At 35.3% G+C, this 72,089-nt stretch overlaps 2 protein-coding genes across 2 annotated transcripts; both read left to right on the plus strand.

Moving 5' to 3' along the window:
• The first annotated feature begins 4,568 nt into the window (after positions 1-4,568).
• On the plus strand, positions 4,569-9,258 carry LOC123533195 (lectin-like). Its single transcript, XM_053520486.1, has 4 exons — positions 4,569-4,599; positions 4,888-4,958; positions 7,085-7,166; positions 8,559-9,258. Exons 1-4 carry the CDS (start codon positions 4,569-4,571, stop codon positions 8,780-8,782), a joined length of 408 nt encoding a protein of 135 aa, XP_053376461.1. The 3' UTR covers positions 8,783-9,258.
• An 11,926-nt stretch (positions 9,259-21,184) lies between these two features.
• Positions 21,185-58,652, plus strand: LOC123535139 (GATOR complex protein NPRL2-like). The gene is made up of 6 exons (XM_053520487.1): positions 21,185-21,298; positions 33,975-34,066; positions 37,084-37,252; positions 38,427-38,458; positions 40,095-40,252; positions 46,065-58,652. Exons 1-6 carry the CDS (start codon positions 21,212-21,214, stop codon positions 46,130-46,132), a joined length of 606 nt encoding a protein of 201 aa, XP_053376462.1. The 5' UTR covers positions 21,185-21,211; the 3' UTR covers positions 46,133-58,652.
• The last annotated feature ends 13,437 nt before the right edge of the window (positions 58,653-72,089 follow it).

Here is a 72,089-nt window from a genome sequence, read left to right on the forward strand (position 1 = left end):
ATTTGTAAAAACTATTTTCAGTAACTAGTAAGTGCTTTATTCCGTAGATATATCATTATGCTATAAATTGAAACATACGTTACTTTAAATATTAATTACAACAATACCAATTAGTATTACAAATACGACCAAACAACAAACAGATACGATACACGACTTCTTGATTCCTGGACTTGCTCAATTTATAGCTGTGAAGCTCTGTACTATCTGCTCACAATGTCAAGCAAATGCATGACTATAGATGTATTCGTAATAGTTTGGCACTATTTCAGAGGCATACGCATTGAAAGGTTTCTGTTGAAGGATATTGAAGAGGTTTGGAATTGTGATATATCTGAAAATTTCTATTAATTTCCAACAAAACAGATAAAACGTTCAAGCACCACCAAAAGGTACATCAATATATATGTATCATAAATTGCTTTGGTAGGTTTAGAACTGTATATGCTCATTTCCGTTAAGGCTTTGTCCTTTAAAAAGAGGTCGTAAATATTTGGCTGAATTGTAACAGAAAAGAAAAGCAATTTGCATTTAAACATAAACTTTGTAAAATCCTTTCAAATGTTTAAAAACATAACTGTTTGTACAATGATCTTTTTCACTAGACTTTTAAAAGAAAGAACTTTACAATTTCATTATATGTTCGATTCTCTATTTCTCGTTATTTACTGGGATACACTATATATGTAACATCAATCAGGCAGCCATTCTGATACAAATTAATAAAAATAAAACAGGGCAAAATTATACTATTGTAACGTCGTTTACGGTATGCAATTTGAAAATGGCGCCATCGTGATTAAAACAAGAGAAGTGGCTCATATTGATAATGTAGTTTTCAATTGAAATTATTTTAACAAAATCACACGACTTGTATTACATCAATGATTACTTGGATCTTATCCATATGTTTGTTTGCAAACTTTTTACTGGTGGCCAGTTTTAAAATGACAGGACAGTATCTTTATTAGATTGATCTGAATAACCAAACTTCAATCCCTTGAAAACTTATTTTATTTGTTTTATAATACTGAATATTTAAACAGTAGTAGCTCATCAATATTTGTACTTGTAACCGATTTCAGGTGGTCAGTTTGTGAGCGGAAAATCCTCTGTAACATTTTTAAATCAATAGCAGGTGATTTCTGTAATAGCTTTGACTTTTGTAATACATGTAGAACCATAAATATTAGTTATAGAGTTTATTTATATAACCGAATTGCATATGTCACACTATGGACTCGTGGTGTTTTATATATTATATAATATAATCTATTTAAGAAGCAAGAAAAACTTACCAGTTCGATTTGCCTATGCAAAAACATAAAGTTATCCTCCTCTTATCGAAACATGAAATAGATAACATAATATGCCACATAATGTACTACATACATGAGAAAAGTAACACTATTTACCATTTTATTCATTATTCATTCTGGTCGTAAATTTATTACGAATAAAATTATAGTCAGCTGACTGATCTATACATTTGACGCCAACATATACAAATCAACAGGTAACATAATCGATCAAATGTAATTCCAGCATATTAAGTGTAATACCAGCATGTCAAATGTAACCCCAGCATGTCAAATGTAATACCATCATTCAAAAAATAATACCAGCCGATGATGTCAAATGTAACCCCAACATGTCAAATGTAACCCAAGCATGTTAACCACAGCATGTCAAATGTAATACCAGCATGTCAAAATAATACCAGAATGTAAAAAATAACGCCAGCCGATGATGTCAAATGTAATAGCAGTATGTCGAATGTTATACCTGCTAAACCTACATAGTTTTACATTTTTATAGACGGAGTACGAATCCTGTGAAAGTTGCATTGATGGCGCTCTTTGCTCAACGTGTGAAAGCTCTGGTAAGACCTTACATGAGAACTACGTTCACCTTTTTAATGACATTCATCAATGTTTTGAGTCTGTAACTCGGATCTTTGAAATCCTCAAATAACATTTTCTGCTGTAATTTGTGTTCGAATTTTTATAAAATTTGGCATTAATGAGTTAAAGTCATCCACGAAACGCTATACAAAGATAAGGCGATATAGAAAAAAAAGTTATGTAAACTTGGATTTTGAAATATTTAAAGTCAAAGTCTAAATTTCAGACTAAGAGTTTTGATGACTATGTTGCCCAGGAAGTTCGGGGATAGAAAAAACTGAAGGCTATTCGACTGTGTTGATCACAAACTTCTTTGAACTTGAATTAGAATTTTATGAATATTAAACAATTATTGCATGATTAAGAGGTCAACATCCAAGTTTATAGACCTGACCGTGGGAATATTCACCCAGGCCTATAGGACGAGTGAATATCACCTTGGTTAGGTCCATAGACTCGGATATTCACCGATATTATCATACAGAGAGTTTTAGTTTATGACTACACTAAAAAAAGAGCCTCTGATCAGTTAGATTGTTCATAAGAAAAAACTTTGGTTTACAGTCAATACACATTGAGAAATTTTATTTAAATATAACGAGGCTGCTTATTGGATTATGTGGTAATAGAAAGGAGATATAATTTGTCTGATGTTTCACAGATTTATATTTTAGTAGAGATCGCGAGTTTGTTTTAAAAGATATTTTCCTTTTTTTGCTCGTTTAAATTCATTTACAAGAATATCACTTTTCGCGACGACTATCACTTTCTATGGACCTCCACGTGAACTCTTATCGACCGTTCAGATAGTCACAAAGTTATTGCAAATATTTACTTTGTCGATAAAGATATGCCAATTCACTTTGACTAGTACGTGTCAACACAATTATGTATAATATAGTATTTAAACATGAAATTACAAATAAAATACATAGCCAATCGTAAGAGATTGATCACATAATTAACCCTTACCCTGCTAAATTTGTATAATGAACTTGTCCGTCTTTCAATTTGGACAGTACCATTAACTGTTTAAAGGAGTGCTTACCAAAAAAGATACTGACTGAATGGCGAACAGTGCAGACCATGATCAGCCTACACGGATGTGCAGGCTGATCTTGGTTTGCACTGGTTGCAAAGGCAGAATCACTTGCCGCCAGCAGGCTAAGGGTTAATTCATAGACACCACAGGAATATTTAAATGAAATATATTTGTCAGTTACTCCTTTAGTCAGAAATATTTGCTTGTAATAATTTTTAAATTCCCCAGCACAAAATCAGTTCTTATCCGAAAAGAGGATACTAGACTATAGTTTTATATGGTTATTCAAATACAAAGCAGATACATATACTTGCATGTTAAATTTTAAGGCTGTCCTTACCCTGAAGAGAAGAATAAAGCTTCGTTGCTTGGCAACATGTTTTCTACCGGAAGTAACATAACTTACAAATGCACTGAGGGATATGATTTACACATTAGAGACACACCGATCGTATCAAAATGCCTTGAGAATGGACACTGGACTTTGACGGACTTTCTTTGTTTACCTGGTACGTTTTTAATATCATTTTCATAAACCAACTTTAATAATGTCACTTACGTTTACTATGGTGTTGTCGATCATATTTCATTTTGGGTAGTGTCCAGTTACCTTGAAATAAAGGCATTTATAGGTGCGGTCCCTGTTTTCTGTCTTTTTTTTTTTTTTTTTTTTTTTTTTTTTAAACACGGTGGCCTTACTCGATCTTTTATCGACATTTCCTTGTTTTCATTTTGATTCTTGTATGGTGTTTTGTTGGGTGTTTGGCGCTGTATGTGGGGACACATTTAGGCCTACGCTAAAGGTTGTTCATATTTACTTTGAAGTGCCAATCGTTGACAGATGTTTCAACAACTTTTTCTTCTCTATCTTATCAAAAGTAAAATGGGAATTTTAAACATGAACTTAACATTAACGAATGTGAACAAGGTTCTGACCACAGGGATACCTTCGCGGAGATATATTGTATTAATGAAGCTGAGTTGTGGTTAATGAAACCCACAAAGTATCAAAATACCTTGACAATTTTGTGTCATTTGGTGTAGTTATTTTAAATCAACTGTTTCGACATTCCTGATTGGTACCACAATCATGACAAAAATGTTCACTTGTTTCCAAAAGGAGTCAACCTTATGTTTTTTCTTTGCCCATCAGCAAGGAATCATTTCTATGCCTTAAGATCGAGGTTTGGTACTACTGTTAACGGAGTAGTTATTCTTATGTTACTTCAATGTGAGCTCAAAAATAATTTTAAGGATAACTAATTATACAGAATTTACTACAATTTTGTACGCAACAAAGTGCTACCAATATATTTACAGTTACTGTGCAAAATATGAAGAAAGGAGAGGAAAATGATTTTGATATATCGTGAAAACTAATGACAATTGGCAGATGGAAGATAACTGATGACATAATTAATCAGTCTTAAAAGGGCACTTGTACAGTCTAGCCTACAATTCATAAATAACTGATGCTTTCAAACCTGAACTTCTTTAATACTCATACATGTAGTCTTTCATTTATGCTGTAACTGCAAAGGATTCTGGTGAGTTTCACAACAGATTCTACAAGCTTCAGTCACACAAGTAACACTTTATTACATTTTATCCTGTAATTCCAGATGGCATTTTCTACAAGCTTCAGTCACACAAGTAACACTTTATTACATTTTATCCTGTAATTCCAGATGGCATTTTCTACAAGCTTCAGTCACACAAGTAACACTTTATTACATTTTTTATCTTATAATTCCAGATGGCATTTTCTACAAGCTTCAGTCACACAAGTAACACTTTATTACATTTTATCCTGTAATTCCAGATGGCATTTTCTACAAGCTTCAGTCACACAAGTAACGGTTTATTACATTTTTATCCGGCAGATTCTACAAGCTGCAATCACACTAACACTATATTACATTTTTTATCTTGTAATTACAGAGGGTTCTAGGGAGTTTAATGGCAGTTTATACAATCTTATTACAGAGACGAAAAATTGGTATGATGCTAAGGTAAGAAGCTACTAGTTTTGTGCATCAGCAGCAACAAAAAAATACTTTTATTTTTTTTCCAGCCAGGTTACATTTGTAACAAATGTTGCTTTAAGACAGTACATTTTAGATAACATGTAAGTCTATCAGCATAAAAGAAATACTTTTTCGTAGGGACAGTATAACTACTTGAATAATATCGGTCATTAAACTTATAACACAGTTAGAAACTAAAGTATTTTTGTATTGATAGTGACTTGTGCTCTACTGAATAAACATATATTCAACTAAATTTAAAGAGGTGAATCCCAACCTATTTGTTTTATAAGTCAATGTTAGTACAACATTTACCTTAACAATCTAACTAAATAGACATGATATTGTAACAGTTTCAGTATAATGGGCTAGTTATACAGTAAAAATGCATATAATAATCTAATATTTATTCTAAACTGGTTAAGAGAATTGATGATATATTATAGTGTGGATCTGGCAGACACAATAATATGATAAAAAGTTAGTTCACTACAATTGCTAAACATCATCTGAGGCTCATAACAAATTACGGTGTTCTGTTTGAAAATCGTTATTTTTATTTCTAAACCCCATATCTCGAATGTCGAAATCGCGAAACTACGACGATGAAAGTCGAAAACACGATGACGAAACACGACGGTGAAAGTCGAAACTTCGATGATGAAAGTGGAAAGTCGAAAGTTCGATGGTGAAAGTCGAAATCGCGATGATGAAACCTCGAAACCAGGATGGTGAAAATGCGAAATGATATCGCGTTTTTATCATCGTAGTTTCTTGATTTCGACTAGCACAATCGTAGTTTCGTGTTTTCGCAATAATTGTGATTTCGACTTTCACCGTCGTGGTTTCACTTTCATCATCGTAGTTTCGTGATTTCGTCTTTCGAAGTATGGGGTTCAGGAATAAAAAAAATCTCGATGGTCCAAACGGAACACCTTAATAATCTACTACACGTACTGGCGCAACACAGAAGGGCGAGGCTAAGAGAAATCAATGTTAAGTGCTAGATTACCTTCAACAAATATTTGAACTACGAATTGCGAAATGGGTCGGGTTATAAATGGATATACCATAATGTTACTGTTTTATACCACTGTGCTTTTATTTTATTGTCTATTAAATTAACAATGAAATGTTTGAAGGGATTGAACGTGTGTGTATTTTACTCACTTATTTTCAAACGATGTGAAAGACATTCACCGAGACAAGATGATGGGTAGCGTGCAAAACTCTTGCAAGCTCTAGCTCTTTTTAAAAGTAATAGGTCACGTAAAAAGTTCAAAAATGGCAGCGGACAAAGTTGTCTACTGTTCCAGTGGTATCGCTGTTTGACTACGGTCTCGGTCACCAACAATCCTCGGGGCTATTGCAGACGTTAATACACGAAAACGTGTATTATTCCCACATTAAAGATGACAGTCCCATGCATTGTTGCTTTAAATCTGATACGCTTAAGAACCAGCGAAACTTCTGGAACTGGGCCATATTCTGTATATTGCATTATTCTACCACAAACATTACTAACAGTCTTCAGAAGGAGTCGCCAATTTGGGCTACCGTTATCGACTATAAATAACCCCCATGCATGCACGTACACGCAAGCACGTCAAAGAGAAATGGTATTTTACATTTTCAGGTTTAAAGCTGTTTTAGACATTGTTGCATAAAATATTTTATTTTTAATAAGATATATATCAATAATATAATATAATATAATATAATATAATATAATATAATATAATATAATATAATATAATATAATATAATATAATATATTACATAATATATAATATAATATAATATAATATAATATAATATAATATAATATAATATACCAATAAATCAATAAGAAACGTTGTGACTGTCATCTGCTACGAGTAACATATTTTCTCTTTTTATTTCGTTGTTCCTTATAAGGCAGTGGTGTGTGTGTGTGTGTGTGTGGGGGTGGGGGGGGGGGGGGGGTTCGTATTGCTTGGCATTCTTTCATCCAATATGTTACTTGCAATATATATTTTCTATGAACTGACTATTAACATCATCATTCTTGGTATTTCTACTTTTATTGAAGTTTTTAAAATGCTAATAACTTGACAGTTCCTTCTTTGTAGGAAAACTGTGAAAGTCTTGGTGGAAATTTGACTGATATTAGATCAAGTGCTGAGCAGGATTTTATCATTGAACTTTTTGATGGTAAGTAGATTATAGATCTATATGGCTAGATGTATATAAGATGTATTTATTAGGAAAGATAATGAATATATTTATACCATTAATACGCTGTTATGCGGGCGCCGACTATAGGTAAGTTAACATTCGAGAATGCACATAAGGAGATACATGTATAGCCAAAATGTTACGGAAGTCATCCAGCTGGCTTACAAAGCTGTGTGCCAGATCGTGCCTTAGATAATGCCTGGAGGGAAAACAAACAAACAAAGGTTTTTCGTTTGGTTGAAGAAGAGTTGGTTTTTTTCCTGCAGTTAGCGCTCATAATTCTCACTAAAACATTTTATTTAACAATTACAGTATACGTAAAAGTTTGGACAATTTGTTCAAATGCTGTGTACGTTGTTCTTTCTCTGCAGTTAGCGCTCATAATTCTCACAAACATTTTATTTAACCATTACAGTATACGTTAAAGTTTGGACTGTTGGTTCAAATGCTGTGTACGATTGTTCTTTCTCTGCAGTTAGCGCGACATAATTCTCACTAAAACATTTTATTTAACCATTACAGTATACGTTAAAGTTTGGACAGTTGGTTCAAATGCTGTGTACGATTGTTCTTTCTCTGCAGTTAGCGCTCATAATTCTCACTAAAACATTTTATTTAACCATTACAGTATACGTTAAAGTTTGGACAGGTGGTTCATATGCTGTGTACGATTGTTTTTTCTCTGCAGTAAGCGCTCGTAATTCTCACTAAAACATTTTATTTAACAATTACAGTATACGTAAAAGTTTGGACAATTTGTTCAAATGCTGTGTACGTTGTTCTTTCTCTGCAGTTAGCGCTCATAATTCTCACAAACATTTTATTTAACCATTACAGTATACGTTAAAGTTTGGACAGTTGGTTCAAATGCTGTGTACGATTGTTCTTTCTCTGCAGTTAGCGCGACATAATTCTCACTAAAACATTTTATTTAACCATTACAGTATACGTTAAAGTTTGGACAGTTGGTTCAAATGCTGTGTACGATTGTTCTTTCTCTGCAGTTAGCGCTCATAATTCTCACTAAAACATTTTATTTAACCATTACAGTATACGTTAAAGTTTGGACAGGTGGTTCATATGCTGTGTACGATTGTTTTTTCTCTGCAGTTAGCGCTCGTAATTCTCACTAAAACATTTTATTTAACCATTACAGTATACGTTAAAGTTTGGACAGGTGGTTCATATGCTGTGTACGATTGTTTTTTCTCTGCAGTTAGCGCTCGTAATTCTCACTAAAACATTTTATTTAACCATTACAGTATACGTTAAAGTTTGGACAGTTGGTTCAAATGCTGTGGACAATTGTTCTTTCTCTGCAGTTAGCGCTCATAATTCGCACTAAAACATTTTATTTAACAATTACAGTGTACGTTAAAGTTTGGACAGGTGGTTCAAATGCTGTGGACGAGAACACGTTTTCTTGGTTAGATGGATCTGCAGTCAGCTCCGGATACACAAATTGGGCTCCTAATCAGCCTTGGCACCCTTGCGGAGGAATTCGTTGTATAAGTGTGTTACAGACCTGGTCATACAGATGGAACGATGAAGCGTGTGATAACAAGATGCGCAGTGTCTGTAAATTCAGTTAGAGTTAACACACCAACTCTGATGTGATAGCAAAGTTTAATTTGGGAAATAGATTTTAGTTTTACCTGATTTGTTGGCAAATAAAGCACGTTTTTTTCGTTCAGATGACACGTTTTTTTCGTTCGAAACGTGTTTTAATTGACAAGACAATACATGGTAAAATCTTTCTTTGTTTATATAAAAGAAAACCTTAAAAGTGTTATAATTAGATTTAGGTCACATTTTGTTAAGGTAAATTCCCAAACTTCTTCGACACAGTAGATTTAGAGCAAAAAGCCTGTTTATGCAAAATGCCCGAAATTTAAAATCTAGGCCATCTCTGTCCGTGCTAACACTGACGGATGCACCAGAAACATATTTGGATGATAATATCAACCCGTGTTCTATGTGTTACCGAATGATTCAAAAAGTGTTATATTTATATTGAAAAAAAAATACTGAAACTATTTAGTATATGGCATAAATACATGAACGGGATTCAAGTATGTGGAAGACCAGAGGCTCCAAAACAAGCCGTATATTTCTTATCAAAATAAAATTAAAGTTGTGAACCGAATAGTTTTTTTAAGTTGTTTAGGCCACACCAAATTAATTTCTTGGTCATTGGATTTTTCCAACAAATATAGGAGCGTGCGAGCGAAATAAGAATGAAAATATTTTTTATTTCACCTATTTTTTTGGAGCGGGTGAGGAGAGATTTGAAGAAAAAATAAAAAGCTTTGTCATTAGAATCAACAAGCACAGCCAAAACATATAAAAAAAGGTTTGAAAATACATAAAAGAACCAAAGATCCTTAAATATTGAAGGTTTAATGACAAACTGCCCCAAAAATACATGGCATCCACTCCTGACTCCAATATATCTTTATGTTTACCGGAACGCGCTACGTTGTAATATTTACAAACATTGAGAAGCCTTTAATGCATGTTTTCTTGGAGTGAGAGTTTGTAAGCTCTTTAGGATTCTTTTACCCTAATTAAGTTCCATGTGCGTACCCCTTCTCCGCTGGGAAATTATGTTCATTTTACATAGCTGATAGCACAGGCCCCATCTAACGGTATCCTTATTGTATAGCATATATATAGTAAGAAAAAAGAACTTTTTTCTTACTATATATATGCTATACAATAAGGATACCGTTAGATGGGGCCTGTGGCTGATAGAAGCAATATACCATTCCTTAAAATCAAAGTTATGTCAAAAATACTTTATTTCATGAGGGTAAACAACAGGACAAACAAAATATTTTATACCTCTGACTCTACATAACTTTTGGAATAGGTGCAAATGCAGATGTCAAAGGCTTGAACCCGAAATAAACTCAAAATTTTACAAATGTCACATTGTATTACACAAACACATGTATGTAGTTCCATTGTCCTTACTATATTTGTCCTAAAATGCACAAACAAACTGGACAACAAACTTGTTCAATTTGTACCACATGTTTTTGCCCAAGGTATGCACATCATGGATTCATGGACTGGGTAGGTAAGAGAACTTAATTCTTCCACGTGTACAGAAAGTATTAAATTTGTTGAAAGTTAAATTCTCTCGAAACCAATATAATTTTGATGGGTAATCTGATCAAGATTTTGGAATGGACAGATCATGTGACGAAACTTTATTTGATATGAGTCTTTTTACGACTAAGAGATTTAGCCAAATTGGCAGTTTGTAAACAATACCTACTGCCTTCCTGCTGGAGGGCTAAACACTTCTGATGACAGAATCGTTACTACTATAGCTGCCTGAAACAATTACTGTTGTATCGCACATACAGAATTTAATTTCAATATTTTTGTAGCAGTTATAGTCCTCGGGCTACCATAGACCCCCATATGTCTAAAGTATATTTTGAAGCATGTGTGCCAATTTTAAAATTGTGATTGAAGTCATGATAGCAATGGCTTTACGTTACCAAATAATTTCCCTAAAAGTCAAGCTTTTCTCGAGCCCTTGCATTTATATGTGTTAATGACAATTCATACGCAAGAAATCGAATCGATTTTTAAATCCTAAAATGTAATAATCCCAAAGTGTATATAAGAATTTTCTGTGACGGGCGTAACAGAGATGTTACATGCGTTACCAAAAACAGATAATTAAGGAATATCAGAAAGTTTGACTAGCATGAAAAATGTCTAAGTTATATATAAATATACAAGTTATATAAATGCAAAATACCTTGGTGTAAACCTAACAAATGATCAATAATAAAATCTGCACAACAGCAAACAGAAAACTTGGTTTGATAAAACGTAACATCCAAACTTAAAACAAGAAGGTTAAAGAAATAGCAAATGCAAGTCTTGTCAGGCCTCAGGTAGAATACTCATCCCCAGTCTAGCCTGGTCACCCTACACTGAACTTGATATCAATAAGATAGAAATGGTGGTACGAAGAAAAGAAATCAGATGGATATACAACAACTATTCCGCATATGACAGTGCCTCAAATATGCAAAATTCTCTCGGTTTAAGATCTTTGGAGAACAGACGAACTGATACAAAATAAGTAATGTTTTACAAAATTGTCCATTCACTTGTAGCTTTTCCTGTCTCAGTATATTTTGAAAGACCAAGGAGACACACACCCTATAGCCAAATCCATACAGTTTCCAATTATTACAAATTTCCCCCCCCCCCCCCCCCACCCACCATTACTCTGGTCTTATGGAACATCCTCCCATATACGCTTGAATCTTTCAAGCATCATCAGGCCTTTCAAGAAGGCAGTATGCCAACATACATGCATTTAGTCGCAGCAAAGTGCGTTTATATATCTAACATTTTTAAGGGGAAGAGAGAGAGCAACCATAAAAAAATATAATACTGTATTCATTTACAGTTACTTACTCTTTGTTAAATAATTTATACGTAAGCTTTCCTGTTTTTAAATGCACTATGTATGAAGGTAGCTACACTTTTGATGCCGGACTAAACTATTCTGGTTTCGGATGTTATCAGTTCGATGGTTTTATGCATGTTTGTTCTTGTATTAAAATCATTCCTCAGTTACTTGTTTCTTAAATTGTTATACAAAACACATCGTAACAATACTGGTATTCATCTTCTAGTATGGTACAGACCAGACATATTCTATTGTCATCTACAGTACCTGCCCGTTTATACTTTAAACTCTTATTGTTGTAAATGCAGTCCTTTATTTCTTAGTATTTACTTGTGTTAGATATATATTAGAAATATAAGAGTTGAAAAAGTTCTTTAGAATTATGCCTTGCTTGATTATGAAAGTCTGTTACCCACTCTTTCGTTCTTGTTTAAAAATTAATAAAAACAAGATGACATGATACCCCACTCATCCAAAGGCTAACAGTCCTAGAACTATCTTCTTGACGCTGAGCTACAAGCGAGGAAGCATCCTCACTGTGTCTTATTTGTTGAACATCATGACCTTTTAATAATAGCTAATGAATGATTGATGTATATTTTCTTTCGGATGTGTTTTAATTTTAAATATTCTTAAATATTGAATTTTCAACCCTCCAAGTCACCCATAAATGAAATTATTCTGTGTAGTAGTTTTTAACAAATTGTAAATGATCTCGCCCTATTTGGTTAGCCTGACAAATTCCCCACGTTTCGTTCCTGGTAAAAACAATTTTAGAATTATCAAATAGTTCTTGAGAATGAGAAACAATAATATTAACAAATCTGTAAAGATATTTCCTTAAATTAAGAATGGTTTTTGGTGCTTTGCCCTATTAGTGTTATTTCTTTGTGCTTCGCAGTAAGAACTACCTAAGGTGGAAATAATACCTAATTATGAACATTTATTTACTGTTTCTAATTTAGAATTATCAAAATAAAAGTTAATATTTCGTAGTACAACGACCCCTTTTCTGAAAACTGTAACCTTTCTTGCACGATAACACATCTAACAAGAAATACTGTATAAAACAGTACAATATGAATAATCGACTGATCAGACACAGTAACTATTTTCAGACACAACCCATTTTTTTTGTAGTTGGGAGTTATGCTTTCCTCGTAGATTTTGTCTGATCGTGGACACTCTCCACTCTCCTACCCTGCCATATTTCAGCCAAGAAGCAGTCGCCAGTAGTGGCAGTAACGTTAGTTGAAACGTCCGGTAAGTTCTTCCTGAGTACAGACAGAATTCCAACAAACCAAGATTACCAGCGAGGTTGTGGTCCGTCCGCCGACGTGTTTTGTAAGAGAATTACTGCATTGCTTACCAATGAGGTTGTTTCAATGCTTGAAGAGTGTAATGAAGGCATTCATAATGATAAACTATGTGTATCTATTCCAACAAATCCCGTTGGCAGTGCAATGCATGTATCTGATACGTCAGCTTTAGCAAATTCGAAAGATCTCCGCGTTGACAAATATGTATGGTTTAATGATGGAAGAAAGAAATGTCCACGAAACAAATCAGCGCTTATCTGTAAAACAATTTTTTAAAATTCGTTTGAAAAATATTACACATTAAACAAAATTCGTGAAACACATTTATGAACATGTAGATAATAGCAGATGTGTAATAGCACATTACTTGGGCGATGAGTCAGTGTACAGTATGCAACACAAAAGATCCTTCAAAGGTGTTCCATCGAACATGTCCGTCTGTATTCGAAGACATCCGATTGAAATAAAAAGGCACTACAAAAACATGCACTGATGCTGAATCAAAATCCAAAGCTGAACGTGGAACCGAATTTGGAATTAAGACAGCTAAACATGTTGAATAGGTCGATCAAGAACCATTTTTACAAAGCGTGTAGAGACAGTAAATTATCTCATGACAGTGTTTATAACTTGTGTGCAATGTCCTACGAACTTGAGAATTTTAATAAGCAAATCGATATATATCCATCGCTTGTATGCATATCGGATTATGACGAAATATTGAAAGAATTTAATCATTTATTAGTTCATAACCAAAAGAATCCTGTCAAAAATTTTCTGATACCACACACGAACTGAGTGGACTACGTATATATGTGAATGTTTGTGAATGTTCTTTCATATCAACATATTATATTTGAGGGTAATAAAATCATTCCAGTCGCTTTTATGTTACACGATAAACGTGATGCCAAGTTTCAAAATCGCCTTTTACATGTGACAGGAAAGCTGGAATTAAAAGGCAATTGATATTGTCTTTCCGAACATACCTGTTCTCCTTTGTTGGACATAGTCATATCAACAATGATGTAAAGAAGTGGGTCGTGAAATACAACGGGTAACAGGATGACATATCGGCCTACCCAAATGAAGTTATAAAAATTGTGTACAGTGAATCCGAAGCAGAATGTATTGACAAAATTGAAACTTTAGAAATAAAATAAACATATTAAGCCAGTTATATGAGAAATGCCGGGCAGTTGATACTTCAGGAGTTAAATGTATTTGATCCCTATTGTGGCATAACTAACAATGCCGCAGAATCAGTATATCACATGATCAAGGTTGTGCAGTTAAATTTCTTTGTTTACATTTATACTTTTTGCAACAATCTGTGTACAAAGCAGCCGAGCTTCGGAAATTACAAAATCAAAGATTAAGTTTGCTTACCTTGATCCCAGTGAAATTGATATACCCAAATTTCGTGGAACACCGATTGATTTTTTTTGGAACAGATTAAGTTAAAGGTAACAGAATTTGAACAGGTGTGTACTGTCAAGTCACCAATTTCAACAACATTTGGAGATAATAAGAATGAAACAAATGAAGTACGAACATAGATCACAGAACTGGAATCCTCACAGGAAAAAATTGATAAAAACGAATAAAAATTACTAGTAAACGAGAAGGAAAACATTATGGGACCGTAAATATCAAAACTATTGATAGATAAAAACGCGACAACGACTGATGACAAACGTATGTCTGAACATAAAGGACAAGAGAAGAATATATCACAACAGGCTCTAGTTTATTGTTAAATCGAAAATGACTTAACAAAATATGTGTCGTCAATGAATTCATTTATGGTTTCAGACATAAAAGGAGCAAAACACGTTGTGACTTTACAAACTACAGAATCGTGCAGCTGTCCCTCAACTGGGCAATGCTGTAATATTTTAGCCATTTAGCAGTCTTTGAATATCGATAATAATTTAAGAAACAAAACTAAAACTGTTAAGAACTTGTCTATTCTAAGAAAAAAAAAAACACAAGACCCAGAATTGCCAGAAAAATGGGCTAAAATCAACCTCGAACCCTCTCCCCCACCCCCCGATTTTGAAGTAATCTCCGCACCTGATTCTTTTGCTGCACAAAATGCTCCACACGGTCAGCAAATGATCCAACAACACCAGTCTTCACAACAGAACACAATAAGAAGATATTAAAATTTGATGAAAACATCGATTCATTAGGAAACAATGACATGAAAAAATTTTGATTGAAGAACTGAGCACTTCATCCGTTGATTTAAATATAGAGGATAAATGGATAGATCAGCTTCTATTATCAGACAGGATTGTTATTCTAAACGGAAATGCATGGCTGAACAACCAAGTCATGAACCATGTTCATAAGCTACTTAAATCTTCAGGCCCATCAAATGGTTTACAGGACACTTTATTTGCCCCGCATTTTGAAGAAAACAGACACTTCACCCCGATGACATTTCACCCCATGACAATTCACCCCTATTTTGGATGACATTTCACCCCGATGACACTTCACCCAAAAATTTCATCCAAAATCAGCCTTAGAGATTACAGGCTTATCGAGAAGGGGCTGAAGAAACTTAATCATGTGTGTCCGCCCTCTTCAGAGGCAGCCCAGGAGTCAAGTGATCCAAACAGTACCATGCCCATGGACATCTCTCAGGACATGCACTCTACAATGATAGATATCTAGATGTAAGATACTTATCCATTTAGTTCTGACATGATTATTTCTTAAACATCTTTCATGAATGAAATAATCAAGATTACTTAGAAGAAATATATTTTGAAATTAAATCTTCTACAACTGGTCACAGCTGACACATAAATATTATGTTCAATATTGATTCACAGCAAATAAATTGTAATTGAAAAATGCCTAAAATACCATGTAATGGACCCAAAGAGTAAAAATGAGACTTTACTGTACGTGTAAAATGCCAGACGTTATCGATAACATGACTCAGTGTGACAATAAATCGTGTGGAAGATGGTATCACAAAAAAATGTGTTTCGAACTAATCCGACATTTGGCTGTGTACTTCATGTACTTGGTGATATAATACATTTTCATAGCGGATTTGTATTTAAGTTTTTTTTAGTTCAAACGCAAATGACAGTAAACTGTGTGTTGTAATAAATTGACGCTTCGAATTGATGACAACTGATCAAATGATACCGCTTATATGTATATAGGTGGCACCACATTGCCTGCCAAGTTGTAGGGGACAGCACATATGATAGATTGATTAATCTAGACTATCATTCTCCTGGTTGTGCACTCATTGCAACGCAATAAACATCTCCAACCAACCAAGCATCTGTAGCTCACCAACCAGCCACCACAATAGCTATTCAGCCCTCTCACATCATAGCCCCAGCTCAGGTCCCACCAGGTTACATAGAAAAGCAAATAATAAGCCTCCCCCTATGCTAATTTTAAGGTTATGTACCTGAACTGCCAGTCCATCGTCAATAAAAAACATGAGGTCCATGTCCTACTCGATAGACACAACCCAGGTATTGTTGTTTGAGCTGAGTCCTGGTTGAGTAAAGACCACCTCGCAAGTGAAATATTCCCATCATCCTTAGGTTATACCCCCTTGCTTAAAGATAGACAAGTTGGTAAGGGAGGTGGCGTGTTTATTTTGATTAAAAACAAGTATATCTCATCAGCGCAGCAACACCTTGATACCTCCTGTGAAATTCTAAAGTTAATATGAATACGGCCAAACCCCTCTTTGTTGCTGCGTACTATATACCAAACGAAATTGATCTCCAGAGCATCACTGAGTTCGAAAGGTCACAGGAACTGACCAGACCCCTTAAAGGAACCATTATTATTTGGTGACTTTAATACCCCGACACTTACCTGGGACTCTGATCACGTACCAATCCTAAAGCAAAACTGTAATTGTCCCCAAACATATGACAGGTTACTTGAAGTCCTTGATGATCACAGCCTCACACAAATGGTAAACTCCCCCACCCGAAATGACAATGTTTTGGATTGGTTCTAACAACCAACCCAACACTAGTCAGCAACGTTACCGTTGAAGCCAGTATCTTTGACCACAACCTTGTCATTACCCAAGCTCGACTCAAACCACAAATAAACAGACAGACCCCCAGAGAAATCCCATTATTTAGAAAAGCCAAATGGGATGATTTCAAGCATTTCATTAATATATCTAAGGTCAATATCCTCCACAATGCAGAGGCTCGGTCAGTGGAAAACCTCTGAACCAAGCTCACTTAATTAATTCAAGAAGGTATATCAAATTACAGACATACATAAAAAACATACAGATGATACAGACTCCACCAAATGTAGTACCAAAAAGTTCTTCTCGATCTTTAAAAATGCCAGACAAGACAGCCAAGGTATTTCCCCACTAAAAGATCAGACAAACGGTACTCTAACTTCAGAAAAGCTAGGAAAAGCAAACATCCTAAATAAACATTTCCAGTCTGTTTTCTCCGGCGTCTCCCCACTATGACTGTCTCAGCTGTCCAAAAATGTCTTAAGGAACCCAAAATACCCATTGATGCCAAACATAAAGATGGTGTCCTGAAACTACTCCAAAACCTCAAAGCGAATAAGGCTGCCGGCCCAGATAAGATAAAGCCCATTTTCCTTAAGAAACTCCGCCATGAGATCCTTGATATAGTATCACTGCTGTTCCAAAAGTCCCTAAACACTGGTCAACTCCCTTCTGAGTGGACGAAGGCAAACTCAGCCCCGCTGTATAAGAAAGGTAATAATAGTGATCCAGCAAACTATAGGCCTATATCATTAACATGTGTTCTATGTAAACTCCTGGAGAACGTCATAGCATCTAGCCTATCCACACAATTCTCAAAGCATAACTTACTCTATGAACTGCAGCATGTGGTTCCATGAAAGACGGTCCTATGAGATCCAGCTCATTGAGTTAGTAGACAATCTGCTTGATTTTAGTAAAGCCTTTGACAAGGTCAATCGCTTAAAATTACTGTACAAGCTCTAAGAACGTCGTGTTTGCGGCCAAATCCTGTCTTGGATACAATCATTCCTTATAGGCAGATCCCAGAAGGTAGTAGTTGAAGGCATTAAGTCTGATCAAGTCCCCGTCACGTCCGGTGTCCCCCAGGGATCTGTTCTGGGGCCCCTCCCCTTCCTACTCTATATTAATCACCTCCCTGACATAGTTACATTCCAGGTGCGCCTGTTCGCAGATGGCACGGCCATCTGCCTCGCTGTAACTTCCCGCTCAGATTGTCAAAGGCTACAAAATGATCTCCTCATGTTAGAGAAATGGGAATCTTCATGGGACATGGAATTTAATCCTTGTAAATGTCAGGTCCTCCATATTACACGCAACAGGAAACCCATTGAATTCCCTTACAGTCTTTATGGCCAAACATTGTCCCCAGTTAAAGATGTTAAATACCTGGGTGTCGACATCAGTTACGATCTTAGATGGAGCACACATATTTCCAGAATCACAACTAATGCAAACAGAACACTAGGTTCATCAAACGTAACATCAAAACAAAACATGAAAGAATTAAGACTCTAGCATACAAGACACTGGTCAGGCCGCAGCTTGAATATGCCTCATCTGCATGGTCATCACATATACAGGTCAAAATACACAAGCTGGAAATGGTCCAGCGACGCACGATCAAATGGGTCAAGAATGATTACTCCCGCTACTTAAATTTTCCTCAAAGATTTCTAAAAGAACATCACCAATCATTACAAAGATATTTCAACTATCTTTCGAAACAGGTCAAGACCCAAATGACTGGAAGAAAGCAATCGTTGCATCAGTTTACAAGAAAGGTCCAAAATACAAGGCTAGTAACTATATAGACCCATATCCCTAACATGTATTGCCTCTAAATTAATGGAACATATTCTTGTCTCAAATATCATGTCCCACTTTGACCGTAATGATCTCCTTAGACAGTATCAGCATGGCTTCAGGTCAAAGTATAGCTGTGAAACACAACTAAGTTTCACACAAGAGGTATTTGACAATCTTGAGAATGGCCAACAGACTGACGTCATCGTCATGGACTTCAGTAAAGCCTTTGACAAGGTTAATCATATACTAAGTTCAAAAAGGAAGTGTGCACTTATTTTTCTGTTCACTTTTCTCGGTTATTTTCATGAAAACTTATGATGTTTGGTACCATTGGTACCAAAATTTAATACAGTTCGTAAACAAATTGGTGAGCATTTTAGATTTTGAGTTGCAGTCGTTTTAAGTGGTTGCTTTTAATCGAAATAGGATAGGTGTTTAAAGTAAAAGTTGCAAAATTACTTTTAAAGTAATCAAACTTTGTTAATTTCTTAATTTTTCTTTGTTTTGATAGCGACGATCCTGGTGTTATTTTTTTTCAATAACGTGTGTGACCACCTCTGCTGTGGATGAAAGCGGCAATGTGTCCTCGCATGGACCTAACATAACGTCTAACAACGACGTCTTGCACTTTATGAGCTTGCTCAATCTTTTAACAGTCTGTCCAAGACAGGCGCCTCCCAGTTATAATCCGAATTGATTGCTGGACAGTACATAGTAGATGTAGATGTACCCCAGCGTAACACAAATGCAAAACACCCTTGATTGACACACACTTGAGAATACACGTCTAGACAAGCTCGTCATGTTCTATAAGATATACCATGGCCTTGTAGCTATCTCCCTCCCCAATTACTTAGAAGCCCCTACTAGGTTAACTAGACACATGCATCCCTTAAGTCTCCGCCAAGTCCATGTTAGTTCAGATTACTTGAAATATTCCTCTTTCCCCATACCACAGTCTCGTGGAATAGGTTAACCCCACATATTGCTACCCTTTCTGACCTTAAATCCTACTAATTAAACTGCAATTGTTTTTATCTTTTTACTCTATCCTCTTAACATTTTAACAACATTTGTTACTTTCACATTCTTACTATCGCTGAAAGAACTCTTTCGGTTTTTATTCTGTACTTATCACCGACGCGCACCCTGCCATAAATACTCGCGAGAGGTGCGAGGCAGTATCATGAGTATGAAGAATTAGATATATAGTACCTAACATTTCAAATTATGAAAAACGAGTAAAAAAATAACGTTGACTGCTTATATATGAAATTTAAGACCGAATAAAATACTCAAGTCTTGATCTGATCAATTTCAAGCATGTTAAAGATGATTTTTTGAAACTTCTTATTTAATTTCCATGTACTAGCTCTTGCAAATAGTCCTACCTATCCAGCCATTGATAAATATTTAATCCCCAATTATAACTAAATAAAGGCAAGAAAAACTTATGTCAATGCAGAGGAATTGTCAAGTGCATGCATATTGTATGATATCACAAAATGTTATAAGACTCATAAAATTAATTCAGGTCCACTGTTTAAGCTGAAATTTAGATATACTGTTATTTATACGATATAGCACAGCATATTCTGAACAGCAAAAGAAACTATCCAGTTTTATAACTGGTGTATTTTTTATTAAAAAACTTTAATTTATAAATCACTTGTGTTTTTCATATTACATTACACTTGATGAACTTCACGTGTAAAATTTTCAAAAATTAATCAACCGTGAAGTCAATAGTCCCACAATAGCCGTTTTGCACGAAATTTACGTGCACATGTAAACAACAATTTTCTTTGTGAAATTTTATTATCATTGGAAATATTGATAATTGACTAACTCGAAAAACAGCATAAAGTTTAAAAAAACTTTTGGTTGCACCGCACGACTGAATCAAATTTAGCGCGAGCGCCCATTTGGGATGTTACAATGCAACTGACGCACAGAAGATACAGCCTTTCAAACGGCTATTGTGGGACTACTGATTTCACGGTTGATTGATTTTTAAAAAATTATCACGTGAAGATCTTCATGTGTAATTTTGGTATGAAGAAAAATTCAAATTTGAAAAATTAATTTCTTATTTCTAAATATACCAGTTAAACATTTGGATAGTTTCTTTTGCTGTTCAGTATATATAAAAACAAGAAAAAACTCTTCAGAATTTACCTTGAAAATAGACATTTAAATTTGAAGTGATTTTTAACCACACAGTTACTGCATTCTACCTGTTAATATTTGTCATACAGGTCTAAATGTAAATGCTAGGTAAGATTATTATTTGGGTAATTGATTGATCTCTAGTACAATGTCTAAGATATACATTCCAAAGTTAGTCTCTTTCCGCGGAAATGGTCCTTTCCGCTATCTATCCGTAATTTAACCAACACGACGTGTGAATTAAATGCAGCGCACGAAAATGTCGGGAAAAATAAAGTGTATATTTTTTAGTGAATTTCACATAAAAGCTGGACCAAAGATAACTTACCAGGTATATTTTGTCATATTGATTTATTGTAGTTACAGATGTGATGATGACATTCTTCTGATCAATTCCATATTGGAAGTGGCTATTCTTACGGTCCTGTAGGAATAGCCTCGCAGGCTATTCTTACGGCTCTCCCGTAAGAATAGTGAAAAGCCCGCAGATGTCTATTCCTATGGCAGTTTTGTATACATTATACTGAAGTCATTCAACTGTTATATATAATTTCAAACGATTTCAGAAATGACATCACATTTGGTCATTGTGTTACAAATAAAATGTCAGGTCTGATTGTTATATTTCAATGTTATATTGGGCTATTCCAGAAAATATCCGCACCCCCCCTATGGAAGGCATTTCAACCCCCAAATACCCCCCTTGGACACACCCCTAAAACACCCCCATGGAATTTCCATGTTAGGGAATGAACATATTGTATGTTTTTGCCTAAATAAATTATTTTGAATCTCGTTATGTCAAGCTGATGTGTGATAAACATGTTTAGAGTGGTAAGAGATTTGTACTGTTGTGAAAATTTTGCATATATATACACGAAACATAGATCAATAATTCTCTAACTGGTTAAGGCCTGCTTGAAAACACTTGGTCAATATTTTAAGTGTTTCAATAATGAATATCAATAACGTATGTATTTACATCTACATCTGTACAACCAACAATCGTTTTCCGATTTATTTAGAAGACAAATTTCAGTGAAATAAATATTTTACACTTACAGTACAATAAATTCGTTGTTTTAAAATTGTTTGTTTATGTAACAAATGGAAGCAATAAAATGTAACAAAAATGTGTTATAATAGGGGAAATCCATAACCATCTGCGGACTTTTCATAATACATCCGGAAGAGCCGTAGGAATAGACACCTGCGGGCTTTTCACTATTCTTACGGGAGAGCCGTAAGAATAGCCTGCGAGGCTATTCCTACGGGACCGTAAGAATAGCCACTTCCTTCCATATTCACACCGGCTGTCCCCAAACAAGTAACCCATTTCCGACCACCACCTATTTTGGACCGTCTAAGACTTTGTATGATAAGTATCTTTACAAGCCAAGTTTATAAGTTGCTATTGTTTCATTGTTTACAATGGAAACAGAACAAGTTAGAAACATACTTTACTCAGTTTAGTTACTTGGCAATATATATAAATTCCTTTTATGCAGCAGTACTGTGTTTTTAAAAGGTTTTCCTTATTTCCGAGTAGGCAGCAACAACGGTGTGGAAAGGCTTTTCATGTTGCTCAAAAACTTGCATCTTGTGCTGCTAAAAGTACTGGCACAGTATATTATGTAAAATTAAGGCAGCTCACTGAGTTTCTGTGGACATGGGAATGCGACGAAAATGTCACTTAATGTGGTTGTGACAAATGTTAATGAAATTCACAATAATGAGAATAATGTCCGAGTGGATGTTGAGTGCAAACCAGAAAATGATGTAATTAATCTTGATGAATTGGAATCAATTGAAAATGCACAAATACAAATAGTAGGTGACAATTCTAAAGTCTGAATTGAATAGCGATGATAGCTTTGTTTGTTTGTTTGTTTTGGCTTTAACGCCGTTTTTCAACAGTATTTCAGTCATGTAACGGTGGACAGTTAACCTAACCAGTGTTCTTGGATTCTATACCAGTACAAACCTGTTATACGCAAGTAACTGCCAACTTCCCCACTTAAATGAGAGGTGGATGACTAATGATTTCAGACACAAGGTCGCTTAAATCAAATAGTCACGGAGAACATACGCCCCACCCGAGGATCAAACTCATGACCCCGCAATCCTTAGACCAACGCTCTTACCTACTGAGCTAAGCGGGTGGGCTTAGTGACGATAGCGTAGGCAACGACCACCAAAACAAACAGTTTCAGGAGAACGAATCTGAATTGAAACGCGATACTGTAGATAATGAAAATGAAATGAACCAAAATGAAAACATACAGCTATAGCACCAAAACTAACAGTTACAGGAGAACAAGTCAAAACTGAATCGCGATACTGTAGATAATGAAAATGAAATGAACCAAAATGAAAACGTACAGCTAGAGCAAGAATTAAATGAAACTGAGGCCGAAATTAATTGCAAGGAATCTGTAGAACAGCACAAAAGGAAAACGTCCTATTACATAGTAAGTGAGGAAATGGCAGATCTGAATTTTTTGTATTTAACTATTGAAATTTGAATATACATGTTTTTTTTTTTCATGCTGACTTCAGAGCTCCAGATAAGCTGTGTATTTGCGTATTTACGCAATTAAAATTGCAGAAAACCCAATTGAATTCATATAGTGTGTGTAATAAAAAGCAGTTAAAATTCCTAATACGCAATTCAATAAAAATCGCTTGTGTATCGCATTTTCCTTATAAGTAGAACGGGTACGTGACTTTAACGCTAGACAACTGACTGGTTAAACGTTACCGCAAAACAGGTTGTAATTTATCAGAAAAATCACAGGACCATTCAATAGGCTGATCGGTGTTATTTGGACGCTTTGGCTGATTGGTGTTATTTGGACGCTTTGTAAACAATTTTTCTCTTTCTTTACGCCGATAAAATGTAAAAGAGGGCAGAAAGAAACATTGTTGCGGCACAAACAAACAAATTAGTCGGATATTTTTGCTGTTCAACACTGACAGTAGACTAGCTACTAGTCTGATAATAAGTTTTTTTTATATACTAATGTATTTCCTTGTCAGATATCTTTCATTTATAGATAGCTCCCTGTTATAGACTGCTCCCTTTTGAATATCTGGCTGTATTATCAGACTAGTAAAAAGCGAATTTCTCTCTTGGCTTTGATTGACGTTTATAACATTTTAACTGCCCATGCCAAATTGATGGAATTCACTGATAGCACTGCTGGTCAGTAATTTATTGACATAACGGCTTATCCACAACCCCCACCTTATACATAGCAGATGTTTGAAATGTTTCATTCATTCATTCATTCGTTCATGAAAAAAGAAAGATTTTATTAGATTCTTGATTGGAGTATAATGTTGGATGTTTATAATTGGAGTATAATATTTTGATGTTTATAATTGGATGTTTATATCTGGAGTATAATATTTTGATGTTTATAATTGGAGTATAATATTTTGATGTTTATAATGTTGCATTTTTTGCATTATGGCTTCTGGAACTACACCATCTAAAACTTATGTGTCAATTCAATTTACACCGACTACTAAAAAATTAATTTGTTTAATATGTGGCAAGAAGGAAGTAAATGATAAGTATCGTGTGAAATTATTTAAGAGTAGTAGAAAATCAGAGGCATGTTCATTGATTGAACGGCTTTTGGATATATCAATTTCTGAAGATCAATGTGTAAATAGTGTATGCCAAAACTGCTTTAGAAGCATATCAACTTTGAAAGTTAAATTACAAACACACAAGGACAACTATGAACAAACTATTTTGAAGCTTCAAAAAACGCATGGAAGAGTTAGTAAAAAAAGACTTCCCTTTGAGAATGTTCAGCCGGTGACAAACACTAAAAAGCCAAACACAGATATTTAAGGATTCTCAATTCTCAAATGTAAGTATATTTTTGCATGTAATTAATGTTTTACTTTATTAAAATATACTTTGTATTACTTCACTCTAGCTATAGTAGTTGCTGTAGACTGGTCTCAGTCCTTACATTTGCCAGTCATAGTCTCTTCTCATATTACTTCCCTCATAGTTATAACATGGTTACCTTGACCAATCATTACTCAATACATGTTAAAGGGACAACTGGGTCAAAAATTAAAAATGAAATAAAATGAAAATTAATTTCTGATGTCATGCAGTAAAACACTTAATTATTGTATAGCTTGCCGGTCTGTAATTCCGAAGTTGGGCGATAAGTTTTACTGTTTACCAGGAAGCATTTAAGAAAGTATTTATTTTTAATGAAAAACATTAAAATTACTTTTCTAAAGTCATAAAATGATTACGAAAGAGAGACAAGACAATTTAAGTTACTTACATAATCAGATTACTATTTTTGTGTTATTATTATTATTATTATTATTATACCAGATTTATATCACTTACAGGAAGACCTTCTGTCTCAATGTGATTCCGAAAGGAAGCAGTTGCAAAAGGCTATCAACATTGTTGTAACAACGATCCAACAAGAAATGAAATGCTTGTGTTCCAAAGAAAACAAGACAATTCTGCGCTCAAAAACTGAGGATGAATTATCAGCATTTTCATGGTCGTTACTTAGTGAGGAAATGAACAAAACTGCACCAGTATTTTGGCAAATATTGCAAAAATCTGCATACAATCCAAGGCAGTCCCTGTAAAACAAAACAAAAACAGAAACATATAATATACCAGGGATAGGCAGTGTAGCTTGCAAACTGGTGTCCTTATACAATAGAGAATTAAATGCTGTGCAAAGGATGAACAGCCTTTGTCTTCTGCGAGGAGGTGCTAAGAAGTCGGCATTCAGACGACTTAATGCAACCAATGATTGTCTGGGATACCAATCAACACTTCTAATGGCTGACCAATTTGGTTTAAGGTTGGAAAGTGACTTAAAAAAGTGGGTGAAGCAAGTGGACTCTGATCGAAAGAAAGAAGCCAGACTGCTGAACAGAATAGCCAGCCTTGAAGAAGATTCAATGTTCATAGAATTTGATGATCCAGTTGAGTCTGTCCACACTCTTTTTATGGCAGAAAACCTAAAGGCTGAAATGTCAAATTTGAGATCCACAATGCACAGTGGATATTATTTTGTAGGAGATAATGTCGACATGAAAACCAAAGTTAGACAAATGACTCTTACAAACTAGAACAAAGATCATCATATGTATCAAGTATGTGCCTACAAAAACAGAATTTCTGGAAATGATCGTGATAATACAAAACCCATTGATGATATCGAGAATGTAAAGTTCGAAAGATTTCTTCCAGATGACAGTGACAAAATGAAGTTGAAAGATGAGTTATCTCTTTTTATAGCATGGCAGTGGACACAGAGTATACCAGTTTTTAAGCCATATCAAGCTGTACTGCCGAAATACATTGATCATCCGTACATTCAGCAGACATGCAAGAAAACAGAAAAAGTGAGTATTTCCGTTTGCTTAATTAAAATAATGAAAGAAGTATTTTGCATTCCCAGGCCCTGTCCCAAGTGATTTGATTCTATACTTAATATTTCTGCTATTACATATATATTTACTATATCTATCAAAAAAGTCTCAATTTGAACTTTAGTAGAAAATGTCCATATTTATTTAATTCCGCTGATTCAATATATCATTAAAATAAGCATTTTTTTTCACATTTAAGATAAACATGGGAGTTCTGATGAAGAATGAACAATATAATGAAGATATGACAGACATCTGTACTTTCATGAACCAGTTTGTACCAGGTATGTATTATTATTTTTTTTTTTTGAAATACTGTTGAAAAACGGCGTTAAACCGAAAACAAACAAAATAAACAAACAAACATATTTAAAAGAAATACATGATCTGACTGTAGCTTAGATTACGTATAAAATACTTTCGAAAACTACAACAAGCAAATACCTGAATATGTGTCATATAGCAACAACTATTGACCCACAATATATATAAGGAGTCATGAAATAAATATGTATTTAAAACAATATCATAAGTAATATTTATATGTTACACAGACTATTCCTTTCATTAATAATGAGCAGGTGATGATGACTCGACAGAAAAACCAGAAAAAATCCTCAGCGGAGGTGATTACCTGACATTCGAACGTCATAAACAGGCTCAATCAGCAAAGCGAAATGGACGTACACCTATGAAAAGAATGGAAGGCCTTGTGCCAAAAATGGAAGAGTTCCATAACCAGGCTGAGTTCTTACAGGTAACGTACATGTAGTTTTCTGTATTTATCTCATACATGGACATTTTATTTTCTCAATGCTCATAATAATATTATGGCGGAATTCATTGTAATGTTACTGTAAAATTCATGGTAATGTTATGGCCGAATTCATGGTGAAATTATGGCCGAATTCATGGAAATGTTAAGGCCGAATTCAATATCAGTAATTTTTATCAGTCTAAATTCTGTTGTGTAAGTCTACTGAATTTTAATTTGTAACACAACCAGCCTTCACTTATTTCAGTAAGAGTAGAAAGATAAATAACATTCAATTTGTTAATTTATTTTAAAAAAAACGCATGTAAGAGATTTCGTATTTTGTTTTAACAGGTAATATGGAAAATACTATACTCCACTGCCTCATCAAAGGACACTGGTACACTCTATGCTGCAAGAAATTCGATCAATGCTAAAAACGTGTCAAAGGATCCTGCAGCAAACTACTATGGCAGTTCAGAATTGATTGATAAATATACAAAAGCATATATAATATCTGCTGCACTCCATCATTTCGAGATGGATAACATTGAGTCACACCCAAAGAAAAATGAGTATCTTGGCAGGACTGGTAATGAAGAAGAAATGAAAAATTTCATTCTAAGTAATGCAAAAGTTGTAGTGGAAACATTTACAAATTTGGATTTTCCAAAAATACCACCGACTGGGTATCAAAGTAACAACATAAAGTGCCCCGACTGTGGTAAAAAATATCTGCAAATAGAGTCCCTCAGAAAGCACGAACTGGAAGTGCATAGTTGTGATCGTGAAGATACCACAGTGACAAAACCAAAAATAGGAGCAGACGATGATTGTGTATTTAATTACACAAAAGTAAGCATGACCTTAGGCCTTTTAAAACTAAATCATGATAATGCAATAAGGATGGGGGACGGTGAGCGCATAATAAGACTGGACAAAATTTTCTACTTGTTCTACAAGGCTTTCAATTGCACTAAATATGCATATGGCATGTTGGAAACTTTGTTGCAAACTAAGGTCTTGTTGAGTGAAAGGCATGCACAACGCCTGATATGGAACAGGACAGTCAATAACGCTGGTGAAATTGACACAAATTTGCCAAATGATCTAGACATTGAGCATTGCAATAAGGTGTTTAAAGATGAAGCCCATAGTTATCGTGGAACTTTTACAGAAAAGGTTGTTTCTCGAGTAAGTAGGAGTGCATTAAAGACAGATGAAGTATTGAAGAACTTTGACAGATTTCAGGTGTAGTTAGACCATCAGGAAAACATACACCAGGGGATGTGGAAGATGATATATTGTCTTTAGTTGTCCAGTTTTCTGATAGAAACTTATTCAGCAAAATTTCTGGAAGGAAGCACAGTGCATTCCAGAACTTCAGCTCTGATCAGTTGGCATTAGAAATGCATGACTTTAGAGACTGGCTTTCTAGAAGTATGAGAAAAATAGCTAAAAAACATTTTTATCAATATTGAGATTTAGACATAAATCAGAATTAAAGAGATAAAGCTTCTTTAATCTGATTAAATCACTTTCCAGAGATAAGTTTTCAAGAGGCAAATGCAACTTGTAAATACCGCTGATAATGCAATTGTTGTGGGATATTGGGGAAGGCAAAAATGAAAATTAACAATTATTTAATTAAACCTATGGATGTATTAAGTTCTTGAAATACATTTCATTTCATTGAACATTTTTGTTATTGCATGAATTTATTTTGTTGTTTCATTATTCTTTCAAGTTAGTTTGCTAACTGTCATTAAAAAGATATGTTTTAGTTATCATGTCCTTATTAGCTCATTATTACCATTAACCTTCGTCAGATGAATATTCGAGCAATTGCGGTTTTCGTAAGCGATGTTCTTCAATGTCACTGTCACTACTATATCCTTCACTTAAACATTGTGGATTTTCAGTTTCAATATCATTGTCTAGAAAGTACATCATTTTATCGTAAACATAAGAACTATTCATTGGGCATTTAAGTTCACAGCTACAACTGTCTGCATTATCACATGAGCACATACAGATGCATTGCAAGGCGCATATGTCACAGCAGTCATGTTTAATTATCTGTGTTGTCTGATATTCGTCTTCAAATGGCTGTAACAATTTTTTCCTTCTGCATACTTTCGCTTTCACATATTCTTTCATGTCCTGACTGATGTTTTTACTTGAAAGACATTTTTTATAGTTCATAATTATGGCATGACATTGCTCATTTTCTTGTCTGCCCGCTCTGCCAGACTCTTGCAAATAGTCATCTAAATCATTGCAGGCCCCATAATGGATGACTGTACTGACCCCTTTCACATCTAAGCCCATACTAAATGATGTACTACATAACACAATTCTGATATGTCCGTCTGGGTTCTGATAAGATTCGGCAATGGATTCTTTCACCTCCTCATCAGTTTTTAAATGGTACATGTCAAAAAGTCGATTTCGATCATCATTGCTCTTGGTTTCATCATAATTTACATACCCGTCTCTTCCAAGTGAGGTTGCTAAATGTTCAAAAACATCGGAGATATGCTCAATTTTCCTAAAAAATATTATCATTCGTGGAGTTTTAGGTCCCTCAAATCTAATTATATGAACCAACCAATCAAAGTCTTTAGTTATGTCACTCCGTGTTCTGGTAGTTTCAAATACCCAATATTTAATATTTGGCTTATTTGGGGTCACTGTCAACTGAAATGTCTTGTCGCTCATGCAGAGATCTTTAAGAATAATATCCTTCACTGTCTTAGAAGCTGTGGCAGTTAGTGCAACAACAGGAACAGTTGGCCCGGCCAATGACCTCAATTCATCCAAACAGCCATAAAATGGCCTGTACGCATTCTGTTTTCTTTGTTTGTCGCCTTTACCACTAAAAATGAAATTAAATTCATTATCAATTAATTAGACTTTATACTATATATCCAACAATATTTGTTAAACAAACCAAACATGAACATTTGTCAGTGATCATCTTTTATGCATGCAGTCAATGAAATAAGCTGATTGAAAGAGAAATTCTTATCTATGGTCTTTACATCTGATTATAAATCATACTGAATAGTCATTATCCAGTAAAACTTCGCCATATTACATCGGGTACATTTCACAGCCAAAAATTGCTAAAACTTCTATTTTGCTTAATTAAAACAACCCCTAAGACTTACTAGTACTATAAAATTTCCCGACAGGCATATTTTTTCTAGTGATTCGCTCATATTAACATGAATTTCAATAAATTTATATCCCTCATTAATCTAATTAAAGATGAAATATTTTTACAACATTGTAAAATAATTATAAATTAAAATACAATATTTTACACTGTACTTACAACTTCTTGATGCAGTGGGCTTCATCAATAAATATGACTTTCAAAAACCTCTTTTTAGAAAGTGATGTGACCAGTGCCCGACTGTGTAGCAATATTGTCTCAGGACTTGCGAATATGAGCTCATATTTTCCATTCTCAATGTCATAATAAACATGTCTTCCTTTTTGTTCATTATCTTTGAAATAGATTGCTTTGATGTTTTTCTTTGTCAACTTTTCCACCTGTGCATTCATAAGGGCAGTTAATGGTGAAACAACTAAACATGTGCATTCTTTATCTTTGTTCTCCATGTATTGAAACATGAATGGAGCCATCTCAAATATTAAGCTTTTACCACTTCCTGTGGGAGAACATAATAATGCATCATTTCCATTCACATACTGTTGAATTACTGCCCTTTGATTTTCTCTTAATTCACTATATCCATTTTTTTGTAAAGCAAATGCAACTGCACTATCAAATCTATCCATAATTTTGGTAAATACAGTATCTATTTATCACATAAAATCATAATGTAATGGTCAGTAATTCCATATCTACTACACTGTAAATTCTCATAAAATACCTTGTAGTTCTAAAGAGTGGATCCAGATGTTATCACTGTTATGCAAACCAGTATAAACAGCAGCACGGGCCACTTATCACTTGACCACTATTTTTTGACACTTGATTGATAACACCGCAGAATTCTGAGGAGTAAATTTTCGCTTTATACCAGTCCTTACATTCGGCAGCAAGAAAAGGTAACCATGTTATAACTATGAAGGGAAGTAATCTGACATAAAATATGAGAAGAGACTATGACTGGCAAATGTAAGGACTGGGACCATGGGAGAATGCATATTGAGGTGAACGAATTGATCTCCAACTTACATTAAAAGTGAAAAAGAAAACAACAGTATGGAATATCTTTGGTACTATGAATTAAAACACACATGTTTACACTGATCACAGGCATGTAAAAACAATTTAAAAATGACAATACTACTTTAATTAATCACTTTTCATTACAACTTTAAATACATTTTTGTTTTAGAAATTGAAGGGTGTTATTAAAGTACTTTTATGCAGTTAGTCAATCCAGACTAATGATATATTCCATGTACACTGTAAGCAAAAAATACTCAGTTGTTTGTGCGAGATTGGTGAAATACCCAATTGGTTTTAGCAATACCCAATTACTTCTAAAAAGGCTGGGTAATGATATTATTTTTACCCAATTCAGATCTCCAATGTCCAATTCAGACAAAAAGTGATGGGTAAATACCCAATTGCACCAAAAGCTTATCTGGAGCTCTGGACATAGCAAGATCTAACTATAAATGTTCACATATAGATATTTTGTTGTGGAAATAAACCATAATTTTGTTAATGAAACTGCTCTGTCAGCTAACTATCACTTCACCAATGGTTTCCAAGTAAGTAAAACTTAATGTAAGAATTAGCTCACATTTTATAACATAGAAACTCAATTGTTTTGGTAAAAAAAAAAGAAAAACTTCTTATTGCCCAGTATTGCCCACTTCATTCATTTTTAGGCGTATTGCCCAACCAGGGAAAACCCGGGTTTTCCAGAGCTGGTTTACCCGCCCTGGGCGGGCAGTCGCCAACCCTGCTTCCGGCCCTGGTTAAGTTTAGCCAATATTTTTTAGCATTTTACAATGTATTGAGCATAGGCGACGATCATAAATCGCATTTTGTAACATTTCAGCGTGTTTTAAAAATGTATTTTTTACCATTAATGCTCTCAATACCACAAGATTTGAAACATCGAACGAACAATTGGAACACTTGCTTGCGCTGGACCCTCGCTTTGTGTAGCGCATGTCTTAAATCGGGTACCAAAATTAATACGCTTCAATAAAAATATCTGTCAACGGTGCAAACAAACAGTTCAGCTATGTAAACAAACCTCATGTAACACTTGCTTAATTTTGGTACCCGGCAATGATATGTAACTGACACGTCGATTGATACCAATGATTCATTGGTAGGGGTTAAGTTAAAAGTTTAACTGGCTATATAGTTTCCCTAGTGTTCGTGGGATGTTTCAAATCTTGTGATATTGAGAGCATTGATGGTAAAAAATACTTTTTTTTAAAACACGCTGAAATGTTACTAAATGCATTTTATGATCGTCGCCTATGCTCAACACATGGTAAAATGCTAAAAATTATTGGCTAAACTTAACCAGGGGTGGAGGAGAGCTTGGTGGATGGGGGTCCGAGCCCCAAGTGTCTGTGGTTACATCCAATTTTGAGGTGTGTTTTGACCTATCTCTACTGGTAAGGATTTTTGTGTTGTTGCTATAAATAACTTATATCATAACTTTTTGCAGTCTTTTAACTCATCTGATTTTTTGTCATCACTTGATTGGCGTCAGCATTGGCATGCCTGGTTAATTTTTATGTTTAGGTCAAACTTTTTCCTAAACTATCAATGCTATTGCTTTGAAACTTGCAACACTTGTTCACCATCAAAAGCTGACTATGTACAGAAAGAAACATAACTCCATCCTGCTTTTTGCAAGAATTATCGCCCTTTTTGGACTTAGAAAATCAGATTTCTTGGTTAAGATTCGTGTTTAGGTCAACCTTTCTCCTTAACTATCAACGCTATTGCTTTGGAACTTGCAACACTTGTTTACCATTAAATAGTGACTCTGTACAGATAGAACCATAACTCCATCCTGCTTTTTGCAAGAATTATGGCCCCTTTTGGACTTAGAAAATATCAAATTTCTTGGTTAAGTTTTGCGTTTAGGTCAACTTTTCTCCTGTTATAAATGGTCAAAGCTATTGCTTTAAAACTTTGAGCAGTTATTTGCCATTAAAAGCCGACTCTGCACAGTAAGTACCATAACTCTGCATTGCTTTTTGCAAGAATAATGGCCCCTTTTGGACTTAGAAAATCATGGGTAGGACAATATTTCTATTATACAGAGACAAAAAAAATCAGATAAGCATCTGCACCCGCAAGGCGGTGCTCTTGTTTTTATTTGACATAAATGTTTGCCTTACTGAGTCAAAGAGTATCGTGTGCAACTCACAGTCCTTTTGATAGCTGGCGGGCTCAACATGTTGCACGTTGGCATCTGGTTATGTAGCTGGCAATAAGAACATGCCAATTTTGATAGAATTCGACACATACATATTGAAATGCAGTAGAGTAATGCAAACACATCGTTATTTTAAGAATGGGCACAATGCCAAGTTAAATACTACATTATCTGGGGTAAGATCTGTGTCAGCTGAGTGATACAGACACTTTTGGCGACCCAGTTACTCGTATGTCAGTTAAGTGGAACTAATATAGATGAGGCTACAGGGGGATTCTGAGTAGGATCTGGTTGATAATTTGAGAGCAACGCTGAAAGTACAGATCATTCACGATGTAAAAAGCAGATAAACCTTAGGAGTGGGAAGGCAGGGTAGCAACATCATGATACATGTATTATGAAACATTTTTTCACTTCAGGTTCCTGAGGATTATCTTACTAAAGAACACTTTGATGCGATTCATGTATATATCATAACAAAACCAGAATTACAGACAAGATTGATTACAGTGTAAGTCTTTCAATAATACCTACTTGTTCATTAAATCATCAGGGCTGTCTGGTTTATCATCTGATTTTCATGGTTCAGAGTTCAGATGTTCAGGAATTGAACCTCAAGGATATTAGCTGAGACGTATTGAAGCATCACAGAATATAGAAAGCTTGACTTTTTTATTGAACTCACAGAGGAATGTAGCCATGTCAGAATTGATTAAATATCCTTCTGGTTAGTTTAACTGGTTTCATTCTTCATGCTTTTTATGCCAGATGCTTCACAGACATTGGAGGCATAATTATAGTGTTTGAACTGTTGGTCTGTCAGTCCTTCTGTCTTTCCTCCTACAGTTTCCTTTCAGTTGAAATGAAACTTGGTATATATCATCAGCATGAAGTGGACATGACTGTGGGTATTGCCAGTACTTTCATGGCTGATTGTTTTATTGTCTTTGGAGTTATGGCCCTTTAATGACTTATAAATAAAATGTTACAGCTACATCGTAACATTGTGTACTCATCTCCTCCCATGTTTTCAGCCAGTTCAAATGAAATTTAAGGAGGTAGGTAACCTTCATATTTGTATGTGCACATGTCTAACCGGAAGCTAACGTGACGATTTACGACGATGTTTACGACAAACTAAATGTGTTTGTATATTCTTTCTTCTGAAAACAAATCTTGAACCTGTCTTCGGTCTGATGCTTTATGGTTTAATGATGCAGAAATAATGAATAAATTGCCGCAGAAACGCTTCAAAACAATGTTGCCTTAAAATGACGTCATGACGTTACGTGTCAGTTACCGCGCAAACTTAATAGCTTTTATCTTGAAAGCACGTAATTCTGTGCATTTTCTTTATTTTAACTATTTTCAAATAACCATTATTTGCTGAATTATTTGTTATGAGTCTTTTACTCTGAATAATAAAATTTTGTTTCTTTTATGTAGTTATATTGAAACGTTATGCGCAATGAAAGAAAATGGATGATGGTAACCAACGTTATTTGGAATATAGTTGGGTGAAAGGTTACTTGTAACGTCCATTTTCAAATAAAAAATCTAGCAGTTTAATTTGTAATACCTATTTTTCAGATTCCATTGATAATTTGTTACTTATGTACTAAAACTAAGATCTAAAGTTGTTCAAATTTCAGTAGAAAATTGTGTTTTTTTTTTAAAAATTTAATTGATGTTACCATGGAAACGAAGCCTGTGACCAAATAATGTATCTAAATGTAAAATTCGAAAGCGTTGACACTGGTCTATTTAAGAAACAAAGCTTCGGCTTTTTATTTTCATTTCAGCAATATCCATGAGAATAATAGCAGCATGCTGAACGATTTTCCATGAAAAATGCTAAACGAAGGGTACTGCTGTAAGTTTTCTAAGCTGTGAAATTTGTTTGAATAAATGCAAATAACACAAAAATATATTTTACGTTAGAAATAATACGTTTTAAAGCTACATTAACTAGAATGATAATCTTATTCAATTTTTTTATAAGAAATTACAGCAAAAAGCAAGATATAAGCTATTTTAAACATCTCTGTTGCCATGGTTACTGTAAACTTTTAGAAAAATAGGGTACCATGTAAAGTGCTTGGTATTTTGCTAATAATATTTCCCAAATATTCCATGTTGGTCATTAACAGAATGGCACTGAAGTCGTCGAAAACCCCTATTTTTATACATAGTTGTTTAAAAATGAGAGAAAATGCGTTACCATGGAAACACAAGCCCCGCGACATATACATTTAAAGCTTATATTAAAAAGCTAACGTGCAAACTAGTAAAATTATCAATTACGCAGACTTCTACGGATATCAATGAAACTAAAATACACTGAAAAGTGTTAAATATCTGTATTTTCCTTCTTCTTTCAATATGAAATACCTTTGGAGGGTCATGTTCTTCAAACCTGGATAAAAATTGAACTTGAAGGGACAGAGACAAATGAAATTGAGATTGTAGCACTTAAAACTTCATATTACACGAAATACAAAAAATTGCTGCGGTTCAACTAATTTGAATTTACCCTTGTAACAAGGTAACCTACCTCCTTAATGTACTTCTTCAACATGATATGTCTGGACTTTCATTTTTAGCTCTTCTATACAAAGTATATGGAGAGCTATGCTACTTGCCCTGGCGTGGGCATCTTTCCGCGTGCCCAACTTGGTAAAAGTTTTGATGCACTTTCTCTTTTTTTCTCCTTATCTCTGTAGTTGCTTGATAGATTTGCTTTAAACTTTAATGTAGTTATTCCTCATCATCACCCATATCATCTGGCATAAGGGCCATAACTCTCACACCAATATTTCATGAATTATCCCCCCTTTTTACTTAGAATTTCAAGTTAGTTTTTGTGCACTTTCACTCTATCTCAGTTATTACAATATGGATTTGATTCAAATTTAAAACAGTTGTTCCACATCATCACCCATATCATATGACACAAGGTTCATAACTCTTGCACCGATTTTTCATGAATTGAGCCGTGCCATGAGAAAACCAATACAGTGGGTTTGCGACCAGCATGGATCCAGACCAGCCTACGCAGCCGCGCAGTTGCGCGGATCCATGCTGTTCGCTAACAGTTTCTCCACTTCCAATAGGCTTTAAAAGCGAACAGCATGGAGCCTGACCAGACTGCGCGGATGCGCAGACTGGTCTGGATCCATGCTGGTCGCAAACCCACTATGTTGGTTTTCCCATGGCACGGCTCAATTAAATTTTTGTCACATTTAATACAGAGGTCACTTACAACTGGAAAATGAGCCATAATTATTGATTTGAGGTCAGTACATCAAATGTCCAGTGCAAAGTGACCAAATAATTTCTGTTCCTTGTGCTGTTACTGAATGCATCAAGGAGAACATTTTGAGTTTAAGAGCTCTTGTAAAAGGGCATGTGTTATACAATGTTGACATTATTCTTTTTCTGTCATATTTGTTAAATCTGTTGCTTTGTAGATTTATGTTTTCCATGGAAAGAAGGTTGGTACTGAACATTTAGTCCTGTTTGTTTCAGAAATTCTTTAGGTCACAAGGTTGTTGGATGTCCAGTGTGCATTGAAGACAAAAAATATGACAGGAATGAACTGATATTTAACTGTTGCTTTGTATTTGACACGGACACTCGAACAGCAAGATATGAACCTGTTGTAAAGAAACTGGCATCTTACTTAACACAACTGGAGGTATGTGTATATATATTATGATATAATGAACTTGCGCACCTGATATTTATTTTTGGCTCTGCCCCTTATTTCCAGAGTTATGGCAGCTGAAATAGTCAAAGATGCACATTTTCACCATGTGACGTGCCTAGCTCAAAAAGTATTTCATATATTAAATTGATGAAAACTTGTATGAGTCTTTGTCATGATATAAACTGGGGTACCTCCTACTTTTCGTTTGGCTCCATCTCCTATTTCCAAAGTTATGGCCCCTGAAATAGTCAAAAATGAACATTTTCACCTAATGACATGCCATGTAAATTCATGAAACCTTGTACGTCTTTATCATGATGATGTGTCCTTGCACACTTTACATTCTTCATGAAATTTAATGCTAATTACAGAGTTATGGCCCTTGAAATAGCCAAAATAGTGTATCTTTGTTTGTGATGCTCATAGCTCAAGAAGTATATGGCCTAGAATAACAAATCCTTTATATAAAATGTTTGTTGAGGCTATACCAACTTAAGACTGCAAACATTTGAATTATTGCCCCTTATTTGTGACAAATATACCATTGGGGGCACACCCTGTGTCCTACATGTTCAAGTTGTAAGTAAAATTTTAGGTCATACGATCCACATATTTAGTAGGAAATCTTTATGCGTGTTCTGTCTTTGAAAAATCAGAGAAATTGTATTGTATTTTGTCCTTTCCTGAATGCTAGGGATCATTAATGTGTGGTGGAAGGCATATTGATTTACTCCTGTCTGTCTGTCACAAATCTTGTCCACACTCCAAGTCAAACATTTCTCATCTGATCTTCACCAAACTTGAACAAAATGTGTTTGCCATTAATTCCTCGGCCAAGTTTGATGTCTAGCCAAATTGGCACAGGCACTTCGTAATTATGTCCCTTGAATTGCCAATAGGCGTTTATATTCTATTCTTGCATATAAACTACTTTTTTTACTTGATCTGCCCATGTATTAATGGAGGAAAAATCCTGTGCAAACAAGACTAGTCACATGCTGTTAATACATGATTTTTTTCTGAAATGCTTTGTCAAGGATGTATATCTGTATTTCTGCACAGATTGACATGATCTGGTATCTACGTCTTGATTCTGCCATAATATTCTCTTCTTGTAGCGTAAAAGATGCAATCTAATACATAGTATGTTTTGCTGTATCAGTTACCAAAACCAAACACACTACCCCCAAAATTGTATGTACTCGCTTCACCCTTGTTTACACCCCTTTTAGGAAATGCACTATGTTGGTTTTCTCATGGCACGGCTCATATAGTTTTTAGCTCGACTATTCGAAGAATAGTCTAGCTATTCTACTCACCCTGGCGTCGGCGTCGGCGTCGGCGTCGGCGTCACACCTTGGTTAAGTTTTTGCATGCAAGTACATACAGCCATCAATTAAAGGCATATAGCTTTGAAACTTATTTTTTCTTTTTCTAGGTCAATTACCAACCTCTCTGGGTCAAGTCCCATAACTCTGACATGTATTTTGAGCAAATTATGCCCCCTTTTGGACTTAGAAAATTTTGGTTAAAGTTTTACATGCAAGTTACTATCTCCAAAACTAATGCAGATATTGATTTGAAACTTCACATGTGTCTTCGGGGTTATAAAACTAGTTGATAGCAGCAAGTCCCATAACTCTAACTTTCATTTTGGCCAAATTATGCCCCCTTTTGGACTTAGAAAATTCTGGTTAAAGTTTTGCGTGCAAGTACATACAGCTATTTCTAAAAGGCATATAGATTTGAAACTTACTTTTTCTTTTTCTAGATCAATTACCAACCTCACTGGGTCAAGACCCATAACTCTGACATGTATTTTGAGCAAATTATGCCCCCTTTTAGACTTAGAAAATTTTGGTTAAAGTTTTACATGCAAGTTACTATCTCCAAAACTAAAGCAGATATTGATTTGAAACTTCACATGTGTCTTCGGGGTTATAAATCTAGTTGATAGCAGCAAGTCCCATAACTCTGACCTTCATTTTGGCCAAATTATGCCCCCTTTTGGACTTAGAAAATTCTGGTTAAAGTTTTGCGTGCAAGTACATACAGCTATTTCTAAAAGGCGTATAGATTTGAAACTTATTTTTCTTTTTCTAGATCAATTACCAACCTCACTGGGTCAAGTCCCATAACTCTGACATGTTTTTTGAGCAAATTATGCCCCCTTTAGACTTAGAAAATTTTGGTTAAAGTTTTACATGCAAGTTATTATTTCCAAAACTAATGCAGATATTGATTTGAAACTTCACATGTGTCTTCGGGGTTATAAAACTAGTTGATAGCAGCAAGTCCCATAACTCTGACCTTCATTTTGGCCAAATTATGTCCCCTTTTGGACTTAGCAAATTCTGGTTAAAGTTTTGCGTGCAAGTACATACAGCAATTACTAAAAGGCATATAGATTTGAAACTTATTTTTTCTTTTTCTAGATCAATTACTAACCTCACTGGATCAAGTCCCATAACTCTGGCATGTATTTTGGGCAAATTATGCCCCCTTTTGGACTTTGAAAATTCTGGTTAAAGTTTTACATGCAAGTTTCTATCTCCAAAACTAATGCAGATATTGAATTGAAACTTCACATGTGCCTTCGGGGTTATAAAACTAGTTGATAGCAGCAAGTCCCATAACTGATATGCATTTTGGTCAAATTATTCCCCCTTTTGAACTTAAAACTCTTTTGATATTTAACCTTTTTGGGTAATATTTTCCTGCTTCTGGGACAATATTTCGAATAGTCGAGCTTGGCTGTCTTATGGACAGCTCTTGTTCTTATTGCAGTTTTGTAGGGTCACCAGTTTTCATTTTTGTATGCATTTTCCAGGAAACTTATACAGTTTGGTCTGAAAAACAAGATTATCAGAAGATTGCATGGGTACCCAGTCAAATTACCAAGTGATGTGAGATTGTCACCTAGAGTACAAACATTATCCAAGTGGTTGAATGGAACACACAGTCTTGATGAAATAAGTTGTAAATCTGGTAAGAAATTCAAAACCATTTTGAATTACAGAGGATATATTGTTTAGCTCTCTGTCGCGGGGTCTGTCAGTGGACCATTTGGTTTCCGATCAGTAACTAGAGAATGTTTAGTTTACAATGAGCAGACTTCGTAGGATGATTGTGTATGGTCAGCGGATGAGCTGCATATTTTTGGGGGGCAGTAAGGGAAAGTTCAAGGTCACATTGATGTCAAATCTGAAAACTATTTCGGCTCAATAACTAAAGAATGTTTTAGCCTACAGTCATCTAACTTCGTAAGCTAATTGTATATGGTCTGTAGATGACACCTAAAGGTCAGCAGGTCAAAGGTCAAGGTTGCAGTGACCATTGGACTGAAGAACAGTTTCTTCTAAATAGCTAAAGAATGCTTTGGTTTGCACTTTCCAAACTTCATAGGATGATTGCATGTGGTCAGTAGACTGTAAATGGTTTCTGCTAGCTCTTAGTCAGTCGGCCTTCATTAGATGACCTCTGTAATTTTTTTGGGAGGGTTAAGGTCACAGAGACCATGAGACTGAAAATCGTTTCTACTCAGTAAGTAAATAATACTTTGACCAACAGTCCACAAACTTCAAAGAATGTTTACCTGTGGTCTGAAGATGACCAAATTTTATTGTGGGTCAAAGGTCAAGGTCATAATAAATTTCTGACTAAAAGTAGGCCAGGCGGTTCAAGGGAGCATATGTGTTTTGCAAACAATACGTGTTAGTTTGTGGTGGAACCCCTGGACTAGAAGAGTAAGTTGTGTATTGGGAAAGTGTTTAGTCTGTGAGTTTAACAGTTAGAATAAAGAGGAGGCAAGATTGATTAAAATGTATCTTTGTAACTTGCTTTGACAAATATTGACTTCAAGTGTAGACATTTTGTAAGCAATTCTCCTCTCCTATTTCAAGGTATTATCTCTCGTTTTTTAGCTTGACTATTCGAAGAATAGTCTAGCAGCTATTCTACTCACCCTGGCGTCGGCGTTGGTGTCACTCCTTGGTTCAGGTTTGCCTGCAAGTACATATGGCTATCATTTACAGGCATACAGCTTTGAAACTTATTTTTTCTTTTTCTAGGTCAATTTCCAACCTCACTGGATCAAGTCCCATAACTCTGACATGTATTTTGGCCAAACTATCTCCAAAACTAATGCAGATATTGAATTGAAACTACTCATGTGTCTTCGGGGTTATGGAAGTAGGTGATAGCATCAAGTCCCATAACTCTGACATGTATTTAAAAAAAGTGGCCAAATTATGCCCCCTTTTGGACTTACAAAATCCTGGTTAAAGTTTTATGTGCAAGTACATATAGCTGTTAATTAAAGGCATATAGATTTGAAACATATTTTGTCTTTTTCTAGGTCAGTTACCAACCTCACTGAATCAAGTCCCATAACTTTGACTTGCATTTTGGCCAAATTAAGTCCCCATTTGGAAAATCCTGGTTTAAGTTTTACATGCAAGTATAAATAGCTATTACTTAAAGGCATATAGATTTAAAACTTATTTGTTCTTTTTCTAGATCAATTACAAACCTCACTGGGTCAAGTCCCATAACTTTGACATGTATTTTGGGCAGATTATGCCCCCTTTTGGACTTACAAAATTCTGGTTAAAGTTTTGTGTACAAGTTACTATCATTCTGCAAAACAAATGCAGATATTAAATTGAAACATTCACATGTGTCTTTGGGGTTATAAAACGAGTTGATTGCATCAAGTCCCATAACTCTGATATGCATTTTGGCCAAATCATGTCCCTTTTGAACTTAAAACTTCTTGTTAAAGTTATGCATGCAAGTTACTATCTCCAAAACTAATGCAGATACTGGATTGAAACACTATAGATATTTTAACATTGAGGATGATATTCCTGCTTCTGGGACAACAGTTTGAATAGTTGAGCACTTGCTGACTAACGGACAGCTCTTGTTTATAGCTCCGCTGAGCATGAAGTGCTCATGTTGAGCTATTGTGATCAAGCTGTGTCCGTCCGTCAGTCATTAACAATTCAGTGAAACGACATCTTCTCCAAAACCACTGAATGGAGGAAACTTGGTCAGGATGTTCCTTAGGTGGTCCTCTACCAAATTTCTTTAACCTTTACCCTGCTAAATTTCTATAATTGACTAGTCCATCATTCAATTTGGGCAATACCATTTATTATTTGAAGGGGTGTTAACTGAAAATTTAGTAACTGAATGGCGAACAGTGCAGACCATGATCAGACTGCACGGATGTGCAGGCTGATCTTGGTTTGCACTGGTCGCAAAGGCAGGATCAGTTGCCAGCAGCAGGCTAAAGGTTAAAGGGTCCTTTTGTCACCTACCAAGATTATTCAGATTATTCCAATTCATCAAAAAAATATAAAATATGGCCACCAGCGGGCATGGCCACTTATCCCTGTATGTATATAGTGGAAAGTTTAAAAATATTTTTGAGTGAAATTGGTGGCCCGATTTTAAAATGATTTACAAGAAATGTTCCTTGTATGATCCTATACCAAGATCTTTCAAATTATTCTGATTTATTGAATAACATGGCCACCAGAGGGTTTGGTCACTTCCCCTCTATGTATATAGTGAAAACTTTAAAATCTCCTTGTATGAAACTGCTGGTCTAATTTTAAAATAATTTCATACAAATGGTCATTGTATGACCTTCTACCAAGCTTGTTCAAATTATTATACCCCCACAAACAAAGTTTGGGGGATATATAGGAGTGGGCTTGTCGGTTCGTCGGTCAGTCTATCAGACAATAACTCATGAAAGGCTTGGCCGATTTAAATGATTTTTTGTACGCAGTTGTAACATCATAAAATACAGGTCAGGTTTGACTTTGAGGTTAGTAGGTCAAAGGTTAAGGCCACAGTAACCCAGAACAGTTAAACAGTGTCAGGATGATAACTTGAGAATGCTAGGGCTTAGGATCATAATTTTTGGTACACAGGTGTAACATCATAAAGTACAGGTCAGGTTTGTCTTTGAGGTCAGTAGGTCAAGGGTCAAGGTTGCAATGACTTGGAACAGTTAAACCATTTCTGGAAGATCATTTGAGAACACTTGGGCCTAGGATCATGAAAGTTGATAGGAAGGTTGGTCATGACCAGCAAATAACACCTGAGGTCACAGTGACCTGTAACCATTAAACTGTTTCCAGATGATATCATGACCAACAGATGACCCCTATTGATTTTGAGATCAGTAGGTCAAGGTCACAGTGACCCGTAACAGTTAAATAATATCCAGATGATAACTTGAAAACGCTTAGGCCTAGGATCAAGAAACGAGGTTGATCATGACATTACATAACCCCTATTAATTTTTGGGGTCACTTTGGTCAAAGGTTAAGGTTACAAGGTCCTTATTGGTAAAATCCATTTCTGATTATTAGTCCCCTACTGGTTGAAAACCAGTTTCGGGGACTATAGGAATGCACTTTTCCGTCATTCCGTCCGTCCGTCTGTCCGTCCGTTCGTCTGTCCGTCCGTCCATCCGCAATTTCATGTCCGGTCCATAACTCTGCCATCCATGAAGGGATTTTAATATTACTTGGCACAAATGTTCCCCATGATGAGACGACGTGTCATGCACAAAACCCGGACCTCTAGCTCAAAGGTCAAGGTCACAGTTGGAGGTCAAAGGTCAACAGGGCTTTTTTCCTGTCCGGTCCACAACTCTCCCATCCTTGAAGGGGTTTTAGTATTACTTGGCACAAATGTTCCCCATGATGAGATGATGTGTCATGCGCAAATCCCGGACCCCTAGCTCAAAGGTCAAGGTCACAATTGGAGGTCAAAGGTCAACAGGGCTTTTTTCCTGTCCGGTCCATAACTCTCCCATCCATGAAGATATTTTAATATTACTTGGCACAAATGTTCCCCATGAGGAGACGACGTGTCATGCGCAAAACCTGGACCCCTAGCTTAAAGGTCAAGGTCACAATTGGAGGTCAAAGGTCAACAAGGCCTTTCTCCTGTCCGGTCCATAACTTTCCCATCTATGAAGGGATTCTAATATTACTTGGCAGAAATGTACCTCATAATAAGACGATGTGTCATGCACAACTTTCAGACCCCTAGCTCAAAGGTCAAGGTCACACTTAGCAGTCAAATGTTAACATAGCATGAACAGGGTCTGTTTCGTGTCCGGTCCATAACTCTGACATTCATTAAGGAATTTTAATATCACTTAGCACAAGTGTTCCCCATGATGAGACGACGTGTCATGCGCAAATCCCAGACCCCTAGCTCAAAGGTCAAGGTCACAATTGGGGGTCAAAGGTCAACAGAGTTTTTTTCCTGTCCCGTCCATAACTCTGCCATCCATGAAGGGGTTTTAATATTACTTGGCACAAATGTTCCCCATGATGAGACAACATGTCATGCGCAAAGCCCAGACCCTTAGCTCAAAGGTCAAGGTCACAATTGGAGGTCAAAGGTCAATAAGGTTTTTGCCCTGTCCGATCCAGAACTCTGTCATCCATCAAGGGATTACAATATTACTTGGCATAAATGTTTCCCATGATGAGACGACTTGTCATGCGCAACACCCAATACCCTAGCTTAAATGTCAAGGTCACACTTTGAGATCAAAGGTCAAGAGGATTTTTTTCCTGTCCGGTCTATAACTTTGTCATGCAAAGCAGGATTTAGATATCAGTTGGCACAAATATTCCCCTGGATGAGACAACATGTCATGCGCAAGAACCAGGTCCCTAGGTCTAAGGTCAAGGTCATATTTAGAGGTCAAAGGTCAAATTCAAGAATGACTTTGTACGGGACATTTCTTCTTCATGCATGGAGGGATTTTGATGTAACTTGGACCAAATGTTCACCACCATGAGGCACCCTTGTTTTTAGAATTACGTCCCTTTGTTGTTACTAGAAATAGATTTTATTGTAACTTTTTTATTACTGGCGGTAGACAAAAATCGAGACCACTTTTCTGTGGTACAGCATGCATGTTACATCCAATTTTTAGGTGTATTTTGACCTATCTCTACCTGGTAAAGAGTTTCTTGTGGACTTGTATTATATAGATTTTTTTTTTTTTTTTTTTTTTAAAAGATTAATTTCCCTTTGTTGTTACTATAAATAACTTACATGATAACATTTTTATAATCAGCCAAAAAAATTCAATATGAAAACAACTGTAGGTTTTTATATATATAAATTTTAATCCAAGTGTTTTGTTATAACATATTGTATATATAGTACAATATTGTTTATACATCATTGACAGATATCAGTTCATTATGTTATACTGCAGTAGAGAAAATTAGGTGCCTTCCAGTAGGGGACTTTGTATTGCATGGCAATACTTCATTCACTTGTTATCTTGAGAACTATTTAACCTTAAGCCTTCATATTTTATTGGATGTTTAGTCTCCTAATAATTTCTGGGTCTTGGGGTCAAAAGTCAATGTCAGTTAAGGTCAAATCCATTTTAAAGCAATATATGATAAGATCTGTTTGACCTATATACTTCAGTTTTCATAGGTTGGTTGGTCTCATTTAGTGGATGACCTTTATCAATTTCTGGTCACTGGATCAAAGGTCTAGGTCACTTAGGGTGAAATTATTTAACATCTAAGGCTATGGGGGTGGGGGGCATATACGTTTATCAAACAACTCATTGTTTTGATTTGTCAAAAAAATGGCCTTCAGGGGGAGTTGTAACTTTTTCTCTCTATGAAAATATTGGAAAATTCCCTCTTGTTGGTTTTTCACCTTTAATTTCTTCTGTTTCTTGATGTAGTTGTAGTTGTATTGTCTTTCACTATTCTTTCTGTATATTTTTCAGGTTTAAACTATAAAGAATTGGATGAGATTATTGAAAATGACCCTAGTGTTGTTGTCTGTTGGAAGTGACATAGTTTATGCTCACCTATATTAAAACATTGCCAAGCACAGGACAGTTAAGAATTTTATACAGTCATAGTCTGTGATATTTTGCAGCTGGTGGCAACAGTATTAAAGGGACTTGATCTGCACAGGAGTAGAGGCAGGTCAGCTACCTGTTATATTTGATGTTTAGTGACATTTGGAAAAAAAAGAGACCAATTGTTTATTTCAGAAAAAGTCTGTCATTTAAATAGTTAAGTGTATAGTTAATTAAATAGTTAAGATGTTCAAGGGTGATTTCCAAAAGAAAGTCCAATTGAAAGATGATAAAAAAAGAACAAGATTTTTCTCAGTTATGCTGTCAGACATAGGTCATTGTTTGATTTTGCTAGATGTTGCAGGGACTACTTTTTACTTCATGAAGTGTCTGCTGCTAATGAAGTCGGGGAACATATTTTCTGGAACTGTAAGACAGAATTCCCCAAATTCAGTTTGACCAGAACATAAATGAATGATTGTTGTATCTGAAAAATGCATCTATAAATCAATGTAAACATTTCTTTTCAAGAGAACAATTATTAAACCTTACCCTGCCAAATTTTTAGCTCACCTGTCACATAGTGACAAGGTGAGCTTTTGTGATCACGCAGCGTCTGTCGTCTGTCTATCCGTAAACTTTTGTTTGTGACCACTCTTGAGGTCACATTTTTCGTGGGATCTTCATGAAAGTTGGTCAGAATGTTCATCTTGATGATATCTAGGTCAAGTTCGAAACTTGGTCACATGCCATCAAAAACTAGGTCAGTAGGTCTAAAAATAGAAAAACCTTGTGACCTCTCTAGAGGCCATATATTTCATGAGATCTTCATGAAAATTGGTCAGAATGTTCACCTTGATGATATCTAGGTCAAGTTCGAAAGTGGGTCACGTGCCTTCAAAAACTAGGTCAGTAGGTCAAATAATAGAAAAACCTTGTGACCTATCTAGAGGCCATATTTTTCATGGGATCTGTATGAAAATTGGTCTGAATGTTCATCTTGATGTTATCTAGGTCAAGTTTGAAAGTGGGTCACGTGCCTTCAAGAACTAGGTCAGTAGGTCAAATAATAGGAAAACCTTGTGACCTCTCTAAAGGCCATATTTTTCATGGGATCTGTATGAAAGTTGGTCTGAATGTTCATCTTGATGATATCTAGATCAAGTTCGAAACAGGGTCATGTGCAGTCAAAAACTAGGTCAGTAGGTCTAAAAATAGAAAAACCTTGTGGCCTCTCTAGAGGCCATACTTGTGAATGGATCTCCAAAAAAATTGGTCAGAATGTTCATCTTGATGATATCTAGGTCAAGTTGGAAAGTGGGTAACGTGCCATCAAAAAGTAGGTCAGTAGGTCAAATAATGAAAAAACGTTGTGACCTCTCTAGAGGCCATATTTTTCATGGGATCTGTATGAAAGTTGGTCTGAATGTTTATCTTGATGATATATAGGTCAAGTTTGAAACTGGGTCAACTGCGATCAAAAACTAGGTCAGTAGGTCTTGAAATAGAAAAACCTTGTGACCTCTCTGGAGGCCATGCCCTTGAATGGATCTTCATGAAAATTGGTCAGAATGTTCACCTTGATGATATCTAGGTCAGGTTTGAAACTGGGTCACGTGCCTTAAAAAACTAGGTCAGTAGGTCAAATAATAAAAAAAAACCTTGTGACCTCTCTAGAGGCCATACTTTCTATGGGATCTGTATGAAAATTGGTCTGAATGTTCATCTTGATGATATCTAGGTCAAGTTTGAAACTGGGTCAACTGCGGTCAAAAACTAGGTCAGTAGATCTAAAATTAGAAAAATCTTTTGACCTCTCTAGAGGCCATATTTTTCAATGGATCTTCATGAAAATTGATCTGAATGTTCACCTTGATGATATCTAGGTCAGTTTCGAAACTGGGTCACGTGCGGTCAAAAACTAGGCCAGTAGGTATAAAAATAGAAAAAAAGAAAAATAGAAAAACCTTGTGAGGCCATATTTTTCATGAGATCTTCATGAAAATTAGTGAGAATGTTCACCTTGATGATATGTAGTTAAAATTCAAGACAGGGTCACATACCTTCAAAAACTAGGTCAACAGGTCAAATAATAGAAAAACCTTGTGACCTCTCTAGAGACCATATTTTTCAATGGACCTTCATGAAAATTGGTCAGAATTTTTATCTTGATAATATCTAGGTCAAGTTCAAAACTGGGTCACATGAGCTCAAGAACTAGGTCACTATGTCAAATAATAGAAAAAAACGACGTCATACTCAAAACTGGGTCATGTGGGAAGAGGTGAGCGATTCAGGACCATCATGGTCCTCTTGTTATTTAAAGGGGACTTCCCTAAAAATTTACTGACTCAATAGCGAACAGTGTAGACCATGATCAGACTGCATGGATGTGCAGGCTGATCTTGGTCTGCACTGTTCGCAAAGGCAAAATCATTTCCCCCCCCCCGGCTAAAGGTTAAAAAGTATTCCAGTGCTGATCATGGCAGATGACTGGAGTTCCCACTACTATACTGTCTTACCTGATGATTAAATACTTGTTTATGTTTCAATACAATATGTTAACTTCCAGTAAACTAGAGGAAGTAGTTTGTAGCTGTATGTATTATGATATGAATGTTTTTCTATAAACCATTACAGAACCATTGTGCCACCTAATCTCACAGTCTGAGAGCTCATTGTTGGTATCCATGCGTAGTTGTCTGTACAAATCACTATCAGAAAAAAAAAGTTATTTAACCTGCTTTACTTGTATAGCCCATTTGTCAGTTTTCATGGCATTGTACAAGTGAACAGCTCACCAACAAAAACTTGTGTAATTATACCCCCACAAAACAAAGTTTGGGGGGGTATATAGGAGTGAGCTTGGCGGTCGGTCGGTCCGTTGGTTTTGCATGGTTTCCGGATGATAACTCAAGAAAGGATTGACCAATTGAAATAATGTTTGGTACACAGGTGTAACATCAGAAAATACAGGTCAAGTTCGAATTTGGGGTCAGTAGGTCAAAGGTCAAGGTCACAGTGACCCTGAACAGTTAAGCGGTTTCCGGATGATAACTTGAGAACGCTTGGGCCTAGGATCACAAATTTTGGTACACAGATGTAACATCTTGAAATGCAGGTCAGGTTCGACTTTGAGGTCTGTAGGTCAAAGGTCAAGGTCACAGGGACTCGGAACAGTTAAATGGTTTCCGGATGATAGCTTGAGAACGCTTGGGCGTAGGATCATAAATTTTGGTACACAGGTGTAACATCATGAAATGCAGGATAAGTTCGACTTTGAGGTCTGTAGGTCAAAGGTCAAGGTCACAGGGACTCGGAACAGTAATATGATTTCCGGATGATAACTTGAGAATGCTTGGGCCTAGGGTCATAAATTTTGGTACACAGGTGTAACATCATGAAATGCAGGTCAAGTTCAACTTTGAGGTCTGTAGATCAAAGGTCAAGGTCACAGTGACTCAGAACAGTTAAATGGTTTCCAGATGATAACTTGAGAACGCTTGGGCCAAGGATCATAAATTTTAGTACACAGGTGTAACATCATGAAATACAGGTCAAGTTCTACTTTGAGGTCAGTAGGTCAAAGGTCAAGGTCACAGTGACTTGGAACATTTAAACGGTTTCCGGATGATAACTTAAGAATGCTTGGGCCTAGGATCATGACAATTGATAGGGAGGTTGGTTATGACTAGCAGATGACCCCTAATGATTTTGAGGTCAGTAGGTCACAGGTCAAGGTGACAGTGACCCGGAACATTTAAACAGTTTTCGGACAATAACTTGAGAATGCTTGGGACTAGGATCAGGAAACTTAATCTGGAGGTTGGTCATGTCAGGCAGATGACCCATATTGATTTTGAGTTCCAAAGGTCAGAGGTCTTTTAAACCTTTTACGGACAATAACTTGAGAACACTTGGGCGGAGGATCATGAAACTTCATAGGGAGGTTGGTCATAACTAGCAGATGACCTCTGTTGATTTTGTGGTCAGTAGGTCAAAGGTCATGCAAGTTCGGCTTTGACATTGGCTTAGTTCTGTGACAAGACCATATTGTGGGGATATAATTTGTCACTCTTGTGACAACTCTAGTTTTTAATTGCTTTAGCAGCATTAAATCAGTTTCCTCAAAGGTACTTGCAATCTATGTTTACTGTTGATGATTCAATGTCATTCCAGCCAGCATAAAATACAAAGGTGTTTTGCAATGTCGTTCATGCACTTTGATGGTAAGGAAAATGTGAGACTTGAAGGACTGGTATGCTTTTAGCTCACCAGAGCACAAAGTGCTCAAGGTGAGCTGTTGTGATTGCTCACCGTCCGGCGTCCGGCAGTACTTTCCTTTAAACAGCATCTCCTCCTTAACCACCTTGCTAATTTTTAGCTCACCTGAGTCAACAATTTGACTGTTAACACTCTAGAGGTCACAATTTTGGCCCAACCGTAATGAAACTTGGTCAGAATGTTACCCTCAATAAAATCTTGGACAAGTTCGATATTGGGTCATCTGTGGTCAAAACTAGGTCACCAGGTCAGATCAAAGGAAAAGCTTTTTGACACTCTGGAGGTCACAATTTTGGCCCAATCTTAATGAAACTTGGTCAGAATGTTACCTCAATAAAATCTTGGATGAGTTTGATATTGGGTCATCTGGGTTAAAAAACTAGGTCACCAGGTCAAACCAAAGGAAAAGCTTGTTAACACTCTAGAGGTCACAATTTTGGCCCAATCTTAATGAAACTTGGTCAGAATGTTACCCTCAATAAAACTTTGGACGATTTTGATATTGGGTCATCTGGGGTCAAAAACTAGGTCACCAGGTCAATTCAAAGGTGAAAGGTTGTTAACACCGAAGAGGCCACATTTATGACTGTATCTTCATGAAACTTGGTCAGAATGTTAATCTTGATAATCTTTAGGTCCAGTTTGAATCTGGCTCATGTGGGGTCAAAAACTAGGTCACCAGGTCAAATCAAAAGAAAAGCTAGTTAACACTCTAAAGGTCACATTTATGACCATATCTTAATAAAACTTGGTCAGAATGTTAATCTTGAGATCAGGATCAAATCTTGGTCAGGTGGGGGTCAAAAACTAGGTCACTTGGTCAGATCAAAGGAAAAGCTTGTTAACACTCTAGAGGCCACATTTATGACTTTATTGTCATGAAACTTAGTCAGAATGTTAATCTTGATGATCTTTAGGTCAAGATCGAATGTGCATCATGTGGGGTCAAAAACTAGGTCACTTGGTCAAATCAAAGGAAAAGTTAGTTAGCACTTTAGAGGCCACATTAATGACCATATCTTAATGAAACTTGGTCGGAATGTTAATCTTGATGATCTTTAGGCCAACTTTAAATCTGGGTCAGGTGGGGTCAAAAACTAGGTCACCAGGTCAAATCAAAGGAAAAGCTAGTTAACACTGTGTAAGCCACATTTATGACCGTATCTTAATGAAACTTGGTCAGAATGTTAATGTTGATGATCTTTAGGTCAAGTTTAAATCTGGGTCAGGTGGGGTCAAAAACTAGGTCACCAGGTCAAATCAAAGGAAAAGCTTGTTAACACTCTAGAGGCCACATTTATGACCATATCTTAATGAAACTTGGTCAGAATGTTAATCTTGATGATCTTTAGGTCAATAGGTCAGGTGAGCGATACAGGGCCTTCATGGCCCTCTTGTTATGAAACTTCACAGGGATGTTCCTTGGATGGTCTTCTTTAAGAATTAATGAAAAGAATTGAATTCCATGTAGAACTCTGGTTGCCATGGCAACTGAAAGAAAAAAATCTTTAAAAATATTCTTGTCCAAAACCACAGATCATACAGCTTTTATATTTGGAATGTAGCATCATATAGTGGTGCTCTACCAAGATTATTCAAATTTTCCCTCTAGGGTCAAATATGGCCCCGCCCTGTGGGTCACATGGTTTACATAGACTTATATAGAGAAAACCTTGAAAATCTTGTTCTCCAAAACCACAGGTCCTAGGGCTTTGATATTTGGTATGTAGAATCATCTAGTGGTCCTCTACTACGTTTGTTCGAATTATCCCGCTAGGGTCAAATGTGGCCCCGCCCCAGGGTTTACATGGTTTATATAGCCTTGTATAGGGAAAAACTTTGAAATTCTTCTTGTCCAAACCTGCTTGGCGTAGGGCTTTGATATTTTGTATGTGACATCATCTAGTTGACCTCTACTAAGATTGTTCAAATTATACCCCTAGGGTTAAATATGGCCTGCCACAGGGGTCACACGGTTAATATAGACTTATATAGGGAAAAACTTAAAGAATATTCCTGTCCAAAACCTGAGGGCCTGGTGCTTTGATATTTGGTATGTAGCATCATTTAATAGTCCTCTACCAAGTTTGTTCAAATTATCCCCGTAGGGTCAAATATGGCCCGCCCCAGTGGTCACATGCTTAATATAGACTTATATAGGGAAAAACTTTGAAAATCTTCTCGTCTTAAATCACAGGGCTTAGGGCTTTGATATTTTGTATGTAGCATCATCTAGTGGTCCTCTACCAATATTGTTCAAAATATCCCCCTAGGGTCAAATATGGCCCTGCCCAGGCCAAGGTCACATGGTTTATATAGACTTGTATAGGAAAAACTTTAAGTATCTTCTTGTCTGAAACTGGAAGGCCCAGGTTTTTAGCTCACCTGTCACATAGTGACAAGGTGAGCTTTTGTGATCACGCAGCGTCCGTCGTCCGTCCGTCCGTGCGTCCGTCCGTCCGTCCGTAAACTTTTGCTTGTGACCACTCTAGAGATCACATTTTTTGTGGGATCTTTATGAAAATTGGTCAGAATGTTCACCTTGATGATATCTAGGACAAGTTCGAAACTGGGTCACGTGCGGTCAAAAACTAGGTCAGTAGGTCTAAAAATAGAAAAACCTTGTGACCTCTCTAGAGGCCATATATTTCAAAATTTCTTCATGAAAATTGGTCAGAACGTTCACATTGATGATATCTAGGTCAAGTTCGAAACTGGGTCACGTGCCATCAAAAACTAGGTCAGTAGGTCAAATAATAGAAAAACATTGTGACCTCTCTAAAGGCCATATTTTTTATGGGATCTGTATGAAAGTTGGTCTGAATGTTCATCTTGATGATATCTAGGTCAAGTTCGAAACTGGGTCACGTGCGGTCAAAAACTAGGTCAGTAGGTCTAAAAATAGAAAAACCTTGTGACCTCTCTAGAGGCCATATATTTCATGAGATCTTCATGAAAGTTAGTCAGAATGTTCACCTTGATGATATCTAGGTCAAGTTCGAAAGTGGGTCATGTGCCTTCAAAAACTAGGTCAGTAGGTCAAATAATAGAAAAACCTTGTGACCTATGTAGAGGCCATATTTTTCATGGGATCTGTATGAGAGTTGGTCTGAATGTTCATCTTGATGATATCTAGGTCAAGTTCGAAAGTGGGTCACGTGCCATCAAAAACTAGGTCAGTAGGTCAAATAATAGAAAAACCTTGTGACCTCTCTAAAGGTCATATTTTTCATAGGATCTGTATGAAAGTTGGTCTGAATGTTCATCTTGGTGATGTCTAGGTCAAGTTCGAAACAGGGTCATGTGCAGTCAAAAACTAGGTCAGTAGGTCTAAAAATAGAAAAACCTTGTGACCTCTCTATAGGCCATACTTGTGAATGGATCTCCAAAAAAATTGGTCAGAATGTTCATCTTGATGATATCTAGGTCAAGTTCGAAAGTGGGTCACGTGCCGTCAAAAAGTAGGTCAGTAGGTCAAATAATGAAAAAACGTTGAGGCCATACCCTTGAATGGATCTTCATGAAAATTGGTCAGAATGTTCACCGTGATGATATCTAGGTCAAGTTTGAAACTGGGTCTCGTGCCTTAAAAAACTAGGTCAGTAGGTCAAATAATAAAAAAACCTTGCGACCTCCCTAGAGGCCATATTTTTCATGGAATCTGTATGAAAGTTGGTCTGAATGTTCATCTTGATGATATCTAGGTCAAGTTTGAAACTGGGTCAACTGCGGTCAAAAACTAGGTCAGTAGGTCTAAAATTATTAAAATATTTTGACCTCTCTAGAGGCCATATTTTTCAATGGATCTTCATGAAAATTGATCTGAATGTTCACCTTGATGATATCTAGGTCAGTTTCAAAACTGGGTCACATGCGGTCAAAAACTAGGTCAGTAGGTATAAAAATAGAAAAACCTTGTGACCTCTCTAGAGACCATATTTTTCATGAGATCTTCATGAAAATTAGTGAGACTGTTAACCTTGATAATATCTAGGTAAAGTTGAAAACAGGGTCACGTACCTTCGAAAACTAGGTTAATAGGTCAAATAATAGAAAAACCTTGTGACCTCTCTAGAGGCCATATTTTTCAATGGATCTTCATGAAAATTGGTCAGAATTTTTATCTTGATAATATCTAGGTCAAGTTCAAAACTGGATCACATGAGCTCAAAAACTAGGTCACTATGTCAAATAATAGAAAAAACAATGTCATACTCAAAACTGGGTCATGTGGGAAAAGGTGAGCGATTCAGGACCATCATGGTCCTCCTGTTGATATTTGGTATGTTGCATTGCTTAGTTGATCTTTAACAAGAGTGTTCAAAATATGCCCCTAGGGTGAAAAGAGACCCTGTCATGGGGTCACTTGTTATGTGAGTTATATAGGAAAAAAATACTTAAAAATATCGGATCAGATCATATTTCCTAGACTGTTTTAATTAGAATTACCTGATGATCCCAAGTGATAAGGGGTCACTTGACCTTGACCTACTGACCTACTTCTTATGTTTTAGCTCATATGAGCCAAAAGCTCATGGTGGCTTTTGTGACCGCTCAATGTTCGTTGTGTGTCATGCGTCATGCTGGTGTTTTGTTCTTTCGTCAACATTTTCTAAAAAGATCTTCTTGAATACCACTGGGCAGATTTACACCAGACATCACAGGAATGATCCTTGGGTGGCCCCTTTTCAAAATTATTCAAAGAATTGAATTCCACAATCTTCTTGTCCAAAACTGCAAGGCGTATAGCCTTCAAGTTGATATTTGGCATGTGGCATCATCTAATGGTCCTCTATAAAGATTGTTCAAATTATGTCCCTTTGGTGAAAAGAGGCACCGCCCTGGGGGTCCTAAATTTTACATAGACTTATTTACTAGGGGAAAACTTTAAAAATCTTCTTGTCTGAAACCACATGACCTAGGCCTATGATATTTGGTATGTGACATTGCCTTGTGGTCCTCTACTAAGATTGTTCAAATTGTTATCCTGGGTTGAATAGAGGCCCTGCCCTGAGGTCCCAAGTTTAACATAGACTTTTATAGGGAAAAACTTTAAAAATCATCTTTTCTGAAACCACAAGACCTAGGCCTTTGGTATTTGGTATGTAGCATTGCCTTGTGGTCCTCTACCAAGATTGTTCAAATTATTACCCTTGGATGAAAAGAGGCTGTGTCCCAGGTGTCGCAAGTTTTACATAAAATTATATAGGAAAAAGCTTTAAAATTCTTCTTGTCTGAAAGTGCAAGGCCTAGGCTTTTGATATTTGGTATGTTGAATTGCCTGGTGGTCCTCTACCAGGATTGATCAAATTATGTCCCCCAAGTTGAAAAGAGGCCCCACCCAGGGAGATCAAAGTTTACGTAGACTTACTTTGGAGAAAAAACTTTAAAATCTTTTTGCCAAAAACTGCAAGGACTAGGCTTTTGATATTTGGTACGTAACATTGCCTTGTGGTCCTACCAAAATTGTTCAAATTATGCCTCAGAGGTGAAAAGAGGCCCTGTCCTGGGGGTCCCAAGTTAAATTACATACTTAAATGTTTAAAAATCTTCTTGTCTGAAAGTTCAAGGCCTAGGCCTTTGATATTTGGTATGTAGCATTGTGTAGTGGACCTCTAACAATGTTATTCAAATTATAGCCCTTAGGTGAAAAGAGGCCCCGCCCCACGGGTCATTTTTAATATGAGTTATATAGGAAAAAATACTTCAAAAACTATCAAATCGTATTTCCTATACTGTGAAATCATAATTACCTGATGAACCCAAGTAATTAGGAGTCACCTAACTGTGATCTACTGACCTACTTTATTGTTTTTAGCTCACCTGTGACATAGTGACAAGGTGAGCTTTTGTGATCACCCTTCATCCGTCGTCCGTCGTCAGTGCGTGCGTGCATCAACAATTTCTTGTCTGCACGATAGAGGTTTCATTTATGATTTTATTTTAACCAAACTTGCACACAACTTGTATCACCATAACATCTCGGTTCCTTTCTTGAACTGGCCAGATCCCATTATGGGTTTCAGAGTTATGGCCCCTGAAAGGGCCAAAATTAGCTATTTTGACCTTGTCTGCACAATAGCAGCTTTATTTACGATTTTATTTTTACCAAACTTGCACACAACTTGTATCACCATAAGATCTCGGTTCCTTTCTTGAACTTGTTTGATCCCTTATGGGTTCCAGAGTTATGGTCCCAGAAAGGGCCAAAATTAGCTATTTTGACCTTATTTGCACAATAGCATCTTCATTTATGACTTGATTTTAACCAAACTTGCACACAACTTGTATCACCACAAGATCTTGTTTCCTTTCTTGAACTGACCAGATTCCATCATGGGATCCAGAGTTCTGGCCCCTTAAAAGTTCTAAATTTGCTTTTTTGGCTTTTGCAGCCATTTAGAGACTTCATTTATGATTTGATTTGATACAAACTTCCAAAATATCTTCAACAACCATATATCTTGGATTTCTTGACGAATCTATCAGATCCAATCAAAAGTTCCAGAGTTATTTTTATATCTGATTTCCTCCCCTGATTGTAATCAAAATGGATTTATATCAGTAAGTACTTATAGGACTTATTTGAAATTTCATTATTGTCATTAGTTGGACTGAGACAATCAGGGTAGATAACTATGGACTGATTTTATGTCAAATTACCTCCCTTTGTTTCAAATTAAAATGGGTACATCTCCATAACTAATGAAGATACTGATCTGAAATTTCATTTATGTCAACAGATGGACTTGGGCAATCAGTGAAGATACATATTGACTGAATTTTTGACAAATTACCTCCCTTTATTTTTTTATCTAAATGAATACACATTAGCAACTTCTAATTAGATTGGTTTGAAACGTTATTTGTGTCTTCCATGGTAAGAAATAGTCATATTAGATAACTCTTGATTTAACATTTATCGATATGAATACTTTACTAATATATTGTTGTATAGACTTGTACTTTGTATCTTCTACATGCGTATACCAGTGCATGATTACCTCCCCTGATTTTAATAAAAATGGATTTATCTTGGTAAATATTTATAGTACTCATTTGAAATTTCATTATTGTCTTTAGTTGGACTGAGGCAATCAGGGTAGATAGCTGTGGACTGATTTTATGTCAAATTACCTCCCTTCGTTTCAAATTAAAATTTATGTACCTAAGTAACCAATGAAGATACTGATTTGAAATGTCATTCGTGCCATCAGATGGACTCGGACAATCAGGGTAGATAACTTTTGACTGAATTTATGACAAATTATCTCCCTTTATTTTATGTAAATGAATATATATCAGCAGCATCTAATGAGATTGGTTTTAAATGTTATTTAAGACTTCCAGGGAAAGGAATAGTCATGTTAGTACAAAAATGCAGCATTTGAGCCAAGGACCTTCAAACTCGGTATGGAAATTGGCCCTGACTAGGTCAAAAGGGACTGTTACAAGAAAATGTTTATCCTGATGATATTTAGTGTGTATGCCTATGTGCTCTATGTCAAAACTTGATCATATCATTTTGAGCAATGGTACTCAGGTGAGCGATACAGGGCCATCATGGCCCTCTTGTTAAAGATACAGCTTGAAATTTGGATGGCATATACAGTTTTGCACACTGATCTTAAAACTGACCTTCATTGACTATAAATGTGACCTACTGACCTACTTTCTTAATATTTTAGCATCAGTTTGACATTTGAAACATGTTTACAGAACTTGGAAAAGATTTCAATGCTTACTTACATTTGACTTTCTTACCTGATTTTTTGCACATGTCAGTGTAGCTCACATTACTCAGGTGAGCAGTCAAGGGTCATCATGACCCTCTTGTTAAGATACAGCCTTGAAATTTGGATGATATCTACAGTTTATAAAACTGACTTTCAGTGTCTATAAATGTAACCTATCATGGCCCTCTTGTATACTTAATCAGATTGTCTATTGTTTGATAAGTATTTTTAAATAGTGACAGGTCATTAATTTTGTGATGTGAAAAGACATCAATAATTTTACTAAAAAAGGTATATGAACCTGATTTCAAAAAATTATAGAGAAGAGAGATATACTTTGTGTTACACTGGTCACATTTACTTGGTCTGTTGTTGATAAAATTGTGTTAATGATTTAAAAGAAAACTTTGTGTTTCAAATGAGTAACTTTGTACTGTTGTTGGAATATTATTTGCTAAATCTGACAAATAAAAGATTATTAAACCCTGAACAGGAGACTTGTGTGTTTAATAAAAAGAAACGCAACAATGGCATAGTCACTGCAGATCGACAACAAATGAAACACTTACTTCCAGTGTCTCAGAATGTAGGATCTACACATTTAGACTTGGCATCTGCAATAGATTGTATCAATTTAAGAAATATTTATGTCTCTCGCTGGTGGAGATCTATTGTTTTTGTTCTGTCTGTCTGTACATTACACTTCATTTCCGTTAAAAAACTTGAGAACCATTTGACCTAAAACTTCCAAACTTCATGGGGTGACCCCAATATTTTTTAGGGGTCACTTGATCAAAGGTCAAGGCCATGGGGGCCTGAACATAGAAAACAGTTTCCAATCAATAACATGAGAACCACTTGACCCAGAACATTGAAACTTCATAGAATGATTGGACATGCAGAGTAGCTGACCCCTATTGTTTTGGGTAATTCTGTCAAAGGTCAAGGTCACTGGCCAGAACATGGGAAACATTTTCTGATCAGTAACATATATTGGAAGTATTTGACCAAGAACCTTCAAACTCTAGGGTTATACGGATCATGGAGAAAAGACCCCTATTATTTTTAGGGTCACTCCAACAAAGGTTAACATTTTTAGCTCACCTGTCACAAAGTGATCGCGCAGTGTCCATCGTCCGTCGTCCGTCCGTGCGTGTGTCCGTGCGTAAACTTTTCCTTGTGACATCTCTAGAGGTCACAGTTTTCATGGGATATTTATGAAAATGGGTCAGAATGTTCATCTTGGTAAATTCTAGGTCAAGTTCGAAACTGGGTCACGTGCGGCCAAAAAATAGGTCAGTAGGTCTAAAAATAGAAAAACCTTGTGACCTTTCTAGAGGCCATATATTTCACAAGATCTTCATGAAAATTGGTCAGAATGTTCACCTGGATGATTTCTAGGTCAAGTTTGAAACTGGGTCACGTGCCATCAAAAACTAGGTCAGTAGGTCTAAAAATAGAAAAACCTTGTGACCTCTCTAGAGGCCATATATTTCAAAAGATCTTCATGAAAATTGGTCAGAACGTTAACCTTGATGATATCTAGGTCAGGTTCGAAACTGGGTCATGTGCCTTCAAAAACTAGGTCAGTAGGTCAAATAATAGAAAAACCTTGTGACCTCTCTAGAGGCCATATTTTTCATGGGATCTGTATGAAAGTTGGTCTGAATGTTCATCTTGATGATTTCTAGACCAAGTTCGAAACTGGGTCAGGTGCGGTCAAAAACTAGGTCAGTAGGTCTGAAAATAGAAAAACCTTGTGACCTATCTAGAGGCCATATATTTCATGAGATCTTCATGAAAATTGGTCAGAATGTTCACCTTGATGATATCTAGGTCAAGTTCGAAAGTGGGTCATGTGCCTTCAAAAACTAGGTCAGTAGGTTAAATAATAGAAAAACCTTGTGACCTCTCTTGAGGCCATATTTTTCATGGGATCTGTATGAAAGTTGGTCTGAATGTTCATCTTGATGATATCTAGGTCAAGTTCGAAACAGGGCCATGTGCGGTCAAAAACTAGGTCAGTAGGTCTAAAAATAGAAAAACCTTGTGACCTCTCTAGAGGCCATACTTGTGAATGGATCTCCATAAAAATTGGTCAGAATGTTCATCTTGATGATATCTAGGTTAAGTTCGAAAGTGGGTCACGTGCCATCAAAAAATAGGTCAGTAGGTCAAATAATCAAAAAACGTCGTGACCTCTCTAGAGGCCATATTTTTCATGGGATCTGTATGAAAGTTGGTCTGAATGTTTATCTTGATGATATATAGGTCAAGTTCGAAACTGGGTCAACTGCGCTCAAAAACTAGGTCAGTAGGTCTTGAAATAGAAAAACCTTGTGACCTCTCTAGAGGCCATACCCTTGAATGGATCTTCATGAAAATTGGTCAGAATGTTCACCTTGATGATATCTAGGTCAGGTTTGAAACTGGCTCACGTGCCTTAAAAAACTAGGTCAGTAGGTGAAATAATAAAAAAACATTGTGACCTCTAGAGGCCATACTTTTCATGGGATCTGTATGAAAGTTGGTCTGAATGTTCATCTTGATGATATCTAGATCAAGTTTGAAACTGGGTCAACTGCGGTCAAAAACTAGGTCAGTAGGTCTAAAATTATTAAAATCTTTTGACCTCTCTAGAGGCCATAGTTTTCAATGGATCTTCATGAAAATTGATCTGAATGATCATCTTGATGATATCTAGGTCAGTTTCAAAACTGGGTCACGTGCGGTCAAAAACTAGGCCAGTAGGTATAAAAATAGAAAAACATTGTGACCTCTCTAGAGGCCTTATTATCCCCCGCCGATGAAATCGGGAGGGGGGTATTGAAATGGCGTTGTCCGTCCGTCAGTCCGTCAGTCTGTCAGTCCGTCCGTCCGTCCGCAGCCATTTCTCAGTAACTACTTGGTAGAATTTCATGAAACTTGAAATAAACATGAACCAACATACTGCGATGATGCCCGTCAAGTTTTTTTTTTGATTGGTCAATTTCCCTCAGAGTTATTGCCCTTGATTTAATAAAAAATGTCCATCTGCAGCCATTTCTCAGTAACTAACAGGTAGAATTTCATCAAATCTGAAATAGACATGAACCAAGATACTGCGCTGATGCCCGTCAAGTTTTTTTTTTGATAGGTCAATTTCCCTCAGAGTTATTGCCCTTGATTTAATGAAAAATGTCCGTCTGCAGCCATTTCTCAGTAACTAGCAGGTAGAATTTCATCAAACTTGAAATAGACATGAACCAAGATACTGCGACGATGCCCTTCAAGTTTTTTTTCGATTGGTCAATTTTCCAATAGTTATTGCCCTTAATTGTTTAAAAATCCACAGATCTGTACATAACAAACCAACCAATTGGAAGAATTTCATTAAACTTCTTTCATTCTTTTCCATGAACATTTATTATAAACATGTGATGATGTGTACCTACACCTGGTCACCACCTTACCTTGGTCACCCCCGTCCACCTCCCCCCTCCCCCAATTTTTTTTTTTTTTTTATTTTTCGTTTTCTATCAATATTTATAATCAACATGTAAACTGTTGTATCCTCACCCCACCCCCCCACCCAAACAAACCATTCATTTTCTTTTAATTTGATTTTGACTAATGAAATTATTTGCTTCTTGGTAACATTCTTAACTTTTTGCTGGATATATTTTTTTGCCGTTCCTCAACTCTGACCCTTTCGGCGGGGGATTCCAATTCATCGAATTTGCTTGTTTTTCATGAGATCTTCATGAAAATTAGTGAGAATGTTAACCTTGATGATATCTAGGTAAAATTCAAAACAGGGTCACGTACCTTCGAAAACTAGGTCAATAGGTCAAATAATAGAAAAAACCTTGTGACCTCTCTAGAGACCATATTTTTCGATGGATCTTCATGAAATTAGTCAGAATTTTTATCTTGATAATATCTAGGTCAAGTTCAAAACTGGGTCACATGAGCCCAAAAACTAGGTCACTATGTCATATAATAGAAAAAACGATGTCATACTCAAAACTGGGTCATGTGGGAAGAGGTGAGCGATTCAGGACCATCATGGTCCTCTTGTTCCATGTTCTAGCCCCTGTGACCTTAACATTGTACCAAGTCCATCCAAACTTTATAGGGGTCTTCTACTTTGCATGTACAATCATCCCGATTTAAGGATGATTGGACATGGCAAGTAAATGATCCCTACAGATTTAAGGGTCACTTGGAAGAAAGTCAAGGTCATGGGCAAGAACATAGAAAACCGTTTCCGATAAATAACTTGAGAACACTTGGCACAAAGCTGAAACTTTATAGGATGATTTAACATGCAGAGTATATGGCCCCTATTGATATTGGGGTCACACTTTCAAAGGTTAAGGTCACAGAGGCCAGAACATGGAAAACTAATTCCGATTCATAACTTGAAAACCACTTGACCATATTCCTTGAAACTTCACAGGGTGATTGGACATGTCAAGTAGATGAACCCCTCTTTATTTTGAGGTCACGGGCCAGAACATGGAAAACTGTTTCCAATCAGTAACTTGACAACCTCTTGACTTAGAACCTTGAAACATCATAGGATTATTGGATATGTCTAGCAGATGAGCCCTGACCTTAGGTTCAGTAGGTTGAGCTCACATGGCCCTGAAACTGAAGATACTTTCAGATCCATAACTTGAGAACTACATGTACCTGACCTAGAATAGGAGGTTTTGACATGCAGAGAAGATGATCCCAGTAGTTAGAAACATGATGTTTTTGAAACATCTGACCCCACTTGACCTATGACCCTTGGTCAGGACTGGTCAATGCCGGACAATTTAAAATCCACAGGTTTTACTAAACTTTGTAAAAATCTCTGATTTAACTTGCAAAGGTATTAACAAACCAAAAAAACCAAATATTTTATACAAATTTTATATAAAATACATTTCATTAAAAAGTCATAAGAAACTTTAAAACCCATACTGAAAAAACAAGTAGCCTTTTTCATAACCTCTTGATACAATGTAAACACATCAGTTACTACGTTTAAATCAGGAAGTAAAGACACATATTTATCCACTCGAGAGAACTTCCGCATTGCTAGAACGTTCTATCATAATCGTGACTGTGTTATTGCATCAGATTTATGAACTTAGGTACGCCATTTTGAACAGTTATAACAAAGGATATGTCTTATAAAATTAAATAATGAAAGAAAGGACTTATACAGATATATGATTATTTGAGACTTTTACAAAGATAACTGTAAAGATATTATATATCAGAGGATGGATACAACAGCACGATGTAAGAATAGAATTTGCTATACTGTGACAAATATTCTGGAATTTGGATAAGAACGGACTTATTGAAAAAACAATTGATCAATTTATAAAATCGAATAAAAAGGATATGATTTTAGACTCTAATAACAAGGAATATGTGAATATTATTGAGAAACGAAAAGAAACGATTTAGTACCGTACACAGCTAGGACATTCACCGGCGGTGTAATATTGTATCAGACGACACACTAGGACTTTCTTTGCTAGTATAAAAAAACATACAACGACAGAATTGAAGGAATGAAACTTTAAAAACGTTAAACAAATTATTAGACATTTACGGATTAAGTCTACGTGGACTGTGAACACCTAAGACGATCGATTTTTCAAGGGGACAGTCTCAACATGATAATTTTAATTTATGTTTGGTAGGAAAAAATTTCCTATAATGATGGTAAGGTCTGGCTTAATATGTCACTGCACAGGATAATATTTGGATTTGTCTGTCCGTCCGTCTGTTCGCCAGAGAAATGTTTTGTTATACATATCGCAAAAAGTATTTGATCTAGCGTCATAACACTTTCCTGAAATGTTCTTCAATATCAAAAGTTGCTCATCTGCGACAAAGTTGAAAAGATGAGCTAGTCTGATCGCAATGTATCCGTATTCCATCGTCGTCGTCGTCCAACATGTAAAAATCTAAACTGGGTCAGTTGGGATCAAAATGTAGGTCAGCAGGTAAAACAATGTGAAAACTGTAGAAAACGTAATATCTTGCGTCTCCATTCCTTTTGTTGTTATTATACGCCCGAAGGGACGTATTTGGGATACCACAGGTGTTCATCTGGCTGTCTGTCTGTCCGTCTGTCCGTTAACAATATCGTGTCGACTCCGCTCCTTGAAGGATTTTAAACAAATTGAAACACATGTTATCCACATCAAGAGGACGTGCAGAGCGCCTGTATCAGGTGTCTTGCTTTAAGGTCAAGGTCGCACTTAGGGGTCAAGGTCATATGACTTTGTTTCGGTCCGCTCTGTAACTCTTGATCTGTATGAGGGATTTAAGAAACATTGCACAAATGTCCACCACATCGAGTCGACGTGCAGAGCGCATGTTTGGATAGCTAGATACAAGGCCAATGTCACACTAAGGGTCAAAGGTCATATAACTTTGTTTGGAGTGCGATGTGTAACTGTTGAACTGCTTGAAGGATTTTACAGAAACTTGGCACAAATGTTTTCCACATTGAGACGACGTGCAGAGCGCATGGTCAAGGTCACACTTAGGGGTCATAGGTCACATGACTTTGTTTTGTGTTTGTGTTGCTTTGCATTGAGGTGCTCTTAATTTATTTGGCAAATCCATTTTTTGTTCACTTACAATATTTTTTTATTGAATTACTTCCCTATCATGTTACTATAAATAGGTTATTTGTAACATTTTTATTACTGGCCGTAGGGAAAAAAAACGATACCACTTTTCTGTGGTACAACATGGATGGTACCTGCAAAGTTAAGGTGTATTTGATATATCTGTACCTGGTAATGATTTTAGTGGACTTAAGAGTTTTTCGGAGAATTTCTTCCCTTGTTGTCCTTTACGTTTGGGCTTCAACAGTAAAGTTCCTTCAATTTTGCTCCCATCCCCTGATATAATCCTTCGGGCGTATATTGCCCCGCTTTGCGGAGCACTTGTTATTTCTGTATTAGCGTTAAAGACGTTGTATTTGTAAACTTTATTGTTTTATTTGTCAGTAGTGGATGGACGAAGAGATGGACAGCTTTTTTAATTAGATAAATGAACGGAAGATAGGAAAATAATCAAAATAAAAAAATCTTCCCATTTATACTGTATTATGGCATAAACATGAATGAAATGAAATTCATTTCTTGTTGACAGTTATCAGTTTATAAAATCAATCCGACATGTTTTCTTCTATACACAAGGAACGCACAGACATGTACGGTTCTTGAAAGTCGTTGTCGTGAGTGCCTCCATACAGAGCTTAACGCTCTTGTAACACTTCAATTCTGCGATTGAATGTTCTACAGTTATTCTGTAATGACATATATATTTGTTCAATTAAGTTACATTTAATTAAAAAGGGGCATAATTCTATCAAAATTAAATCAGAGTTATGCGGATAGTTTCTCCTGGTGAAGCCTATGATGGTAAATAACTATTTAAGTTTCAAGTCAATAGCTTCGATATAATAAGATATTTGCCTTATCAAAAACTTTAACCAAAATTCTAAGTTAAAAAGGGACGTAATTCTAACAAAATTCAAATCAGAGTTATGGGATTGTTTCTACGCGTGTAGACTTAAATAGTAAATAAGTTTTTAAGTTTCAAGTCAATAGCTTGATCGTAACAGAGATATTTGACTTTATCCACAAACTTAACCAATAATTCTAAGTTAAAAAGGGGCATAATTCTATCAAATTCAATCAGAGTTTGGGATAGTTTTCCCTGGTGAAGCCTTTGATGATAAATAACTATTTCAAGTGTCAAGTCAATAGCTTCGATAGTAACAGAGATATTTGCCTTTATCAAAAACTTTAACCAAAAATGCTAAATTAAAAAGGGGCATAATTCTGTAAAAATTCAATCAGAGTTATGGGGATTGTTCTTCCTTGTGAAGACTTTGATAGTAAATAAGTATTTTAAGTTTCAAGTCAATAGCTTTGACAGTAACAGAGATATTTGACTTTATCAAAAATTTTAACCCAACGGAGACGCCGACGCCGACGCCGGAGCGCATGCAATAGCTCTACCTTTTCTTCGAAAAGTCGAGCTAAAAACAGGCACATCCAAATTTATATCACCTACCGCATAGTGATGATATAATAACTCAAACCCTATTGCCGTTATAAACTCTTTTTCATATCGCGCATAATATAATTAAACTATGTTGAGACGGTCCCCTTGAAAAATCTATCGCCTTAGGCGTCCACAGTCCACGTAGACTTAATCCGTAAATGTCTATTAGGTAGTTGCAAACACAGAACTTTATTTTACAGCTGCCAAATTGATAATGTACTTTCAAACACAATGGTGAAAACACACAAACAACTGAAACATTCAACCGTTTGAGTATGCCATAGGTATACGCATGATTGAATATCATAATAACTTTCACGTATGTGAGATTCACACAACTGACCGTACACTATATACCATAATCCTACGGTTGACTGACAATTATAATACTTTACTATGTTTGTAAGAATCACTCAACCATTGAGTAAGGCATAGGCATACGCTGCTGAAAATTATTAAACTTAGTGTTACTGAAAATACTCAACCGTTTGAGTAATGACATAGGCATATGCATGATAGAAATATACGCTTTGAAGTAAGTATGGAAATAACGTTTATGGTACAGTTTGGTTTATTAGTAGTAAGAAATTACGTTCTTGATACATTTTAAATACATTTTATAAACATTTTAACTCATTTATTAAAATAATTTATAATTAATTTGTTTCATTTTTTGTTTTACATTGTTAACTTTTAGTATTGTTAAACAATAAATCATACAATGGTATTTTACTTGTAACATTTTTATACAAAATAACACAATTATATCGCAAAAACATACTTGTTTTGGTCATGATATTGTATGTTGTATACTTAACCCCAGTATATAATGTAATTAATGTAATTACTTCCTTTGGTGGAGGAAGTCCAAATGGACGAAGTATAGTTGTACCAATATAACAAACCCAATGTGTTCCAGACCCAACAGACTCATCTAAATTGATTATTCCACACTCGTCCCTTTACTTTTAATTTTTAGTAAAATATTCTACTAAATACACCCCAAAGTTTAATATACGGTTGTTTTACCCATTGTTCAATTTCAAAGTTAGAAATTAGGTTTTTTGTTTATAAATTTTATTTTTTTTTTTACTATAAGTGAATTCCGCTGAAAATCTTTTCTGAGAATCAATCCCCCCCCCCCTCAGTAGACCAAAACCTTTGGTTCCCGGGGAAATTTATACTTCCAACCCTGGCCATGTCCCTTACCACCTTAACAAAGATGTAATCAAAGGTATTCCTAGACTAGCAGCCAACATACCCAAAAAAATCCGCCATATTTGTATCTGTTTTTGTAGTAATTTAACACTTTAATCACTCCAGATCCTACTAGTTGCTTTCTTTGATTAGAGTAAGATATGGTGATATCATATATTCTTTCTCTAATCATTAGCTACTGAAATTCTTCCCCCCCTGGGAGTAGAGAGGACCCAATGGGTTCCCGATCATAAACCATTCCCAAGTAACTTAATGACACCAGTACGGCCAGTCCAGAAAGGGTCCACCCAATGCCTAGAGGGCTAATATTTTTTGGAGCTATTTTTGCTGCCATTGGAAGAATTGTTTTCCTAACAAACACCAGCCAAATTCCTAAAAATCCACCATTCTTGACCTTGACTGGACATTTGGTTTTTTTTAAATTTTAATTCTAATCCCAACTATTACTTGCAACAGCTTTTTTGAATTTTGATTAATTTGTTTTTTTTGTTAAAAGTAAAGAAAAGTTTTCCATGTAATTGTCATCGATTTAATCTAAAAGTATGTGGAATTTTTATTATTATAAGCTGTGCTAAATTTTTTTCTTTTGTCCACGTAAGGTTTAACTTCATATATATCAATATAATTTGATACCATTATATATAATTTTTATATTTATTTTTATTTAAAACAATAACACGTTCATTTTCCAATAGTATTTATTTGCAACTGTTCCTCATATAATACAATTGCGTAATACGATATCATCAGGGAAGTGTATTTAACTTTAATTTGTTTAAATGTAATCTGCTAATATGATCTTTCTGTTATTTACTTCCTTTTTATATTCCAAGTTTAAATGAACAAATCCATACAAACTCCGAAAATAAATTTTTTATGAGACTTCCATATTTTTGTTATTTGGTTTAATAATAAGGTAATTAATTACAGTAATCAAATATTGCTTGATAAACTTGATATTCAGTTTTCTGGATAAAAAACACCCATTACCAACTTCACATAACACAAGAACTCAAAGTACAATTATAATCAACATTTGCCTGCATTAAGTTTAAATGTATCTAATAAATGTGGATTATGTCTTGTGAATTACTTTTAACAGTCGTTGTAAATAAAACAAATACATGTTGTGGTTTTGTTACACCAGGCCGTTATTCCTAAAAGTTGTATTAATCTGTTTTTGTGTAAATGCAGTTGATTGCGTTCATCATTTCCCCGAAGTATGACCATCTTGCTTTTGTAAATCTTTCAGAATTCAATTAAGTCCAAATTCATTAAAACCAAACGTGGAACCCATAGATTAATTTTGTTACAATTACCCTACCTGGATCAGCAGCAATAGCTCTAAAAATTAATTCATCATCATCTGTCAGCTGCAGTGTAATTTGAATTTGACTTGGAGGAAAGATATTAGTTTTCTAAACCCTTAAAAAATGAATAATTCTTTAATGGAATTAAAGTATTTACCTCAGCACCACCTTGGATTAATCCTTATTTCTATATAGCAAAACCTGAAATTATCATCAGTAGCAGCAGTAGCAGTAGTATCTAAATAGATAAATTCATTTGTTTCCAGTTGATTTTGCATAAATCCTCATACAATCAAACCAACTCTTACAATTTACGTACCTTAATATAAATTATTACAATCATAAACATTCGTTCCATTTTGTTTAACCATAACTGATCAATTAATGAAGCTGCATTATTACTTAGAGCAATTTGATCTCCTCCACATAATTATTACCATTAGCAAAGCTTATTTACTTTTAAAACTTACTTCAAAATAACCATAACCAATCAAAATATGAGCTTCTATCATTAATTGTAAAGTGATATCCGTTTTTTTGTTGCTTAACATTTTTCCAAGACAGATATTCAAGCTGTAATCTATTGATAGATTTAATTCATATCTCACACAATATTGTTTAGTGTCTAAACATGGTATAAATATATATTATTTATTTTTTCATTTTATTTTTTATTAAAGTTAAAACGTTAGTTTTTATTAAAGTTAAAACTTTAGTTTTTATAAATTAATCTGTAATACGTTAATGTGTTACAGATCCTGACAATAACTATTAAGTCCTTATATTAAAATCCTCCTCCTTCTTACTATTTACAGTTATTCTTTTCTTGTAATTCCCTTAACACTTAAATGCACCAACTGCCGGAGCCGTTAATTTTTAAATTTTTCAACAATTTTAGCTGCAGCCAAATTTCCAACTTCTGTTCCAACCTTTTTAGTTCCACTTCTAGTGCTGCATTTTCCTGCTGTTTCCAGAGCTTTTTTTCCAGCTGTGCTAATTGAAGATGCACCTCCGCTTGAACACAATTTCGTTTAAAGTGTCAAAGATACCTGATCCGTGTAAGATTTCTTCTTCAGTCTGACATCAACATAAATAAATTTCCTTTATTTTTTGTCATAATCTTTTTTGTACATATTATAAAACTAAATATTTAATAAAAGATTTAAAACTTTAGTTTTAATTAATTTCTTTTAAAATTAGTGTAAAACTTTGTATCAACCTCATTTAAAATTAATTATTCTTCCAATCATCTGTAATATAATTCTAATTGAATTATAATATATTTATTAATTTCAGAATATCAAACTCTTTGTGGTTCTTTTGTTAAGGGATAAGCCTCTTGTTTAAATCGGCGTACTTAAAGCATAAATATATCGCGAAATTACATCACCAAGTGGGAATTACAATAAGAGTCACAATGAATGTAAATTGTATCCACAAGTTAGTTTTAGTTGGGGTGTTGTAGTTTCCCATTCAGTATTGTTTATTTTTTATCTCAAATCCAAGCAATGTATGAAAATGTGATATTTCCAAATCCAACTCGAAATTATCTGTAATTTGAATTCAAATCTTAAAACTACTTAAATCAAATTCCAAACTTATTGAGTAAAAAAAAAAAAAAACAAACAATGTCCTTATTTTATCAAATTCATGAATCACCATTACTTATTAATGTTCCCTAATAAAATATTAATATCTGTGTAACTGTAAGAAACCATTAGTAAATATGAATACTTTGCCAATCTTACATTATGAATAACGAATTCTTTATTGTCATATTCAGCACTAATATTATGCCAAAAAATAGGGTCCATAGTGTGCTAATACTAATCCAACCCAACAACCATAAGATTTATTTTTATCTAAAATTAAAGCACGTGACTAAATCTGATGTAAAATCACTCGGAAATATTTATAATCTTTAACTTTTCAGAACTTAATACTATTTGTCTTTTTGTTCCATTTATATATTCAAGAACAGATAATTTTTATATAACATTTCATGTATTCTGGAAAAAAGTTGAATTCATTTTTTAATAATTGATCTTACTACCCTAATACCTGTCATTTTTTATAGTTCTTCCATTATAATTTTCCTGCCATCCAATCGAACCACAAAATTACACTCCAAACTCATTAACGAAGTTCTTCTGGATTACTGGACAACCGTCATTAACCTTGACCCTCTAATTACTTTTTTTAAATTTCAATAGAATCTTTTATCGATAGGTAATCCTGACTTTTTCTGTTAATATTATCCTTTGAATATTTTTCTTGAATGAATTGAATGTTTTTTTATTATTGTTAAATCTTTTATATCAAATCAATCAAATCATTTTCTACTTCAGAACAGTAATTATTTACTTCTTTACCGGTTCTTTGATCCTTAGCAATTAATTTGTTTTGACCATAAAGTTTATTTTAAGTTAATAATTAAATTATACCATATTGTCCATTTTTGTGACACTTTATATGAATTAATGATATCTTATTCCATGTCCATATGTAGAAACAAACCAAAATATGATTTTAACCGTTTTTTGTACTAAATAGCTTCGCCTTGTTTCATATTTTAATTATTTTGCATCTTTTTTGTTTATCTGACTCTTTTGATCTTGATTTGCTTGTTATTGGACCATTTAATTTTTTTAATATCTTCAGTAACAATCATTTAATTATAACCTTCAAGATCTTATTATATATTTTTATTAGGATCTAAGTATATAAATTTTGCATTTAAAGGTCAAACGTATCAGACGTTTGTAATATTGATATTTTTCATAAAACATTAACAACCAGAAAAGCCAAAAAAAATCCCCCCTAAAATCTACTGAGGTATTTTCTTTCTTTTGGTCATTGTCCCATTCTTCTGATTTCTTCATTATTCCCAATTTTCTCTTCGACATAAACTCTAATCTTTTAAATTCATCTTGAGGAACCCATCCAAACAAGATTCATCTCTCCAATCTATCGATGAAGCCGGTTTTAAAAGCTTGTTGTTTTTAGATTCTTTCTTGCATTACTTAGTTAATTCAGCAATACCTAGTGTCAGATCTTCATGAATATACATTTTTGAAGTAAACGCTAATTTCTCCTTTAATTCCAGGTAATGCTCTGTAACTGACTTGATAATTGTTCTTTTGACTTTCTATTTTTTCGGTAATTGGATATAAATTTCAGTATACATGCCCGTTTTTGTATCTTTTATAATTTTGTTTCTCTCATAATTTCATCTACTAAAAGCTCATCATCTTTTGCCCGACCAAGTTTTTTCTTATTCTTATTTCATTTAGTTTTTTTTGATTGCATTTATATAATAAATG

Source organism: Mercenaria mercenaria, chromosome 12 (assembly GCF_021730395.1).
Source record: "Mercenaria mercenaria strain notata chromosome 12, MADL_Memer_1, whole genome shotgun sequence".
Taxonomy (NCBI): Eukaryota; Metazoa; Mollusca; class Bivalvia; order Venerida; family Veneridae; genus Mercenaria; species Mercenaria mercenaria.

Coding starts and splice junctions, on each gene's coding strand:
- LOC123533195 (XM_053520486.1), top strand. CDS start 4,569: ATGGCATTTTCTACAAGCTTCAGTCACACAA. Junction 4,959..7,084: donor AAAATTGGTATGATGCTAAG/GTAAGAAGCTAC, acceptor CCTTCTTTGTAG/GAAAACTGTGAAAGTCTTGG. Junction 7,167..8,558: donor TATCATTGAACTTTTTGATG/GTAAGTAGATTA, acceptor TAACAATTACAG/TGTACGTTAAAGTTTGGACA.
- LOC123535139 (XM_053520487.1), top strand. CDS start 21,212: ATGCAGCGCACGAAAATGTCGGGAAAAATAAAGTGTATATTTTTTAGT. Junction 37,253..38,426: donor CTTACTTAACACAACTGGAG/GTATGTGTATAT, acceptor TTGCTGTATCAG/TTACCAAAACCAAACACACT. Junction 40,253..46,064: donor TGAAATAAGTTGTAAATCTG/GTAAGAAATTCA, acceptor TATATTTTTCAG/GTTTAAACTATAAAGAATTG.